Source organism: Caloenas nicobarica, chromosome 1, assembly GCF_036013445.1.
Source record: "Caloenas nicobarica isolate bCalNic1 chromosome 1, bCalNic1.hap1, whole genome shotgun sequence".
Classification (NCBI taxonomy): domain Eukaryota; kingdom Metazoa; phylum Chordata; class Aves; order Columbiformes; family Columbidae; genus Caloenas; species Caloenas nicobarica.
Window position 1 is genome coordinate 22,377,039 of NC_088245.1, and position 60,948 is coordinate 22,437,986.

A 60,948-nucleotide genomic window follows, 5' to 3' on the forward strand; every position below is an offset into this window, starting at 1 on the left:
TCTTCATAAAAGGCTATGAGGTTGGTCAAACACGACTTCCCCTTGGTGAAGCCGTGTTGACTGCCCCTGATGACCCTCTTATCCTTGATATGTCTTAAGATGGCACCAAGGATAAGGTGTTCCATCACTTTCCCAGGGATGGAGGTGAGGCTGACCGGTCTATAGTTGCCCGGGTCCTCCTTCTTGCCCTTTTTGAAGACCGGAGTGACATTTGCTTTCCTCCAGTCCTCAGGCACCTCTCCCATTTCCCAAGACTTGGCAAAGATGATGGAGGGTGGTCCAGCAATGACTTCAGCCAGGTCCCTCAGCACCCGTGGGTGCATCCCATCTGGACCCATGGATTTATGGATGTCCAGATTGCTTAACTGGTCCCTAACCCAGTCCTCATCAACTGAGGGAGACTCCTCCATTGCCCTGCCTTCCTCTGGGGCCTCAGGGCTACGGGGCTCCTCAGGACAGCCTCCGGCAGAGTAGACAGAGACAAAGAAGGCATTCAGTAATTCTGCCTTCTCTGTATCTTCTCTCACCAGGGCACCCACCCCATTCATCAGTGGGCCTACATTGCCTCTGGTGTTAGTTTTATCTGCCATGTATTTGAAGAACCTCTTCCTGTTGTCCTTGACCCCTCTTGCCAGGTTTTACTCTAAGGAGGCCTTAGCTTTCCTAGTTGCCTCCCTACATCCTCTGACAACAGCCTTATATTCTTCCCAAGTGGCCAGCCCCTCCTTCCATGATTTGTAAACCCTCCTCTTCCACTTGAGTTTGCCCAGCAGTTCCCTGTTTAACCACGCAGGTCTCCTGGCTCCCCTCCTTGACTTCCTGCGTGTTGGGATGCACTGATCTTGAGCTTGGTAGAAGCAGTCCCTGAAAATTAACCAACTATCTTGGGCCCCTTTACCTTCAAGCAGCCTTGCCCACGGGATTTCCTCCAGCAATTGTTTGAAAAGGCCAAAGTCGGCCCTGCTGAAGTCCAGGGTTGCAATTCTGCTCGGTATTCTGCTCCCACCACAGGAGATTCTGAACTCCACCATCTCATGGTCACTGCAACCAAGGCAGCCCCCCACCTTTACTGCTTCGACCAGACCCTCCTTGTTAGCGAGGACGAGATCCAGCAGCGCACCTCTCCTAGTCAGCTCCTCCACCATTTGCATCAGAAAGTTATCATCAATGCACTGGAGGAACCTCCTAGACTGAGGCTGACTGGCTGAGTAGTCCTTCCAGCAAACATCAGGGTAGTTAAAATCCCCCATAACAACCAGAGCCTGTGACTGTGAGGCCACGCTCAGCTGCCCGTAGAAGGCCTCATCAACTTCCTCACCCTGATCTGGTGGCCTGTAATAGACTCCCACAACAGTGTCACCCCTGCCAGCCTGCCCCTTAATTCTCACCCACAGACTCTCAACTTGCTCCTCAACCGCACCTGGACAGTACTCTATACATTGTAGTTGCTCTCTCACGTAAAGAGCAACTCCACCACCACGCTTGGCTGGCCTGTCTTTCCTGAAAAGGGCATAGCCATCCATGACCACATTCCAGCCATGTGAGCTGTCCCACCATGTCTCTGTAATTGCCACCAGATCGTAATCTCCTGACCGAACGCAGGTTTCTAACTCCTCCTGCTTATTCCCCATGCTGCGTGCATTGGTGTACAGGCACTTCAGGGAGCGAGCCGAGAACACCGATTTCACCCTAGGGGCCTGAGGGGCCTCCCGGTCTTTATGTATTCCAGCATGGAATACATATGGGGAGAAATCTGTTGGAACAAATGGGTGCAGATTTGAAAAAAGGAGAAATTACTCTGGAGGTAAATGATCAGCGACATGTGCAAATAATGAGCTTGCTTTTAGCAACTATTCCCACAGAAGGCAAGATTAATGAAGAACTTGTGAACCAAGTGTATCCCAGGGTATGGGCTACTGATGTACCTGGAAGGGCCAAAAATGCTCCACCTGTCGAGGTAAAAATCGAAGAAGGACAAAAACCGGTAAGGATAAAACAATACCTTTTGAAGAGGGAGGACAGCGAGGGAATTCGGCTGGTGATAGAGAAATTCCTGCAAATCGGGTTATAAACAAAGTAACAGAGGATCTCTACCCAGTGGTAGCAAACCCATACACCCTTCTGACTGTATTAACCCTGATTTGGTTTACTGTTTTAGATGCCTTTTTGCCTCCCTCTCCATGAAGCCAGCCAGACAATATTTACGTAAAACCCAGCTCACATGGACGGTGTTGCCACAAGGATTTAAGAACAGCCCAACAATATTTGGAAATCAACTTGCTAAAGATCTTGAATCTTGAGAAGTGTCGTCTGATGAAGGACAGATGCTACAATATGTGGATGATATTTTGATTGCTACCAGAACAAAGGAGACGTGCATAACCTGGACCTCACGGAACAGAAACACCTACAATGAAATAAAGAAGCTACACGAGCCTTTGAAGAACTTGGTAAGGCTTTGATGTCAGCCCCTGCTTTAGGACTCCCAGACGTGAGCAAACCATTTTTTCTATTCTCTCACGAGGAGTAGGGAATAGCCTTGGGTATAGTGGCACAGGATCTTGGCCCGTACCGACGAGAAGTGGCCTATTTCTCCAAACAATTGGACACAACTGCCAAGAGGTGGCCTGGGTGCCTGCGGGCAGTTGCAGCGGTGGTACTGAACATGCAGGAGGCCCGGAAATCTACCATGGGTCAGAAAATGACTGTGCTAGTATCCCACACGGTGTCTACAGTTTTGGAAGCAAAAGGGGGACATTGGTTTTCCCCACAAAGATTTCTTAAATATCAGGCTATAATGGTGGAACTGAATGACGTAGAAATCATCGTCACTAACATTGTCAACCCAGCTTCTTTCCTCAGTGGTAACATCGGAGAACCAGTTCATCACGATTGCCTGGAAACCATCGAAGCAACATACTCCAGCTGACCCGATCTAAAGGACAATTCTATGGAAAACACTGAGGACTGCTTTAGGGACTGAAGCAGCTATATCCTGAACAGTGAAAGGCATGCTGGTCATGCTATAACGACTAGGCACAAAGTGACGGAATCTGGGCCTCGGCCTAGAAGTACTTCCACACAAAAGGCAGAAATAATCACCCTTACTTGTGATCTGGAACTAGCTCAAGGTAAAACTGTGAACTTTTATACGGACTCTAAGTATGCTTTCAGGGTTGTGCATGCGCACGGAGCAATTTGGAAAGAAAGAGGACTCTTGAACTCTCAAGGCAAACATATCGAACACGCAAACGAGATATTGAAATTATTGGAAGCAGCAACTTCCTAAGAAGGTGGCAATCATGCATATCAAGGCACACCAGAAAGTGAGCTCAGAATTGGAAAAAGCGAATGAGTTGGCGGACAGAGAGGCAAAATTGGCGGCTAAGCAAAAGGTAAAAATAGAAAGTGCCCTAGTCCCCGATGGGCAGGTCTCTTTGGAAGGTAAGCCAGAGTATACTAAGGAAGACCGGAAACTTATTATAGATTTAGAAGGATCGTATGATAAGGAAGGGTGGGCTCACACCCCACAAGGCAAACTTATTGTTCTTTCCTATTTAGTTTGGTCTTTAGTAAGGGAAGAGCACAGAAAGGGACATTGGGGAGCAGAAGCACTATATAAACATTTGATCAGAAAATAATAGCTAGAAATTTGTATGCTACCGTAAGACAGGCGACACAGCAATGTGATCTTTGCCTCCAGACTAATCCCAAGAATACACCCAAGCCAGAAATGGGTCAAATTGGGAAAGGAAAAGGACCTGGGCAACAATGGCAAATTGATTTTTGGAACTCCCAAGAAAAGGGGGGTACCGATATTTGTTAGTACTGATTGATACCTTTTCAGGTTGGCCAGAAGCATTCCCTACCAGAAGAGCAAAAGCTCGGGAGGTAACTAGAACAATAGCACAAGAAATAATACCAAGGTTTGGAGTTCCAGCTGTCATATCCTCTATCAGAGGGCCATATTTTATTTCAAAAGTTATACAGCAAGTCAGTCAGCATTTGGGAATAGACTGGCAACTACATACCCCTTACTGTCCTCAATCCAGTGGCCAGGTAGAAAAAATGCATCATCTAATTAAACAACAAATTGTAAAACTGGGGCAGGAGGTGAACTGAGCTTGGCCTCAATCTTTGCCTTTGGCCCTCTTGCGTCTACGAACAAGGCGAAGAGCAAAGGAAGGGTTTAGTCCTTTTGAAATCCTGTATGGGAGACCCTATAGTGTACAGAAGGGGATGAAATTATGACTTCTTACGTGGTGACATTGGGTAAACAACTTAACAAAATTGGGAAACGTGTTTGGGACTCAAAGCAGGAGTTTGGATGGGCCAGTACATAACATCCAACTGGGAGACTACGTGTATGTGAAGTCTCTTGCAGAAAAGCCTTTGGACCCACAATAGGAAGGTCTATTTCAAGTCCTCCTGACATCTTTCACTGCTATCAAGTTTAAAGAACAGAATGCCTGGATCCATCATTCTGAAGTGAAGAAAGCCTGCAAAGCACCATGAAGGGTAACCTAGGTGCAACCTGGAAAATTGTGTTTCTTATGGTCATATCCTTAGCACATGGGTGGGATGAAAATTGGCATGGGCAAAATCTGAATAAAACCCTGGGGGGACACTTTAAATTGGTGCTTTGGAATCAAACCAATCAGAGTATATATGTTACACTGCCCACTTCTGCAGGAGAGAGTTTTAAGTTGGTGGTAATTAACCAAAATATTTCTGAAATTCTATCAAAGAAATTAGGTTACATCCACCTTGACATGTTTTGGTCCTTCTGGACCTTCTGGGTGACCTTTTGGTCCTTTCGGTCCTTATGGGTGACCGGCCCAGGTGGCACTTACTACATCGGCAAGAAGAAACCCAAAAGAAGAGACAAATGCTACAACTGCAGAGAGCGGGGTCACCACGCCAAAGAATGCAAGCTCCCGACGCAGCCCAAAAGATGCCGTTTCTGCTGGAGCACCAGCCATATGATCGCCAGCTGCCCCAAAAGAGCTTAGCAGCATGGCGGACAAACACCGGGAGACTGACTTTTGCATTAACATTAAAATCTGTTTGTTCTTTGAAGGATAGAGACGGGTTTTCTCAGGTAGAAGTACCCTTCTTACCTGTGCTCAGAGAAAACATAGATAAAGAATCATCATATTAGTAAAAGAATTTACTAACCTCTTAGAAAAGGGGGGGCTGATAGAGGGAATTAACTAGTTAACGCTTGACTTATCAATACTTAAAGAACTAACACTTAAGGAGCTAATGCTTAGAGAGCAAACCCTTAACCCACAACGCTTAGAACCCTTAACCCACATTACAATTGCCTAGCTTTGCTTAGCCTTGTGTAAGAGAAACAAAAGTTTATTGACGACTTTACAGGCCTTGCTGGGAGGCAAAATCTTGGGTGCCTCCTTGGTGCATCCTTGGGTGAATTAGATGACCAAAACTTGGACACAGGGCAGGAGATAGGCCAGCTCAGCAGTCTGAGTCCCAGCCAGCTCAGCACACCAGGCCAGAGGTGACCGTGTACAGAGACGACGACCCCGGTCCACAATCACTGCGCAGGCGCAACCAGGAAGGGCCAAAGGTGGAGACTATGGAAATGATTTCCCGGAACTCATTGTAATAAGAACCGCCTTCTCGGGGACAGGTTATGAATATGTATAGGCGTTCCTAGAACTTTCATGAATATGTAACACTTTACAGTATTTAACTAAGCTCACAGCTACTGGAAAGTTGCACACGTCTTTGGTGAAAATTATTTCCCCGTGTGTCCAGCGCTGAAATAAACATACCTGCTTTACAATCTTACAGGTTGTAAGGTCATTTTCCGCGTGTCAGACATAGTGATAAGGTGCCTAGAGTTTCTCACAGGCCTATGTTATCTAACACAGAGGTTCTACTCATCAAGCACACAAGGCCAGTGAAACAATTAGTGTGGTGTATGTGCTTTTTCTACAGACAGGTGCAAGTCACTTTGAGCCTATTTACATTTAACTAACCTTCTCGCCAAATCTTCCGCTACGTTCCCATACAAGGACATAATAGCCTGAGGCTGGAGCAGCTCATCTGAATCAACTGGGCTGCTCTATAAGGCTTCCAAACAGGTATTCAACAGCAGGAAGTGTTATTAATAATAGCAGAAATAAGAGCGGCACTACCTTGCAGGCATATGCAACAAGTGTCTTGTAATTCAGTAACAAAGAGACACAGTCTCTTGCAAAGCCATCTCATGGACACCGTTACATTAAGACCAGCCTATGACTGTCTCGCTGTTTGCAGAGGTTTCATTGAGCCTCTCTCGCTGCCTGTACTTCATCTTTTCTGTCGTTATAAACAGTCCCGGCTTTCCTGTTGTAATTACATATTCATAGACACAGTTTCAGAAACTCACAAAAACCTGCAAGACCACCACTCTAGCTAATGATCATACCACAATGTTTAGGTCTTATAGTAATGTATAGAACACTCCATGATAAATTTTTCTTTTCTAAAGATGTTAATTAAATTTCAAAAGAAAGCGGCACAGGAAGCATCTTCTTGGCATTCTCAGGTTTATTTTACTGTTGTGAATTTCAGGTGCACAGGAGGGACTCTATTAATGAACATGTCCAAATTCAAAATGAAGTCTGTAACAGATCAAGTGACAGAAGCAAGGTGGTTCATTCTAAAACCTCTCTGATACTTGCTACATCTTTAGTTAGAGCTAGCCTACATTTACAGCGATTGTATGAAGAGCAGTCTGAACTCGGATCTGCTGACAGTCTGTCCTATGTTTTCCAAAGCTATGGAAGCTTTCTGCAACGTATGAAACAAAAAAGGAAGTAGAAATGAGGAATAACTAGAAATTGGTAACTCACAACTGGCTCAAGTAATACATTCCTTGGTTTTAGCTGGAGTTTGGTTGAGTGAGAATAGCATCGGATTTGAATGTGCAGGGAAAGAACAACCACAACAGGTAAGTAGTGCCCCGATACAGCAGCAAGTGGTCTTCCTTTGGCACCTCCCGGGGCCACGGTCCCCTCACACCTGCAGCCAGGGCTCACATCCACGCCGGACAGCCTGCTCAGCAGGAGTGAGGCTCACACAGCTGGATCCTGCCTCAGTCGCTCAGTCGCCAGGTTTTCTTGCTTTGCATTTTGTTCTTGCACCTCCTTCACACAGGCCCTCATCTTGTGCAGCCGCAGACGTTGGTGACAGGAGGGGTATTCTCCATACATTTGTTGGGAGCTTGCGCAGTTCAGCCAAATATACCTACCTACCCAACTAACTCACTAACTCTCTTGCCCTATCGGCTCAAAAACCTTTGGGAAAATTTTTGAAAGTTGCAAACCGGTATGTGAAAAAAAAGTGCACTCAGTACACAGCTACCTACACTAGAAACTAACTAACAAACAAAATAACTAACTTGCTAACTAACTAACTAACAAACAAACTCTCTTGCCCTACTGGCTCAAAAACCTAACGTGAATTCCTAAAGTTGCAAACCAGTATGTGAAAAACAAATGCGCTCAGTACAGACCTACCTACACTCCAAACTAACTAACAAACTAACTAACTAACTAACTAACTTCCTAACTAACTTGCTAACGAACAAACTCTAGACTGTCCAGCTGAGCTAACATGAGGGTGACGACATGAGGGGGTTTCTTCAGTCAGCTCTTCACCCTGCCTTGAGAAAGAGGGGGGGAAAAGACAGGCATTAAGCACAAGGTTGAAAGAGAACAAGCAACTCGTGCTGTGACGGGATAGGCAACACCTATCCACAGTTCCCCTCTGTAGGATTCCTTAGGGCTGGGTATTAGGCTTTGGTGTTTTTCTATTAATTAGTTAGGCTGTGGAAGTTTGGGGAGGCTTCAGTGGACACAGGGGCTTTGGACTCCACTGCCATACAAATCTGTGCTTGAAGGGCCAGGCCTGGGTACAGCTGCAGTAAGAACGGAGAATAAAACTGAACCCGAGTAAAGCAAGAAGGAAGAAAGACAAAGACAAAGAGAAAAAGACAAAGAGAAAAAGACAAAGAGAAAAAGACAAAGAGAAAGAGAAAAAGACAAAGGTAAAGAGCAACCTGATCTCCTTGAAGATGTCCCTGCTCATTGCAGGGGGCTTGGATTAGATGACCTTGGAAGGTCCCTTCCAACCCAAACTAGTCTTTGATTCTAGGTATCTAAGTGCAAAACGAAAACTGCCAGCGCTGGAGTGCTCTTTACCTCCAGATGTCCACCTTCTCGCAAGGGAAGGTGAAGCCTTCCTCTCTGGGGCCATCTCTGGGCACCACAGAAATATTTCCTAGGCTCAGAGCAGCATGACAATTTGAAAGAGGGAGAGCAGGCTCTTTCACACACCTGGGCCCCTTGTTCTTCTCGCCCCACCTGGCTTGTCTCACTTGCCTGTGGCTGAGCTCTCTGGTTCCAGCCTTCGCCTCCGCTTGCTGGGCTGGCCATCGCTCTCCTCTTCGCACAGGAGTTTTCTCTTCCGGGGAGATTGTTTGTCCCCCTCCTGCGAAGAGCCTGGCCAGCTTTCCATTCCAAAGGATTGTTAGACAGGTAAAGCCATGACAAACAGGAATCAATTCTACTCTAAATCAAAGCTAGCTCGTGTTACCTGCTCTGCCCAGAGGAGCTCTTCTGGGGCTTGCTTTCTGCAGTGACTGCAGGCACCTGCAATGGAAAGGTAGGAGATGACACCTGCCCATTTTCCAGCTCAGCTCTAAAAGGCAGATCCCTTGGATGGCTTTGCTCAGCCCAGCTGTGCCACTTCTGGTGGGATCACTGCACAAAGAGTGATGGCCAACCTGCATCAGCCTCACTCTGCACTTCTGCAAAGCTGCAGGTTGCTGGATGAACTTGCTTGTCCCTACAGCGGCAATCCCACCTTCTGAGGGGGGAGGCGTGCTTTCCTGCTGTTTGTGGACCTCACTTACCTCTGCAGCTTCTGCTTCTGCTGCTGCTGCCGGCGACTCCTCAGCCTCTTCCCCGGCAAGCGCAGCCCCCTCTTCCTCCTCGGCCCCCTCCTCGTCCTTCTCCTCGTCCTTCTCCTCGTCCTCCTCCTCCCCCTTCTCCACCTCCTCGTCCTCAAAGAGTTCCTCTCGGTGTTGAATGAGAAACTCTAGCAGCTGTGTCACCTGCACACAGTAAAGCATTGGTTTCCAAGGCGCTGGCTGCAAATGGCTCCAACAGCCCTTCCCACTGCTCATCCTGCCTTCTGCACAGAAAGCTGCAGCGGTGCGGCTGCTCTTGCCAGCAGCTCCCCTGCCAGCATTGGCTGAAGAGAGGAGGCAGGCAGGAACCTCTGAAGAGCAAAGCTCGCCTGGGCCTGGAAGGCTGCAGCGGGCTGGGAAACACAGCGTACCTTCCCTGTCACCTGCACCAGGACGTCCAGAGGGAGCGTGTCCTCCTCTGGTGGGCCCAGGAGGTTGGGCCCCACGCAGATGGCCAGGTTGCTGGCTGTCATCTTGCTGATGGTGGCATTCCTGCTGATGTTCTGCAGCAGGCGCAGCAAGCTCTTGAGGAGGAGGAGGTTGGCCTCGGGTAACTTGCGGGCCACCCTGCGGCAACAGGAACCCAGCGTTCAGAGGTGAAGTAGGTGTTGTCACTCAAGACAGGTGTCCCATGCTGACGTCAGCCAAGCCCAGCCCAGGGGAGACTCCTTGGCCAAGCCGGCTCTAGAGCAGAGGGGCTGCCTTCCCTGAGATATTGCCACCTGCCTCCCTGCCCGCCCTTCTGGCCAGAGTTCCTCTGTGGAGCCAGCCCCAACGCCCGCATCTTTCTCAGGCAGGCCGTGGCTTTGCAGGCAAGCGCCGGGCTCTGCCAGTCCCTGCGGAGCAGCCCGGCTGCTGGGCACACTTACTCTTTCAGCCCCACCAGCCTCTCCTCCCTGCTGCTCTTCTGCAGGGCGGCCATCCACTCCTGGTACAGCTCTGCCTGGAGGAGCTTGGAGGGGATCTTGCGCAGGAAGTCCTGCCAGGGCAAGGGCTGCGCGTGAGGCTGTGAGCACTGCCGCCGGGAGCACAGGCAGCATCCCCAGCACGCTGGGTGCCCAGCAGCTCCTGGCTTGGGGCTCCTGCTCTGGCAGGTGCCCATCAGCAGCGCCAGAGCCGGGAGCTGCCGCACTGCAGGTCAGCAGGGCTCACCTTCAGGATGACGGCCAGGACGTGCACCGGCTGGCTGGCCAGGTGGACCTGTGTCCCGCTGTCCAGGGCCTCCCTGATGTCCCGGGAGGCACGCTCGCTGGCCGCCAGCCGGAAGATCCCCTCCGTGGATGGCCCCTGTTCGTGCAGCAGAGCCAGCAGGTCCTGCAGGGGAGAGAGGAGGACATTGCTGGGCTGGAGACAGGCCCTGGGAGAAGCCAAGCTTCCTCAGGGCCAGGAGTGAGTGTGGATGGGTCTGCTGCTCTCCCTGGGGCAGAACAGAGGGCTGGCTGGAGTTGGGTGACGTGGACAGGAGTGCGCTTTGTCCCCAAGACTCCTCTGGGATGCCTGCCATGGGGACAGCGCCTCTCCAGAGGAGCCAGCGGGATGGGGACCCCCTGGCCAGGCTTGCTTACCTGCATGGGCTGGGGCAGCATGCCGTCCTGGCTGCAGAGATCTGCCAGGGGCCGGCCGAAGAGGAGCCCTGTGTGGGCAGAGCCCGACGGCCCCGCTGCCTCTGCAGCCGCCGAGGTCCCTGGCCGCACCAAGGGCCAGGGCAGCCACCTCCTCCTGCTGCGGGTGCCACCATCTGCCAAGGAGAAGAGAGCAAGGAGAGGTGGAGCAGAAGCGCCAGGCCAGCGCTCCTGGAGCCTGCAGCGCACGGCAGAAGTGTCATTTGGCAACGAGGGATGGCGGGGGCTCAGCTCTCTCCTGCCGCAGAGTCATGGGGACAGACGTGCCCTGCGGGAAGGGCAGCAGCAGCCCCAGTGCAGCCTGAGTGGCCGTCTGCAAGAGGAGGAGGGAAGGGTCGTCCTGCCCCCGTCTTCTCCAAACTCACCAGCCAGCTGGCCACTTCCAGCGCTGCTGCCAGAGGGGACGAGGCGTGGGGGCCGCTGCTCTGCATCAGCCTGCAAGAAATGTGCTGCGCTCACCCAACAGCCCTGGAGCACAAAGTGCCCCCGGCGAGCTGCATCGTGCCCTGGCCATGGCTGAGAGGTGGGGATGGCCGAGATTTCACGGCGAGTGATCCTCACCTTGGCCTGGCTCTCAAGCAGCCTGTCCAGGCTGCCGGCGTGCAGTGTCATGGCCTGGGCAAGGGGAAAAGAGCAGAAGCTGAGAAGTGATGCAGCCGGTGCTGGGCTGGCACAGCCTCTGGGGACAGAGCGCAGACAGGAGGGACACTCACGGCATTGCGGCCCCTCAGCTGCTTCAGCAGCGCCTTGAAGGAGGGCAGCCGGGTGACCTGGGCTCCCTCCACTCCTTCTGCTGGTCTGTGCACGCAGGAAGGGCAAAGAAAGAGCTGTGTGAGACACAAGCAGCCTTTTCCCTCCCCTGCAGCCCGGGGAGCTCTTCCAAGCTGCCCTGAAGCAGCCGGCTACCGCTGGCAATGGGAGCGGAGAGCAGCGGCAGTGGTGAGGGCGGGGCTGGGCAGCTGTTGGCTGCACACAGCTGGCTGAAGGTGCTCCACCAGCTTTGCCCAGCGGCGTGGGGGCAGCCGTGGGGGCAGCTCTCCCCAGCTGGGGAGCGGTGTTTGCACATGCTGGGGCTCCGATGCCTAGAGCATCCCCCGGTGATGTGGGCACGAGTCCCCCAGGCTGCACTGCCCGGCAGGGCTTACCCAAGGAGAGCGCTGAGCCACAGCTCCTTCACTGCCCGGCAGCTGCAGAAAGAGGAGAAACAGCCTGAGTGCCGCTGCTCCCCAGCCTGCGGGCACAGGCTGGTGCCGGCACAGCCCTGCTGTCCCCGTGGGGACGGCCACAGAGGCAGGACGAAGCCCCGTGGGGCAGGACAGAGGCACTGCCCAGCCCTGCCGTTGGACGGGGCACCGAGACTCACCGGAAAGTGATGACACATGAGCCACAGGGCCAGATGAGGACGAGCGAGGTGGTGTGTTGGCCTTCCTCCTCCTCAGCACCATCGCCGGCTGCCCCCTTGGCGCTGCCCAGCACCTGCAGCTGGCCCAGGGCCAGGCAGAGCTTTGGGCGCGGGGCGCCGCCACGTCTGCAGAGAGGAGCGGCAGGGAGTGAGCTGGAGCTGGCTGAGCCCGCTGGCTCCCCTCCCAAGTCCCCCTGCCATGGTCACGGCCATGGCTGCATCCAGCACCAGGGTGCCGGCAGCCTGGAGCTGCTCCTGGGCTGTCCCTGCCCTGCTGCCCCGGTGCCCTGCTGCCCTGGTGCCCCAAGTCCAGGGCTTGGGAGGAAAGGCCGCTGGGCTCTGCAAATCTTACTGGCGCTTGGCGATGACTAAGGTGTCACTGAAGAGGAGGAGGTCCCTCTTCCTCGTTGCACGGCCCTGGGTCACCCGCACACGCTGCCGGAGCAGTGGCTCGCCTGATGGCGGGATGGGCACGCATGGCTGCTCGGGCTCAGGCTGGTCCCTGCAGAGCAGACAGCGTCGGGCAGGAGAAAATCGGCTGCTGCACGCTCCGGCTCTTCTGGGCCGTCTCCCAGCCGTGCATGGGGGGAGCCTACCTGGAGCCACGGCAGCAGTTCACCTGGCCCATCCCGACGAAGCCAAGGGAAGCCTCCCGTAGGGCACGCTTGTGGGGCGCAAGGTGGTGGCCAGACGGGTAGACAAAGTCAGCCAAAGTGCGTCCCAGTGCCGACTCGTGCTGCGGGGCAAGAGCGTGGCTCCTACCCGTGACACTCCGTGTTGGCACAGAACCGTTGCCGGGACAGCGCGGGGTCAACACAGCCCCCCATTCTAACCGCAGTGGTGGGGGAGGGGCACTGGGGGCTCTCCCCACTATGCCCATGTCTCTCTCGCACGGGGAGCCCAGCCCTGGGCACAGCACTTCAGGCCTGGCCTCAGCAGCGCTGAGCAGAGGGGAAGGCTCACCTCCCTCCAGCTGCTGGCAAGCCTTTGCCCCATGCAGCCCAGGGTACCGCTGCCTGCTGCCTTGGGCCAAGGCCACCTTGCTGCCTCCTGCTCTACTTGCTGTCCACCAGGAGCCCAGGACCCTTTGTGCCAGCAGCTCTTTGCCAGCAGCTTTGCCAATCTGCCTTGGCTCACAAGTCTGTGTGCACATGTCCCAGGATGCTTCGTGCCCAGAGCATTGCCAGAGATTTCGCCTCATTTCCTAGGCAAGAACTCACCAGTGCTATCATCCTGCTGGCCGACCGATAGTAGACACCCACGATGACATCTTCTTTGCTTGCCAGCCCCTAATCCTCACTCACAGGCTCTCAACTACATCACCCCTACCCGTAAGGGCTGCAAAGTCAAACCTCTCCCTTACACACGCTGCAACTCCCCCACCTCACCTGCCCTGGCTGTCCCTCCTCAGCAGCCTGTTCAGCCCTCCTGAGCACTCATGCTCTCTTCCCATTCTGCACAGGAAAGCTTGTGTGCATAATTTCCAGCTTCGCAAGAGAGCGCGGTCACCTGAAGTATGACGTAAATACGGTATTGGCATGGAAGCGTGAGCGATTGCTTACAGAAAATAGATGTTTTTCTTCAGTCTGCTGACACGCAAAAGTTGATAGTACGTGAGGTTTTGATGAGAATCTCCCAAGCCCTTCAAATTCTCCCTGGTTATTCCAAAGGCACCTGAGTCACATTTGGACAGGGATGGCCATAGCCCACTCCATGAGGCTCTGCAAATTGAACATTGCTCTTTCCCATGGCGCGTGCCAGCTGAATCCTGGAGATCACAGAATGACACAGAATCACAGAATGTTAGGGATTGGAAGGGACCTCAAAAGATCTTCTAGTCCAATCCCCCTGCCAGAGCAGGAACACTTAGGTGAGATTACACAGGAAGGTGTCCAGGTGGGTTTTGAATATCTCCAGAGAAGGAGACTCCACAACCTCCCTGGGCTGCCTGTTCCAGTGTTCCGTCACCCTGACTGAGAAGAAGTTTCTTCTCAAATTGAAGTGGAACCTCTGTGGAACCTCTTGTGTTCCAGCTTGAACCCATTACCCCTTGTCTTACTGTTGGTTGTCACCGAGAAGAGCCTGATTCCATCCTCGTGACACCCACCCTTTATATATTTATAAACATTAATGAGGTCACCCCTCAGTCTCCTCTTCTCCAGGCTAAAGAGACCCAGCTCCCTCAGCCTTTCCTCATAAGGGAGATGCTCCACTCCCTTCATCATCTTTGTGGCCCTGCGCTGGACTCTCTCCAGCAGTTCCCTGTGCTTACTTGAACTGAGGACCCAGAACTGGACACAATATTCCAGATGAGGTCTCACCAGGGCAGAGTAGAGGGGAAGGAGAACCTCTCTCGACCTACGAACCACCCCTTTCTAATACACCCCAGGATGCCATTGGCCTTCTTGGCCACAAGGGCACAGTGCTGGCTCATGGTCATCCTGCTGTCCACCAGGACCCCCAGGTCCCTTTCCCCTACACTGCTGTCTAATAGCTCATTCCCCAACCTACACCGGAACCTGGGGTTGTTCCTGCCCAGATGTAAGTCTCTACATTTTCCCTTATTACATTTCATTAAATTTTTCCCCGCCCAACTCTCTAGCCTGTCCAGATCTTGCTGGATGGCAGCACAGCCTTCTGGCGTGTCGGCCACTCCTCTCAGTTTGGTGTCATCAGCAAACTTGCTGATAGTACACTCTATTCCCTCATCCAAGTCGTTGATGAATATATTGAACAGTATTGGTCCCAGAACTGACCCTTGAGGCACTCCACTAGATACAGGCCTTCAACCAGACTCCACCCCATTGACCACGACTCTCTGGCTTCTTTCCTTCAGCCAGTTTGTGGTCCACCTCACTACCCGATCGTCCAGTCCACAATTCCTCAGTTTAGCTGTGAGGATGCTGTGGGAGACGGTGTCAAATGCTTTACTGAAGTCAAGGTAGACCACATCCACCGCTCTGCCATCATCAATCCACCTTGTTATGCCTTCATAAAAGGCTATGAGGTTGGTCAAGCACGACTTCCCCTTGGTGAAGCCATGTTGACTGCCCCGATGACCCTCTTATCCTTGATATGTCTTAAGATGGCACCAAGGAAAAGGTGTTCCATCACTTTCCCAGGGATGGAGGTGAGGCTGACCAGTCTATAGTTGCCCGGGTCCTCCTTCTTGCCCTTTTTGAAGACCGGAGTGACATTTGCTTTCTTCCAGTCCTCAGGCACCTCTCCCGTTTCCCAAGACTTGGCAAAGATGATGGAGGGTGGTCCAGCAATGACTTCAGCCAGCTCCCTCAGCACCCGCAGGTGCATCCCATCTGGTCCCCTCAACTGAGGCAAACTCCTCCATTGCCCTGCCTTCCTCTGGGGCCTCAGGGCTACGGGGCTCCTCAGGACAGCCTCCGGCAGAGTAGACAGAGACAAAGAAGGCATTCAGTAATTCTGCCTTCTCTGTATCTTCTCTCACCAGGGCACCCACCCCATTCATCAGTGGGCCTACGTTGCTTCTGGTGTTAGTCTTATCTGCCATGTATTTGAAGAAGCTCTTTCTGTTGTCCTTGACCCCTCTTGCCAGGTTTAACTCTAAGGAGGCCTTAGCTTTCCTAGTTGCCTCCCTACATTCTTTAACAACAGCCTTATATTCTTCCCAAGTGGCCAGCCCCTCCTTCCATGATTTGTAAACTCTCCTCTTCCACTTGAGTTTGCCCAGCAGTTCCCTGTTTAACCACGCAGGTCTCCTGGCTCCCCTCCTTGACTTCCTACGTGTCGGGATGCACTGATCTTGAGCTTGGTAGAAGCAGCCCCTGAATGTTAACCAACTATCTTGGGCCCCTTTACCTTCAAGCAGCCTTGCCCACGGGATTTCCCCCAGCAATTGGGGATCTAGGCTGGCAACTCCACTAGCCACCTTTGACATCAGAGAGAGTAGTAAATGCTTGTTTTTGAGAAGCAGCCAGAGATGCTGTGTACACATACGCAGGCACATCGCAAGAAGAGCCAGAGGCCACGAATGCATTGCAAAGAGCAAGTTTTATTTTAGTTACCTCTCTACTGGGGGATCTCCGAAGTCGCACCTGAGCTCCCAGGCAGAGGTGACACAAGTGGGGACGCAGGCGCTGGTAAGTTCAGCCCTGCTGGAAGATCACTGGGCCTGCTGAGCTCGCCTGTATTTCAAGGCTTCAGGCAGGCGCAGCCTCCCGCTCTTTCTCCCAACAAAGCAGGAATCTCAGACGTAGTGATAAGGTGCCTAGAGTTTCTCACAGGCCTATGTTATCTAACACAGAGGTTCTACTCATCAAGCACACAAGGGCAGTAAAACAATTAGTGTGATCTATGTGCTTTTTCTACAGACAGGTGCAAGTCACTTTGAGCATATTTACATTTAACTAACCTCCTCGCCAAATCTTCCGCTACGTTCACATACAATGGGAAATAATTGCTAAGATCCCATTCTACTTAGCGGAGGAAGAAGTTATTCTTACTGTCCTAAAGCAGACATCTTTAGGACACCTTTAGACTTCACGGAGTGTATTGACTAAGGCCTCAGTTGGATTTCCTACGCGCAGACAACTTAATGGCATTTCAGATGCCGTAACAAAACCAGCACCTGGAGATCAGCAGATGTGACACAGGACCTATGCATAGTCTGGCCCTTCTGAGGGGACAGCTGCAGGTCAGACAACATCCCCTGTAGAATCTCAGATCATTCCCAAACCATGCCCAGGGATCGGCTCTGTCATCAAGCCCTTGTTGTCCACTCACTCTAACGGCTTTGTGGAAACCAAGTCCCAACACAGACACACAAGTCACAGTGAGCTGAATCCCAGCCTAGCTGGAGTTCCCTCTTCCGCCAAGGAGGTTTGTGTCCTGTTTCGCCAGAGCTGAGACCTAGTGGGAGCATTCTCCGCACATTTTTGGTAGCCTGTGCAGTCAAGAGCAAATATTGGGGGTAAGGAACGCACCGTGTTGTTGTTGTTTATTTTTCTACTGTTTCTTCTTCTAACCATCTCCATTTGGCAAGCTTCAAGAAACACTTACTTAAACATTTAAAGATGGAAATCAACTCAGTGCTTGCTACCCATTTCTCCAACCTGCAGGAAATGCCTACAAATGGCCATTTTATTACCTGTGTCCTTAGAGGAAATTCTTGCAGCTCAACATGTGCCTTTTGCAGCAAGTGCAACTGCGGAGAAGTCAAAGTGCAGTGACAGGAGCCTTTTTCTGCTCTTGGTACCTAACGCACATCGGGCTTTGGGCTCAGCCAGTTGCAGTTGGCTGGCCGCTTGGGAAAAGGGCTGTTTGCAGCGTGTCAGCCAATGCGGTCGGCACAGTCCTTGCCAAAGACAGTGAGTGCGAATACAGCAGCACCACTTCTTCCAACTTGCTGGATCACGAGCCACTTGATCTGCAACTCCAAAGTGAGCTGTTGCTCCCAAGTATTTGTCATGTGAGATGAGGAAGACGTATTCCAAGATGGTCAGAATTTAAAATGACTTCTTTGGAAAGGATGTACACAGCTTTATCTTCTTGATATTGGTCACCTGCTAAAGGGCCTGGCTGGGATTTGTGGAGTGTATTAGGGGAAGAACATCATACTGCTTTTTGGCAGAGGCATTTTTTAGCTGCTACGGTGTATACTGCATGTAAGTCAGCGCCCCTTGCTGGCTCCTGGTCAACTTGGTGTGCACCAGGCCCCCCAGGACATATTCTGCCATGTTGCTTTCCAGCAGCTTGGTCAAGCTGCTTTGGGTCACAAGTCCCAAAGTGTGGCTGTGTCCCGGGACGCTTCATGCCCGTACCAGTGCCATCCACAGTCAGTCCCACACTCTCGCTGCAGGTCTCCTGGTGCCACTGCCGTGAGGATGAGGAGGGCATGTTTCCTCCAGCCAAAGCAGTGGTGTGGGCGGAAAGGCTCTCTCTTGTTATGGGGCAAGGACAAAGAGGATGCACCCTGGCGACAGAGTGCAGAGATGGAGCTTCCGTAGAACTCCATCTTTGTCTTTTTTTTCCCGACTCCAGCTTTTTCACACCAACTTTGTTCTTCACAGATTACCTGGCTAAAAGCTGCTGGTTGGTAGTGTCTTTCAGACCCCAGCCTCTAAAACATCGAGGAGAAACTCCAAGAAACAGAACAGATCCGAATAGTGCAACCCAGGGGCTTGCAGTTACGTCCTGCCCACTTCCCACTCTTCCTGGGCTGCTTTAGACACTTGCTAGAGAGAAGCAAGCTGTCCTTCTGCCTCCTCGGGCCAGTCTGGTTGTCCCTCTGCCTCCAAATCTGTGAAGCAAAGTCAGGAGAAGCCCAAAATCCAAACCCAAGCTGTTGTGTTACATGTTGTATAAAACACGGAGGGAGGGAGGCAGGCAGGGAGAGGGGGAGGGAGGGAAAGAAGTGTCACAGAGGAGCGATTGAGGGTCCTGCTTGCCACAGGGCAGTGTTTCAAGCACTTAAAGAAGAGTGCAACTTCACAGAGATTGATGGCAAGGTTCACCCTTTCAGTGCATGGAGGAAATGTGCCAAGGAGAACTGGGTGAGAGTCATTTTAGAATGGGCCTTTTATTACCTGTGTCCTCAGAGGAATTGCTTGCAGCTCAACATGTGCCTTTTGCAGCAAGTGCAACTGGGTAGAAGTCAGAGTGCAGTGACAGGAGCCTTTTTAATGAAGTTTCTGCTCTTGGCATCTAACGCACATCGGGCTTTGGGCTAAACCAGTTACTATCTGAGGTGATATCAATCTTATATATTTATCCTTAAACTAGAGAAGCAGTCCTCATCTCAGCTCATGAATGTGGAGTGGTGGCACAAATATATCTAGTGACCATCTGAATTCCACATAGAAAGAATCACAGGTATTAATCACAGGTATTAAATACCTTGGATAGTTCATTATCAAATTTGAGTTTCAAAACGAAGAGCTAAATTTTAAGTTTTCTCCAAAGGAAGACCCCTCCTGTTCTCACAAGGTCAAAAATGTTTCTCCAGTTTAAACATCTAAGCTGTAACATGACTGTGTACACATACGCAGGCACATCAGAAGAAGAGCCAGAGGCCACAAATGCATTGCAAAGAGCAAGTTTTATTTTAGTTACCTCTCTGCTGGGGGATCTCCGAAGTCGCACCTGAGCTCCCAGGCAGAGGTGACACAAGCGGGGACGCAGGCGCTGGTAAGTTCAGCCCTGCTGGAAGATCACTGGGCCTGCTGAGCTCGCCTGTATTTCAAGGCTTCAGGCAGGCGCAGCCTCCCGCTCTTTCTCCCAACAAAGCAGGAATCTCAGACATTGACAGAGGGAATTAACTTTTTAACACTTGACTAATCAATACTTAAAGAACTAACATTTAAGCTAATGCTTAAGAGAGCAAACCCTTAACCCACATTACAATTGCCTAGCTTTGCTTAGCCTTGTGTAAGAGAAACAAAAGTTTATTGACGACTTTACAGGCCTTGCTGGGAGGCAAAATCTTGGGTGCCTCCTTGGTGCATCCTTGGGTGAATTAGATGACCAAAACTTGGACACAGGGCAGGAGATAGGCCAGCTCAGCAGTCTGAGTCCCAGCCAGCTCAGCACACCAGGCCAGAGGTGACCGTGTACAGAGACGACGACCCCGGTCCACAATCACTGCGCAGGCGCAACCAGGAAGGGCCAAAGGTGGAGACTATGGAAATGATTTCCCGGAACTCATTGTAATAAGAACCGCCTTCTCGGGGACAGGTTATGAATATGTATAGGCGTTCCTAGAACTTTCATGAATATGTAACACTTTACAGTATTTAACTAAGCTCACAGCTACTGGAAAGTTGCACACGTCTTTGGTGAAAATTATTTCCCCGTGTGTCCAGCGCTGAAATAAACATACCTGCTTTACAATCTTACAGGTTGTAAGGTCATTTTCCGCGTGTCAGACATAGTGATAAGGTGCCTAGAGTTTCTCACAGGCCTATGTTATCTAACACAGAGGTTCTACTCATCAAGCACACAAGGCCAGTGAAACAATTAGTGTGGTGTATGTGCTTTTTCTACAGACAGGTGCAAGTCACTTTGAGCCTATTTACATTTAACTAACCTTCTCGCCAAATCTTCCGCTACGTTCCCATACAAGGACATAATAGCCTGAGGCTGGAGCAGCTCATCTGAATCAACTGGGCTGCTCTATAAGGCTTCCAAACAGGTATTCAACAGCAGGAAGTGTTATTAATAATAGCAGAAATAAGAGCGGCACTACCTTGCAGGCATATGCAACAAGTGTCTTGTAATTCAGTAACAAAGAGACACAGTCTCTTGCAAAGCCATCTCATGGACACCGTTACATTAAGACCAGCCTATGACTGTCTCGCTGTTTGCAGAGGTTTCATTGAGCCTCTCTCGCTGCCTGTACTTCATCTTTTCTGTCGTTATAAACAGTCCCGGCTTTCCTGTTGTAATTACATATTCATAGACACAGTTTCAGAAACTCACAAAAACCTGCAAGACCACCACTCTAGCTAATGATCATACCACAATGTTTAGGTCTTATAGTAATGTATAGAACACTCCATGATAAATTTTTCTTTTCTAAAGATGTTAATTAAATTTCAAAAGAAAGCGGCACAGGAAGCATCTTCTTGGCATTCTCAGGTTTATTTTACTGTTGTGAATTTCAGGTGCACAGGAGGGACTCTATTAATGAACATGTCCAAATTCAAAATGAAGTCTGTAACAGATCAAGTGACAGAAGCAAGGTGGTTCATTCTAAAACCTCTCTGATACTTGCTACATCTTTAGTTAGAGCTAGCCTACATTTACAGCGATTGTATGAAGAGCAGTCTGAACTCGGATCTGCTGACAGTCTGTCCTATGTTTTCCAAAGCTATGGAAGCTTTCTGCAACGTATGAAACAAAAAAGGAAGTAGAAATGAGGAATAACTAGAAATTGGTAACTCACAACTGGCTCAAGTAATACATTCCTTGGTTTTAGCTGGGGTTTGGTTGAGTGAGAATAGCATCGGATTTGAATGTGCAGGGAAAGAACAACCACAACAGGTAAGTAGTGCCCCGATACAGCAGCAAGTTGTCTTCCTTTGGCACCTCCCGGGGCCACGGTCCCCTCACACCTGCAGCCAGGGCTCACATCCACGCCGGACAGCCTGCTCAGCAGGAGTGAGGCTCACACAGCTGGATCCTGCCTCAGTCGCTCAGTCGCCAGGTTTTCTTGCTTTGCATTTTGTTCTTGCACCTCCTTCACACAGGCCCTCATCTTGTGCAGCCGCAGACGTTGGTGACAGGAGGGGTATTCTCCATACATTTGTTGGGAGCTTGCGCAGTTCAGCCAAATATACCTACCTACCCAACTAACTCACTAACTCTCTTGCCCTATCGGCTCAAAAACCTTTGGGAAAATTTTTGAAAGTTGCAAACCGGTATGTGAAAAAAAAGTGCACTCAGTACACAGCTACCTACACTAGAAACTAACTAACAAACAAAATAACTAACTTGCTAACTAACTAACTAACAAACAAACTCTCTTGCCCTACTGGCTCAAAAACCTAACGTGAATTCCTAAAGTTGCAAACCAGTATGTGAAAAACAAATGCGCTCAGTACACACCTACCTACACTCCAAACTAACTAACAAACTAACTAACTAACTAACTAACTTCCTAACTAACTTGCTAACGAACAAACTCTAGACTGTCCAGCTGAGCTAACATGAGGGTGACGACATGAGGGGGTTTCTTCAGTCAGCTCTTCACCCTGCCTTGAGAAAGAGGGGGGGAAAAGACAGGCATTAAGCACAAGGTTGAAAGAGAACAAGCAACTCGTGCTGTGACGGGATAGGCAACACCTATCCACAGTTCCCCTCTGTAGGATTCCTTAGGGCTGGGTATTAGGCTTTGGTGTTTTTCTATTAATTAGTTAGGCTGTGGAAGTTTGGGGAGGCTTCAGTGGACACAGGGGCTTTGGACTCCACTGCCATACAAATCTGTGCTTGAAGGGCCAGGCCTGGGTACAGCTGCAGTAAGAACGGAGAATAAAACTGAACCCGAGTAAAGCAAGAAGGAAGAAAGACAAAGACAAAGAGAAAAAGACAAAGAGAAAAAGACAAAGAGAAAAAGACAAAGAGAAAGAGAAAAAGACAAAGGTAAAGAGCAACCTGATCTCCTTGAAGATGTCCCTGCTCATTGCAGGGGGCTTGGATTAGATGACCTTGGAAGGTCCCTTCCAACCCAAACTAGTCTTTGATTCTAGGTATCTAAGTGCAAAACGAAAACTGCCAGCGCTGGAGTGCTCTTTACCTCCAGATGTCCACCTTCTCGCAAGGGAAGGTGAAGCCTTCCTCTCTGGGGCCATCTCTGGGCACCACAGAAATATTTCCTAGGCTCAGAGCAGCATGACAATTTGAAAGAGGGAGAGCAGGCTCTTTCACACACCTGGGCCCCTTGTTCTTCTCGCCCCACCTGGCTTGTCTCACTTGCCTGTGGCTGAGCTCTCTGGTTCCAGCCTTCGCCTCCGCTTGCTGGGCTGGCCATCGCTCTCCTCTTCGCACAGGAGTTTTCTCTTCCGGGGAGATTGTTTGTCCCCCTCCTGCGAAGAGCCTGGCCAGCTTTCCATTCCAAAGGATTGTTAGACAGGTAAAGCCATGACAAACAGGAATCAATTCTACTCTAAATCAAAGCTAGCTCGTGTTACCTGCTCTGCCCAGAGGAGCTCTTCTGGGGCTCGCTTTCTGCAGTGACTGCAGGCACCTGCAATGGAAAGGTAGGAGATGACACCTGCCCATTTTCCAGCTCAGCTCTAAAAGGCAGATCCCTTGGATGGCTTTGCTCAGCCCAGCTGTGCCACTTCTGGTGGGATCACTGCACAAAGAGTGATGGCCAACCTGCATCAGCCTCACTCTGCACTTCTGCAAAGCTGCAGGTTGCTGGATGAACTTGCTTGTCCCTACAGCAGCAATCCCACCTTCTGAGGGGGGAGGCGTGCTTTCCTGCTGTTTGTGGACCTCACTTACCTCTGCAGCTTCTGCTTCTGCTGCTGCTGCCGGCGACTCCTCAGCCTCTTCCCCGGCAAGCGCAGCCCCCTCTTCCTCCTCGGCCCCCTCCTCGTCCTTCTCCTCGTCCTTCTCCTCGTCCTCCTCCTCCCCCTTCTCCACCTCCTCGTCCTCAAAGAGTTCCTCTCGGTGTTGAATGAGAAACTCTAGCAGCTGTGTCACCTGCACACAGTAAAGCATTGGTTTCCAAGGCGCTGGCTGCAAATGGCTCCAACAGCCCTTCCCACTGCTCATCCTGCCTTCTGCACAGAAAGCTGCAGCGGTGCGGCTGCTCTTGCCAGCAGCTCCCCTGCCAGCATTGGCTGAAGAGAGGAGGCAGGCAGGAACCTCTGAAGAGCAAAGCTCGCCTGGGCCTGGAAGGCTGCAGCGGGCTGGGAAACACAGCGTACCTTCCCTGTCACCTGCACCAGGACGTCCAGAGGGAGCGTGTCCTCCTCTGGTGGGCCCAGGAGGTTGGGCCCCACGCAGATGGCCAGGTTGCTGGCTGTCATCTTGCTGATGGTGGCATTCCTGCTGATGTTCTGCAGCAGGCGCAGCAAGCTCTTGAGGAGGAGGAGGTTGGCCTCGGGTAACTTGCGGGCCACCCTGCGGCAACAGGAACCCGGCGTTCAGAGGTGAAGTAGGTGTTGTCACTCAGGACAGGTGTCCCATGCTGACGTCAGCCAAGCCCAGCCCAGGGGAGACTCCTTGGCCAAGCCGGCTCTAGAGCAGAGGGGCTGCCTTCCCTGAGATATTGCCACCTGCCTCCCTGCCCGCCCTTCTGGCCAGAGTCCCTCTGTGGAGCCAGCCCCAACGCCCGCATCTTTCTCAGGCAGGCCGTGGCTTTGCAGGCAAGCGCCGGGCTCTGCCAGTCCCTGCGGAGCAGCCCGGCTGCTGGGCACACTTACTCTTTCAGCCCCACCAGCCTCTCCTCCCTGCTGCTCTTCTGCAGGGCGGCCATCCACTCCTGGTACAGCTCTGCCTGGAGGAGCTTGGAGGGGATCTTGCGCAGGAAGTCCTGCCAGGGCAAGGGCTGCGCGTGAGGCTGTGAGCACTGCCGCCGGGAGCACAGGCAGCATCCCCAGCACGCTGGGTGCCCAGCAGCTCCTGGCTTGGGGCTCCTGCTCTGGCAGGTGCCCATCAGCAGCGCCAGAGCCGGGAGCTGCCGCACTGCAGGTCAGCAGGGCTCACCTTCAGGATGACGGCCAGGACGTGCACCGGCTGGCTGGCCAGGTGGACCTGTGTCCCGCTGTCCAGGGCCTCCCTGATGTCCCGGGAGGCACGCTCGCTGGCCGCCAGCCGGAAGATCCCCTCCGTGGATGGCCCCTGTTCGTGCAGCAGAGCCAGCAGGTCCTGCAGGGGAGAGAGGAGGACATTGCTGGGCTGGAGACAGGCCCTGGGAGAGGCCAAGCTTCCTCAGGGCCAGGAGTGAGTGTGGATGGGTCTGCTGCTCTCCCTGGGGCAGAGCAGAGGGCTGGCTGGAGTTGGGTGACGTGGAGAGGAGCGCGCTTTGTCCCCAAGACTCCTCTGGGATGCCTGCCATGGGGACAGCGCCTCTCCAGAGGAGCCAGCGGGATGGGGACCCCCTGGCCAGGCTTGCTTACCTGCATGGGCTGGGGCAGCATGCCGTCCTGGCTGCAGAGATCTGCCAGGGGCCGGCCGAAGAGGAGCCCTGTGTGGGCAGAGCCCGACGGCCCCGCTGCCTCTGCAGCCGCCGAGGTCCCTGGCCGCACCAAGGGCCAGGGCAGCCACCTCCTCCTGCTGCGGGTGCCACCATCTGCCAAGGAGAAGAGAGCAAGGAGAGGTGGAGCAGAAGCGCCAGGCCAGCGCTCCTGGAGCCTGCAGCGCACGGCAGAAGTGTCATTTGGCAACGAGGGATGGCGGGGGCCCAGCTCTCTCCTGCCGCAGAGTCATGGGGACAGACGTGCCCTGCGGGAAGGGCAGCAGCAGCCCCAGTGCAGCCTGAGTGGCCGTCTGCAAGAGGAGGAGGGAGGGGTCGTCCTGCCCCCGTCTTCTCCAAACTCACCAGCCAGCTGGCCACTTCCAGCGCTGCTGCCAGAGGGGACGAGGCGTGGGGGCCGCTGCTCTGCATCAGCCTGCAAGAAATGTGCTGCGCTCACCCAACAGCCCTGCAGCACAAAGTGCCCCCGGCGAGCTGCATCGTGCCCTGGCCATGGCTGAGAGGTGGGGATGGCCGAGATTTCACAGATTCCTCACCTTGGCCTGGCTCTCAAGCAGCCTGTCCAGGCTGCCGGCGTGCAGTGTCATGGCCTGGGCAAGGGGAAAAGAGCAGAAGCTGAGAAGTGATGCAGCCGGTGCTGGGCTGGCACAGCCTCTGGGGACAGAGCGCAGACAGGAGGGACACTCACGGCATTGCGGCCCCTCAGCTGCTTCAGCAGCGCCTTGAAGGAGGGCAGCCGGGTGACCTGGGCTCCCTCCACTCCTTCTGCTGGTCTGTGCACGCGGGAAGGGCAAAGAAAGAGCTGTGTGAGACACAAGCAGCCTTTTCCCTCCCCTGCAGCCCGGGGAGCTCTTCCAAGCTGCCCTGAAGCAGCCGGCTACCGCTGGCAATGGGAGCGGAGAGCAGCGGCAGTGGTGAGGGCGGGGCTGGGCAGCTGTTGGCTGCACACAGCTGGCTGAAGGTGCTCCACCAGCTTTGCCCAGCGGCGTGGGGGCAGCCGTGGGGGCAGCTCTCCCCAGCTGGGGAGCGGTGTTTGCACATGCTGGGGCTCCGATGCCTAGAGCATCCCCCGGTGATGTGAGCACGAGTCCCCCAGGCTGCACTGCCCGGCAGGGCTTACCCAAGGAGAGCGCTGAGCCACAGCTCCTTCACTGCCCGGCAGCTGCAGAAAGAGGAGAAACAGCCTGAGTGCCGCTGCTCCCCAGCCTGCGGGCACAGGCTGGTGCCGGTACAGCCCTGCTGTCCCCGTGGGGACGGCCACAGAGGCAGGACGAAGCCCCGTGGGGCAGGACAGAGGCACTGCCCAGCCCTGCCGTGGGACGGGGCACCGAGACTCACCGGAAAGTGATGACACATGAGCCACAGGGCCAGATGAGGACGAGCGAGGTGGTGTGGTGGTCTTCCTCCTCCTCAGCGCCATCGCCGGCTGCCCCCTTGGCGCTGCCCAGCACCTGCAGCTGGCCCAGGGCCAGGCAGAGCTTTGGGCGCGGGGCGCCGCCACGTCTGCAGAGAGGAGCGGCAGGGAGTGAGCTGGAGCTGGCTGAGCCCGCTGGCTCCCCTCCCAAGTCCCCCTGCCATGGTCACGGCCATGGCTGCATCCAGCACCAGGGTGCCGGCGGCCTGGGGCTGCTCCTGGGCTGTCCCTGCCCTGCTGCCCCAGTGCCCTGCTGCCCTGGTGCCCCAAGTCCAGGGCTTGGGAGGAAAGGCCGCCGGGCTCTGCAAATCTTACTGGCGCTTGGCGATGACTAAGGTGTCACTGAAGAGGAGGAGGTCCCTCTTCCTCGTTGCACGGCCCTGGGTCACCCGCACACGCTGCCGGAGCAGTGGCTCGCCTGATGGCGGGATGGGCACGCATGGCTGCTCGGGCTCAGGCTGGTCCCTGCAGAGCAGACAGCGTCGGGCAGGAGAAAATCGGCTGCTGCACGCTCCGGCTCTTCTGGGCCGTCTCCCAGCCGTGCATGGGGGGAGCCTACCTGGAGCCACGGCAGCAGTTCACCTGGCCCATCCCGACGAAGCCAAGGGAAGCCTCCCGTAGGGCACGCTTGTGGGGCGCAAGGTGGTGGCCAGACGGGTGGACAAAGTCAGCCAAAGTGCGTCCCAGTGCCGACTCGTGCTGCGGGGCAAGAGCGTGGCTCCTACCCGTGACACTCTGTGTTGGCACAGAACCGTTGCCGGGACAGCGCGGAGTCAACACAGCCCCCCATTCTAACCGCAGTGGTGGGGGAGGGGCACTGGGGGCTCTCCCCACTATGCCCATGTCTCTCTCGCACGGGGAGCCCAGCCCTGGGCACAGCACTTCAGGCCTGACCTCAGCAGCGCTGAGCAGAGGGGAAGGCTCACCTCCCTCCAGCTGCTGGCAAGCCTTTGCCCCGTGCAGCCCAGGGTACCGCTGCCTGCCGCCTTGGGCCAAGGCCACCTTGCTGCCTCCTGCTCTACTTGCTGTCCACCAGGAGCCCAGGACCTTTTGTGCCAGCAGTTCTTTGCCAGCAGCTTTGCCAATCTGCCTTGGCTCACAAGTCTGTGTGCACGTGTCCCAGGATGCTTCGTGCCCAGAGCATTGCCAGAGATTTCGCCTCATTTCCTAGGCAAGAACTCACCAGTGCTATCATCCTGCTGGCCGACCGATAGTAGACACCCACGATGACATCTTCTTTGCTTGCCAGCCCCTAATCCTCACTCACAGGCTCTCAACTACATCACCCCTACCCGTAAGGGCTGCAAAGTCAAACCTCTCCCTTACACATGCTGCAACTCCCCCACCTCACCTGCCCTGGCTGTCCCTCCTCAGCAGCCTGTTCAGCCCTCCCGAGCACTCATGCTCTCTTCCCATTCTGCACCAGGGACAGGAAAGCTTGTGTGCATAAGTTCCCGCTTCGCGAGAGAGCGCGGTCACCTGAAGTATGACGTAAATACGGTATTGGCATGGAAGCGTGAGCGATTGCTTACAAAAAATAGATGTTTTTCTTCAGTCTGCTGACACGCAAAAGTTGATAGTACGTGAGGTTTTGATGAGAATCTCCCCAAGCCCTTCAAATTCTCCCTGGCTATTCCAAAGGCACCTGAGTCGCATTTGAACAGGGACGGCCATAGCCCACTCCATGAGGCTCTGCAAACTGAACATTGCTCTTTCCCATGGCGCATGCCAGCTGAATCCTGGAGATCACAGAATGGCACAGAATCACAGAATGTTAGGGATTGGAAGGGACCTCAAAAGATCTTCTAGTCCAATCCGCCTGCCAGAGCAGGAACACTTAGGTGAGATTATACAGGAAGGTGTCCAGGCGGGTTTTGAATATCTCCAGAGAAGGAGAATCCACAACCTCCCTGGGCCGCCTGTTCCAGTGTTCCATCACCCTGACTGAGAAGAAGTTTCTTCTCAAATTGAAGTGGAACCTCTTGTGTTCCAGCTTGAACCCATTACCCCTTGTCTTACTGTTGGTTGTCACCGAGAAGAGCCTGGCTCCATCCTCGTGACACCCACCCTTTATATATTTATAAACATTAATGAGGTCACCCCTCAGTCTCCTCTTCTCCAGGCTAAAGAGACCCAGCTCCCTCAGCCTTTCCTCATAAGGGAGATGCTCCACTCCCTTCATCATCTTTGTGGCCCTGCGCTGGACTCTCTCCAGAAGTTCCCTGTGCTTCTTGAACTGAGGGGCCCAGAACTGGACACAATATTCCAGATGAGGTCTCACCAGGGCAGAGTAGAGGGGAAGGAGAACCTCTCTCGACCTACGAACCACCCCTTTCTAATACACCCCAGGATGCCATTGGCCTTCTTGGCCACAAGGGCACAGTGCTGGCTCATGGTCATCCTGCTGTCCACCAGGACCCCCAGGTCCCTTTCCCCTACACTGCTGTCTAATAGCTCATTCCCCAACCTACACCGGAACCTGGGGTTGTTCCTGCCCAGATGTAAGACTCTACATTTTCCCTTATTACATTTCATTAAATTTTTCCCCGCCCAACTCTCTAGCCTGTCCAGATCTTGCTGGATGGCAGCACAGCCCTCTGGTGTGTCGGCCACTCCTCTCAGTTTGGTGTCATCAGCAAACTTGCTGATAGTACACTCAATTCCCTCATCCAAGTCGTTGATGAATATATTGAATAATACTGGTCCCAGAACTGACCCTTGAGGCACTCCACTAGATACAGGCCTTCAACCAGACTCTGCTCCATTGACCACGACTCTCTGGCTTCTTTCCTTCAGCCAGTTTGTGGTCCACCTCACTACCCGATCATCCAGTCCACACTTCTTCAGTTTAGCTGTGAGGATGCTGTGGGAGACGGTGTCAAATGCTTTACTGAAGTCAAGGTAGACCACATCCACCGCTCTGCCATCATCAATCCACCTTGTTATGCCTTCATAAAAGGCTATGAGGTTGGTCAAGCACGACTTCCCCTTGGTGAAGCCATGTTGACTGCCCCGATGACCCTCTTATCCTTGATATGTCTTAAGATGGCACCAAGGATAAGGTGTTCCATCACTTTCCCAGGGATGGAGGTGAGGCTGACCAGTCTATAGTTGCCCGGGTCCTCCTTCTTGCCCTTTTTGAAGACCGGAGTGACATTTGCTTTCCTCCAGTCCTCAGGCACCTCTCCCGTTTCCCAAGACTTGGCAAAGATGATGGAGGGTGGTCCAGCAATGACTTCAGCCAGCTCCCTCAGCACCCGCAGGTGCATCCCATCTGGTCCCATGGATTTATGGATTTCCAGATTGCTGAACTGGTCCCTAACCCAGTCCTCATCAACTAAGGCAAACTCCTCCATTGCCCTGCCTTCCTTTGGGGCCTCAGGGCTACGGGGCTCCTCAGGACAGCCTCCGGCAGAGTAGACAGAGACAAAGAAGGCATTCAGTAACTCTGCCTTCTCTGTATCTTCTCTCACCAGGGCACCCACCCCATTCATCAGTGGGCCTACGTTGCTTCTGGTGTTAGTTTTATCTGCCATGTATTTGAAGAAGCTCTTTCTGTTGTCCTTGACCCCTCTTGCCAGGTTTAACTCTAAGGAGGCCTTAGCTTTCCTAGTTGCCTCCCTACATTCTTTAACAACAGCCTTATATTCTTCCCAAGTGGCCAGCCCCTCCTTCCATGATTTGTAAACTCTCCTCTTCCACTTGAGTTTGCCCAGCAGTTCCCTGTTTAACCACGCAGGTCTCCTGGCTCCCCTCCTTGACTTCCTACGTGTCGGGATGCACTGATCTTGAGCTTGGTAGAAGCAGTCCCTGAATGTTAACCAACTATCTTGGGCCCCTTTACCTTCAAGCAGCCTTGCCCACGGGATTTCCCCCAGCAATTGGGGATCTAGGCTGGCAACTCCACTAGCCACCTTTGACATCAGAGAGAGTAGTAAATGCTTGTTTTTGAGAAGCAGCCAGAGATGCTGTGTACACATACGCAGGCACATCGCAAGAAGAGCCAGAGGCCACGAATGCATTGCAAAGAGCAAGTTTTATTTTAGTTACCTCTCTGCTGGGGGATCTCCGAAGTCGCACCTGAGCTCCCAGGCAGAGGTGACACGAGCGGGGACGCAGGCGCTGGTAAGTTCAGCCCTGCTGGAAGATCACTGGGCCTGCTGAGCTCGCCTGTATTTCAAGGCTTCAGGCAGGCGCAGCCTCCCGCTCTTTCTCCCAACAAAGCAGGAATCTCAGACGTAGTGATAAGGTGCCTAGAGTTTCTCACAGGCCTATGTTATCTAACACAGAGGTTCTACTCATCAAGCACACAAGGGCAGTAAAACAATTAGTGTGATCTATGTGCTTTTTCTACAGACAGGTGCAAGTCACTTTGAGCATATTTACATTTAACTAACCTCCTCGCCAAATCTTCCGCTACGTTCACATACAATGGGAAATAATTGCTAAGATCCCATTCTACTTAGCGGAGGAAGAAGTTATTCTTACTGTCCTAAAGCAGACATCTTTAGGACACCTTTAGACTTCACGGAGTGTATTGACTAAGGCCTCAGTTGGATTTCCTACGCGCAGACAACTCAATGGCATTTCAGATGCCGTAACAAAACCAGCACCTGGAGATCAGCAGATGTGACACAGGACCTATGCATAGTCTGGCCCTTCTGAGGGGACAGCTGCAGGTCAGACAACATCCCCTGTAGAATCTCAGATCATTCCCAAACCATGCCCAGGGATCGGCTCTGTCATCAAGCCCTTGCTGTCCACTCACTCTAACGGCTTTGTGGAAACCAAGTCCCAACACAGACACACAAGTCACAGTGAGCTGAATCCCAGCCTAGCTGGAGTTCCCTCTTCCGCCAAGGAGGTTTGTGTCCTGTTTCGCCAGAGCTGAGACCTAGTGGGAGCATTCTCCACACATTTTTGGTAGCCTGTGTTGTCAAGAGCAAATATTGGGGGTAAGGAACGTGCCTTGTTTTTGTTGTTTATTTTTTTACTGTTTCTTCTTCTAACTATCTCCATTTGGCAAGCTTCAGGAAACACTTACTTAAACATCTAAAGATGGAAACCACCTCAGTGCTTGCTACCCATTTCTCCAACCTGCAGGAAATACCTACAAATGGCCATTTTATTACCTGTGTCTTTAGAGGAACGGCTTGCAGCTCAACATGTGCCTTTTGCAGCAAGTGCAACCGGGTAGAAGTCAAAGTGCAGTGACAGGAGCCTTTTTAATGAAGTTTCTGCTGTTGGCATCTAACGCACATCGGGCTTTGGGCTCAGCCAGTTGCAGTTGGCTGGCCGCTTGGGAAAAGGGCTGTTTGCAGCGTGTCAGCCAATGCGGTCGGCACAGTCCTTGCCAAAGACAGTGAGCGCGAATACAGCAGCACCACTTCTTCCAACTTGCTGGATCACGAGCCACTTGATCTGCAACTCCAAAGTGAGCTGTGGCTCCCGAGTATTTGTCGTGTCAAATGAGGAAGACGTATTCCAAGATGGTCAGAATTTAAAATGACTTCTTTGGAAAGGATGTACACAGCTTTATCTTCATGATATTGGTCACCTGCTAAAGGGCCTGGCCTGGATTTGTGGAGCGTATTAGGGGAAGAACATCATACTGCCTTTTGGCAGAGGCATTTTTTAGCTGCTACGGTGTATACTGCATGTAAGTCAGCGCACCTTGCTGCCTCCTGGTCAGCTTGGTGTGCACCAGGACCCCCAGGACATATTCTGCCATGTTGCTTTCCAGCAGCTTGGTCAAGCTGCTTTGGGTCACAAGTCCCAAAGTGTGGCTGTGTCCCGGGATGCTTCATGCCCGTACCGGTGCCATCCACAGTCAGTCCCACACTCTCGCTGCAGGTCTCCTGGTGCCACTGCCGTGAGGATGAGGAGGGCATGTTTCCTCCAGCCAAAGCAGTGGTGCGGGCGGAAAGGCTCTCTCTTGTTATGGGGCAAGGACAAAGAGGATGCACCCTGGCGACAGAGTGCAGAGATGGAGCTTCCGTAGAACTCCATCTTTGTCTTTTTTTCCCGACTCCAGCTTTTTCACACCAACTTTGTTCTTCACAGATTACCTGGCTAAAAGCTGCTGGTTGGTAGTGTCTTTCAGACCCCAGCCTCTAAAACATCGAGGAGAAACTCCAAGAAACAGAACAGATCCGAATAGTGCAACCCAGGGGCTTGCAGTTACGTCCTGCCCACTTCCCACTCTTCCTGGGCTGCTTTAGACACTTGCTAGAGAGAAGCAAGCTGTCCTTCTGCCTCCTCGGGCCAGTCTGGTTGTCCTTCTGCCTCCAAATCTGTGAAGCAAAGTCAGGAGAAGCCCAAAATCCAAACCCAAGCTGTTGTGTTACATGTTGTATAAAGCACGGAGGGAGGGAGGCAGGCAGGGAGAGGGGGAGGGAGGGAAAGAAGTGTCACAGAGGAGCGATTGAGGGTCCTGCTTGCCACAGGGCAGTGTTTCAAGCACTTAAAGAAGAGTGCAACTTCACAGAGGTTGATGGCAAGGTTCACCCTTTCAGTGCATGGAGGAAATGTGCCAAGGAGAACTGGGTGAGAGTCGTTTTAGAATGGGCCTTTTATTACCTGTGTCCTCAGAGGAAATTCTTGCAGCTCAACATGTGCCTTTTGCGGCAAGTGCAACTGGGTAGAAGTCAGAGTGCAGTGACAGGAGCCTTTTTAATGAAGTTTCTGCTGTTGGCATCTAACGCACATCGGGCTTTGGGCTAAACCAGTTACTATCTGAGGTGATATCAATCTTATATACTTATCCTTAAACTAGAGAAACAGTCCTCATCTCAGTTCATGAACGTGGAATGGTGGCACAAATATATCTAGTTACCATCTGAATTCTACATAGGAAGAACGGAGGAGAAAAGGAAACAAAGCCCCAGCTCTCAACTCAAACCGTATGTCTTTTCAGAAAGAATCACAGCTCATGGAAGGAGGGGCTGGTGACTTGGGAAGAATATAAGGCTGTTGCTAGAGGATGTAGGGAGGCAACTAGGAAAGCTAAGGCCTCCTTAGAGTTAAACCTGGCAAGAGGGGTCAAGGACAGCAGAAAGAGCTTCTTCAAATACATGACAGATAAAACTAACACCAGAGGCAATGTAGGCCCACTGATGAATGGGATGGGTGCCCTGGTGAGAGAAGATACAGAGAAGGCAGAGTTACTGAATGCCTTCTTTGTCTCTGTGTGCTCTGCCGGAGGCTGTCCTGAGAAGCCCCATAGCCCTGAGGCCCCAGGGGAAGGCAGGGCAATGGAGGAGTTTGCCTTACTTGATGACAGCTGGGTTAGGGAGCAATCAAGCAATCTGGACATCCATAAATCCATGAGTCCAGATGGGATGCACCCGCGGCTGCTGATGGAGCTGGTTGAGGTCATTGCTGGACCACTGTCCATCATCTTTGCCAAGTCTTGGGAAACGGGAGAGGTGCCCGAGGAGTGGAGGAAAGCCAATGTCACTCAGGTCTTCAAAAAGGGCAAGAAGGAGGACCCGGGTAACTATAGACTGGTCAGCCTCACCTCCATCCCTGTGAAAGTGATGGAACACCTTATCCTTGGTGCCATCTTAAGACATATCAAGGATAAGAGGGTCATCAGGGACAGTCAACATGGCTTCACCAAGGGGAAGTTGTGCTTGACCAACCTCATAGCCTTTTATGAAGACATAACAAGGTGGATCAATGATGGTAGAGCGGTGGATGTGGTCTACCTTGACTTCAGTAAAGCATTTAACACCGTCTCCCACAGCATCCTCACAGCTAAGCTGATGCAGTGTGGACTGGACGATTGGGTAGTGAGGTGGACAGTGAACTGGCTGAAGGAAAGAAGCCAGAGAGTCGTGGTCAATGGGGTGGAGTCTGGTTGGAGGCCTGTATCTAGTGGAGTGTCTCAAGGGTCAGTTCTGGGACCAGTATTATTCAATATATTCATCAACGACTTGGACGAGGGAATAGAGTGCACTGTCAGCAAGTTTGCTGATGACACCAAGCTGGGAGGAGTGGCTGACACCAGAAGGCTGTGCTGCCATCCAGCAAGATCTGGACAGGCTGGAGAGATTGGCAGGGAAAAACTTAATGAAATATAACAAGAGAAAGTGTAGAGTCTTATATCTGCGCAGGAACAACCCCAGGTTCCAGTGTAAGTTGGGGAATGACCTGTTAGAGAGCAGCGCAGGGGAAAGGGACCTGGGGGTCCTGGTGGACAGCAGGATGACCATGAGCCAGCACTGTGCCCTTGTGGCCAAGAAGGCCAATGGCATCCTGGGGTCTATTAGAAAGGGGTGGTTAGTAGGTCGAGAGAGGTTCTCCTGCCCCCCTACTCTGCCCTGGTGAGACCTCATCTGGAATATTGCGTCCAGTTCTGGGCCCCTCCATTCAAGAAGAATAGAGAACTTCTGGAGAGAGTCCAGCGCAGGGCCACGAAGATGATGAAGGGAGTGGAGCATCTCCCTTATGAGGAAAGGCTGAGGGAGCTGGGTCTCTTTAGCTTGGAGAAGAGGAGACTGAGGGGTGACCTCATTAATGTTTATAAATATGTAAAGGGTGAGTGTCACAAGGATGGAGCCAGGCTCTTCTCAGTGACAACCAACAGTAAGACAAGGGGTAACGGGTTCAAGCTGGAACACAAGAGGTTCCACTTCAATTTGAGAAGAAACTTCTTCTCAGTCAGGGTGCCAGAGCACTGGAACAGGCTGCCCAGGGAGGTTGTGGAGTCTCCTTCTCTGGAGACATTCAAACCCGCCTGGACGCCTTCCTGTGTCACCTCATCTAGGTGCTCCTGCTCCGGCCAGGGAATTGGACTAGAAGATCTTTTGAGGTCCCTTCCAATCCCTAACATTCTGTGATTCTGTGAGCCCCGGGCAAAGTGGCTATTTGCCGTGGTGCATAAAACGGCGGGGTCGCAAGCAGGCGGCGGCAGGAGGCACCGAGGCCCTGGGCCCGGGCAGCCCTGGGCTAGAGCATTCCTGCACCTCACCCGTCCTGCAGAGTGGTTTAAACGCTGGTTTAAGCAGTTCATGGGTTTTGAACCATTCCTACGACACTTAATGTTGTCGCTCAATTGGCAAGAGATAACACGCTGTTGCCAGAAAACACTGAGCCGTGTTGGGCTGTATCCCGAGCCGCACAAGGAAACTGTGCAGGCTTCTGACAATATTTGCAAACTAATGCTACCAAAAGTACACCTTTTTTTCTCATAATTCATTCTTTAATAAATTTGAGCAAGATCTTAGAAAAATACATATCAAAATACAACATTTGTTTCCTTCAGACACAGGCTGTAGAAATTCAGTTGAACAAAGGCAGGTAAAAGGGAACAAGCTGAGATATTTCTGAAAAAATGTTATTTCAGTTCAAATGCTGAATTAACAGTTTGCTGGTTTGTTTTTTTTTTTTTTTTTGGAGAGAGAAAAGAATAAACCAACAAACCTCCTGTTCTGAAAAGTTTTTGCAGTTAAAGTTTAGCCTTTGCCCAGTAGTTTCCAATCTAAATTAAATACTTTTTGAGGTTTGAAGTTACATTTAAAGAAATTCTGAACTAAAATGGAACATCTTCCTGTTCTTCAACTTTTGTTTGTGAAAATGTTTGACATGGTTTTTAGTTTCTTCTGAAACAGATTTTTATCTCAAAGTGTTCAAGGATGGGATATCATTTCCCATCCTGAAATCACTGAAAACCAGTATGCCAACCAGAATTGCCAACTGCAAAAACAGATTTGGTTATTCACATTATGTGAAGTTGATCCCAGTAGCAACACCACTATAAACATAATTTGAAATTTCTGAAATCAAAAGGTCACATTATTAAGTCACAATCACAGAGATGTTCTCTTGGAACTGAACCCTAAACTGTATCTGGAAGGCTGCAAAACAAGGCACACCACGGCTGCTGCCCAGGGATGTCCAATTTTGATTGCTCACATGATGTCAGCCTTAGGCCAATACCAAATCTCTGGAGGTCTGGGGTTTTTATTTGTTATATAGACAACTTACATTTGAAAAGAGGGCAGAGTGAAGCCCTCTATATACCGCTTGATTCAGTTATGTATTTGTAATTTTATATACACAAAATATTTTTTTTTGTCATGCCTGGTACATCACAGGCGTGATGCAGGAAAGGCCCACACTACAGCTCTTGAGCTGCTTTTCTTTCTTCTTGCAATTGACAATTACGCATTAGAAAAATTACAAGAATAGGTCATGTTAGGTGAATCCTTTAAATCAGGTTATGAAATGAAATTTCATTAATCCGAAGGACCTGTTGTTAAGGTTTAAATTCCCAAATGAAATGGTGGTGGTGGCAGCAGTGCAAGCACTTCGGTATTGCGTTGAATAACATTAAAATGTTTTGGCTATTGTGACTGCTTATTCAGGTGCCTGTCTTCTGGGCTTCTTTAACATTCACACAGTCAAGCTACAGCACACGCAAGCCTGACTTACAATGTCAGAAATGACCTGGGCCCCAACTTGCAGTAATAAAGTACAGCAGTTGTTTTCAGTTGTCAGTCTTGAATAATTAGTGCCAATACAGAATTTGCAAGCACAATTCTCTAGCTGAAAATATGGATTTTGAAGTATTTTAAAAACAGGAAGTAACTGTAAATGGCTCTTATCTCTTTTCCTGATGATTTAAAAGGCAACGTGAAGAGCAACGCATTTTCTTTTTCTTCTGCTGTGTAAAGCGATTCTGAAGTCAATTTCTTGAAATCCCATCCTTCACTGAAAAGAACAGCAATAACAAAAATTGTTATTGATCAAGCTCACATCACAAAATTCCCAGCCCCGTAAGAGCATTTTTATTGGACCCAGACCACTGCTCTTGCCATTTCTTCTGAAAGACAGCAGGGCATTTTCTTTCAGAGAGAGATGCCCACCTATATAATTGCTTTTTCTGTTGAAAAACAAAAGTTAATTCAGTAGAGAAACATTTCTGGACAAGTATGCTTGAAAACATGCACACCTGCCTAATCCGATTCCTATACAAATGCAGTACCCGATCCTCAGCTATTTGTGCAGGGACTTTAAGCGCAACTAATCACTACTGAGTTATGTGAAGTTATTTATGGACAAGTTAAATGTATAAAAACGTCACCTGATTTGGCACTATATTCAGGAAACACATTAGCAATCAGAGCCAGTGTACATCTTATTAACCATTCTTTAAGCACATAATATTTTGGTAGATAAAAATGGACAGCTTACCTGAACACTGAAGCATTTTCCATTCCTGCTGAAACTGATCTCTTAATATTTTTATTCTAGTTACTTTTTCTTGGGTAGGAGGTACATAAACTCCAAAGTCAGGTGTAGAGGCACCCACTAATACTTTGGCTACACTTTGCATTAAATTCATCTCAGTGTCCTATTTAAGAAATAAAAAAAAAGCTACTCCCGGGAACCAAACTTTCTTTGTTTCAGTAATACATGAAATATTTTAAAACAAGCTTTTATAATTCAGTTGCTAATATTAGTGGCAAGAATGAGCAACTTTCAATTTTAAAATAAAAATGTGTCAAAACGGAGAAGTTTTTTATGAAAAAGGTAAATTATTTTTTCTCTCTTGTAAAACTTTTTTTTTTTTAATAGAGAAAGAATTTCAGTTTTTCTTTTGTGATTGAAAAGAAACGGTGATGGGTTAAAGGTAAAAAATATTAGGAGGGAAGGGGAACACAGAGCTTGTTTAGTTCATGCATCATTTATTTTCTATCTGTAGAAAATAGTGATATATTTTGCTTAATCAAAAAGTAACAGTTTTTTTGACTCCTAACAGTCTAAGTCAATGTTATTTACTCACAGAAATTATATTCTGAGGTGTCCATAGTATACGAGGATTATTACCATTTATTTTTAAGACTGTAACCTCTATTTCATTTTTAAAAGATCGAATTATTTTTTCGATTATTCTAAAGAGCCAAAGCCATGCATTAGAAAATCCCCACACATTAGATAATCCTGTTATGGAGCTACCTGTGGAGTGCCAATATAAAAATCTCTGTCATTTCTTAAAGATGTACGTCTAACTTCCTTTTTATCTGTGAGTCTACCCTTCAGAATATCAATAATTCTTTGAATTTCATACTCCTAATTAGTAATATGCAAATACACTATTTCTGTATACTGCATATCAATGTACAAATTATATCAACTTAGACAATTTACATATGAGCACCGTAAATTAAAACAAGTAACATATGAGAAGACTAGAGAATAAATTATGTCATAATCCACTTAATTGGCAGCTTAATGAATAGTATGTCTTTAATTGGATACTTGCTGCAAAACAGATTAGAATACAATTGCATACGTGAACAATTATTCATTGTTTCTCATTAAATCAGGACTAGAAGGCACAAAAGCGATCAAAAGTTACTGTTTCACAGAACACACAGAGAAATTGCGTTACAGCCACAGGATGCTGCAGGGGCCAAGAGTGTAAGTTGAGTTCTTAAAGAGATTAGATAAACTCAGGGAAGATAATGCTCACTGGCACTTGTCCACGCTGGTCTGGATACAGCCTCCCACTTCCTAAATTTAGAGATTCTTACTGTGGTAATGTATGGAAAAACCAGACTAGGGAAAGATCCATATATTCTTTATTTTCTTTCCCATGCTCTCTATTGGAAACACAAAGCTGAGGTAGATGGGTCCTCTATGCATTATTGCAATTAAGTTCACTTAAAGGATCTGTACCATTTTGATTTCTTTTCTGCATGATGGAAGTCGTGTGTGATAATGTACAGCACGGGAGAAGGAGGGAGAGGAAATCTAGTGGCTTATGATAAACAGGAGAGTGGGCTGCTTTCAGTCACACTTGATGGAAAGAGGCCATGTAATTAACAGACAAGTGTCCCTTTTCAGGAGACAGCTATGAGCTGTAAATAAATCCTGGGTAGAAAGGGAAGTTATTCCCCAAACTGCAGCCAACTGTCAGAACATCTACTGCCTGCAGACATAACCATGGACTTGCATTCATGCCTCAGCTGCTCCCTCACACAGGCTGCCTACGTCTTGGTGTGTGTCTGCGTCTGGCCTTGTTCTCGGGCCAGAGAGAACCTTGTGTGGTGAGCTCAGGGGTACCCAAGACACCACAGATACAGCCAAGATTTTCTACTGGGCAGCTTGAAGCAGGTCATACCAAGCACACTGCTGCTTGATTTGAGTTCTGTCCTAGGCACGTTGAAGTACCGCCGCTTAGCACCACTGCTTACCTCCATCACTGCAAAAACACGAGACTCGGCTAATCCTTGTAGTAAAGCAAAAAGCAGAGAAATCCCACTTATTCCAAGGCTCCTGTTTGGTCCAATAGCTATTACTGTCAGGTTAGGCTGATAACTATATGCTACAGGAAGAATGAATCCAAGTAGAGCAGAAAAGAAATCATTTCCTTCGGCATCCTTTAACAACAATGAGAAACCACTTAGCACAAATGTAAAGCCCCAAATTCCCAGATATAAAACAAAACAGTAAGGTGAATTGCAGAAAGCTTTTGATTGACCTAGGAAACACAATACTGGTCTATTTTCACAGCAATTTTTATATTAAACATGTAGATTATTCACGTCCTCTTTAGTGCCTTTGCACTGTAAATCTGCCTTCTTGAGGATGAACTGCAGTGGCTACTGAAGGTTTCCTCAAAGCTGTGCATTCTAACACACTCTGAACAGCTGTGAAGGAGCAGTACCCAGGTAAGGGCAAGAAAAGGAAATATTTTCAAAGATCCAAATTGCAGTGAGGTGTGTAATTCTCAGTGTCATTTTATGAATTTGTCAATGTATTAGGTTATTTCTGCTAAAAAAGTTTTACGTTGTTTCCAGAAAGTGAATCTTACCTCTTTCCAGTTTAGAGAAATATAGTGTTTGGAGCTGGTCTTTCCAGACTGTTCTTTCTCACAAATATGTATCATGAGTAGTTTTCTGTAAATAAAAAAACCGCATCTGAGTATTTAACCAACGACTTCCAATGAAATAAAAAGATATTTTCTTTCATCATTCTTTAAATACTAATTCATAACACAAGAACAAATAACTATTTGCGTTACTACATGCCATAATGTAAACACCGATTAAAACTGAAATCCTTTTTAAAGTATTTTTAAGAAGAGTATTCAAGACTATGGGCAAGTTACTTTCAAGAAAAAGGGGAAGTGGCAAAAAAAGTTAGAAGTAAGTAAAGATGACTTTCACTACAGAACTCGACATCAGCAGTATGTGCCCCCTGCAGTTGAAGGGGAGTACACCCTATAAAATTAATATTTGCTGCCTTTATTACTTTATATGTTATATTATATGTATATCATATATATGTTATATTATATATAATTTATATTATATATATATGTTATATTATATGTTCAATATTCTATTTTCAATAACAATCTAAATTTAAATTCATATAGAAGGGTCATACTTTAAACCTACCACTAAACTCATAAAGTGGGATTTAGAGATAGCAGTTTGTCTTTAAAGATATATTTGGGGATGGTTCATATTTTGTCTCAAGCTAAACTTTAATGAACATCAGCTCATGACTGATTCCTTAGTGTATATTTCATCATACATACAGACACTAAATGAACATTTATAAAGCCTTTGGGATTTGACTCCCTGAAGTAAAGAGAAAGCTCACCCATCTTCTGTGTTCGGTATGATTTGCATGTCTCCAACAAATATACAAAGCACCCTGCAGAAAACAAAGAAAAATATACATTTCCATCTACAAGTAATTTTTTTCACTTAGTGCAATTTGTTTAGAGGCTTTGCATGTAGACTAGATGCATAAAAAAGAATGTATATTGTTTCTGAATTGGGTCCATTAAAAGCATATAGAAAACACATTTGTGACAGCTCAAGGGAACTCCTTCTCTTCCCCCTGTCCCCCCAAATACTGAGAAGAAAAAACAAAACCAAGAAAATGTCCTCAGGCCAAAGACAATGGAAATCTGACAAAGAAAATGTAGGCTAGCACAGCAGTCCTCCTTACAAATGTTTTGCCTTTGGTAAGGCAAAAAAGGCTTTTGCTGGCACATACAATATTGACTGTACTATATATTGAAAATGCTATGTGTATGGAGATGCTATGTGTTTTAAAATTAAGGTTTCAAAGGCAATTTGCCATATTTTACACACTTTTATCATATTTTTACATTTTGTCAAAGAGCCCCAAATGCAAGACACAAACTCACCTTTGAAATCCAAACTGAACAGAATGCCTTAGTGCAACAGCAACAGAAACAGCAGCTGTGGGTGATTGTGCAATTCCATTGCATACCTACAAAATATATTTTTCATTCAGAAATAATTAATGCTGCACGAGATAACGTAATTTCTTTTTTGTAACAACTGTATTTTTACTTGTTTATCTGTATCATTCAAACAAAGCTATAGCTGTATGAGAGGGATCTTAATGGTCTATTGCAGTGGGGTTAAGAAAATGTTATTAATTCATTTTATACAGAAAGGCCACATTTGATCATTATGCCAAGAGCTGTTCTATTACTTCAAAAGCATGGTGCTATGCTGAAAGGCAACTGTAAAAATAGCTTTTGCTGGGGAAGGTCATCTTTACTGGTTCTCTTGATAGTCTGCAGACTGGATACATTCAGTGTGCCAGCAGGCAAACTGCACCAGGAAAATACACTCTATGAAGAGGAGGTTGCCCCTGAAGTCTAATTTTGACTCCTCCTTTAACCTAGGCAAGCTATTCCTTTCTGGAAAATACAATGACAGTCTTACTCAGCCAACCGTTAAGTGTTTGTGTTGTGTAGTGCTTTGAACACTACATGAAAGCTAAGCTAAAACATAATGCATACTCCCCCTCCCCACTTCTCCTCTTTGGCAACACAAAAAGCTCAGCTTAGCATCTCTGACTCATGAAAAGTTCTACTTCTTTTTCCCAGTTCCTTTTTTTAAAATCTATTTATAAGTTCTCCTAGAGGAACTCTTCCTTGCAGTCCTGGTACTTTAAGGAGAGCTTTTCATTCAAAGGGAGAGACTCATTTATTATGATGTAATATTCTTGTTTGCATTTTTTTCTCTTTGCTTCTCCAAGGTTTTATACATACAGACATGCACTCTCTACGCCTGCCTTTCATTCCTGACCCTGCGAGAATCAAAATGCTGAATTGGAATTACTCTATTCAGAACCACAGCACAAAGCAGAGTTTTCAACAGCTCCACTACAGCAGGGTGGGGGTGGCATGCGTAAATCAAAATTTACTCAGATTAAATTGTTGTACAAATAATGGCGAGTGCAGCTGTACATAGCATGGCATCTTGTGATGAAGGGTAAAGCAGAAGTAAACTTTGCTAGAGACAGAAGGCAAAACTCCGTACACTGAAACAGGAAAATTTTTTACATTTCTTGCTCAGATTTCTTGCTGTTGCTCACTGGTGCTTGACAGACCAACTTCTGCTCCCTTCAACTGGAAGAGGGAATACCTGGTTCACTTGTATGTTTTAGAGGGACTAGAAGGGTCTTACTGACTCAGAGGCTGCGACTGCAGAAAAGCAGGACAATATCTTGCCCAAAGATCATTTGAAAGATGTCCTGGGGTCAACGACTATCCCTAAATAGGAGTTCTCTCATCTTGCATCCTCACTCTTGTAGCAAAGCACATTCTAGCTGAGATTAGTGGGGCTGTGAACTATGGCATAACTAATATCTGGATGACAATAGAGTAAAATCAGAAGTCAGCATAATCCAACTCCCACTCTACCCCACAAGATCGAAGCAGTTTATTATTACCTCCTTCTTAAGTATTTTATCTAGGACGGCCAGCATACTGCCAAGAGAGTGCAAAATTTTCTCCTCTTTCACAAGGTCTGCATAAAAGCCACTGTAAAATAAATTAAATGAAGAAAAACTAGGTTAGAAGCATTAATGCTTTCTAAGAGGACACTGACACAGTACTTTGCAGTTAGCATTGATGGGGTACATTTTGTGTATGTGTGACACATCCATTCTCAAAACCCCAGTTCTAGCAGGAAGATGACAATGCCGTTGCCTGACAGTCTTGAGCTCTCTAAACCTGTCTCCATTCTGCACTGGAAGGAAAACAAAAATGTCTGACGGTATTCAGGAAAGAGTTCTGTCAAAATTAGACTAAGACAAAAAGCTGAGCTGCTCAAATCAGACCAGTTTGGTATTTTTTTCAGCTAAAAGTGAAGACAGAGCATAAAGGCACCTTCCTAGCAAAATCTCTTCCTAAATGAATACATTTGCGCTGACTGCTCTACCTCCATTAAAGCAGTTTTCTCTGCTTAGCTCTCTAAAGGAACTTTAAAGTTTACCAGGCTTATCTTTATCAGGCTTGCGAGTGATAACCAACACTGATGTCTTAATCTTTCAAAGAAATAAACTGACTATAATTGAGTAGACCAAGGCCAAAAAGATGACCATGACAGAGACAGAGCTAGATGGCAGTCTGTACAAAGACCTCTCATCCTCATAATTACGCTGAAAATTAAATAGATAGGACCAACCTGACAAGCGCTTTTATTTCAGTTTTATCCATTTCCTTCACCAAGTGAACAGGTACAGGGAGCAAATGTGTTGAACCTTTAGAGTCAGCTGTTGCTGTTTTGATCGGAGGTACTGGAAATACAATCTTTTTCATGTGTAGTTCCAAAAACCTTTCTACTTTGACACTTTCATCGTTGTTAGTCATCTTAGATTCAGGGTCTGTGAAGGGATTCGGATTAGCCCTCTTTACTGGGTGTGATTTAGTGCTCAAATTTTGTAAAAATGATGTATCTAGAAAGAAAATAAAAAGAGGGGTTTCACATGTTTTAATTTCTGACCTGTTAATGTTTGGTTACATTCATTTACAAAAAGAGTAGGTCTGTATTCATAGTATACCTATTTATTTCCATGCACTAGCTACAATGTGTCCTGCCACAGATATTATTTTTCAGTGCTGCTACATTTACTTTAATCTAGCAATTAAGTCCATACTTTTGACACAGAAAACAGCATCCTCAAACAAAGATATCAAAGCACTACTTTTTAGTGTGATGTTTGCCAGCTTCAGAAGTTCTTTTCAGACCAGCTGAAGACATGGACCTGAATGACACCTCTTAGTGCTTCATCGGTCATTGGATGAGTAACTGGTAGTTCAATTATTTCCATCCACTGGTATTAATCTTGATAATTTTGAATCCATTTACCAATCACATTTGCTTGAAGAAAGAGAAGAGTAATTACCTTCATACATCAACCATTTCCAGTAGGGTTTATGTGCTGCTCTCACATTTTGAATAGATTCAATTGCACTACAAAAGAAACAGGATGAACAGTATCAGCAATAATGAAAATACAGGAAACATAATTTACCTCCATGAAAAAACAAAACCAAAAAAACCCCACAACTGAAAATGAACAAGCTCTCATCTATTCCAAGAATGCTGAACAGAAAAATAAAGAGAATGAGAGTCAATGGGCAGATTACTCAGAGAGATTAAATGCAAGAGTCAAAAAAGGAGAGTAAAGAACATATGCAGTATGTGCCTTTTAAGTACACGTTTAAAGACAGTGAGTGAAATCCTGACCCTGCTGTGGGAGGAAACACACCTGTCCTCGGCTTCAAGAAGGGTAGGATTTCACCTGTTGGTCTTTGCTCTGTCAGAGATTTTATCTACAGAATGTAAAGATGTAATAAGATTCACTTGAAAGCAAGACTACCTGTTCAAGAAGATTTGGAGTAGTCCAGAAACCAATTAAATCCCATTCGCTGCTATTCTGTGCATCGAAATATCTTTTTTATCATCCCTGCTACTTGCAGCACTATAGGCAAATGGTCCTATTATGCTAACTATCATACAAACATAATCCAGGTCATGTTAAATCCAGGACAAATTCTATGTACTTGGAGATTATTTGTAAGGTCTTCAGGAGCTGGACTGACTGAATGGATGAATATGTAATCACCTCTCTGTTACCTAGGATGATAGCAACCTGAGATACTACAGCTGGCAGAGAAGAAAAAGAGGTGATGCAGCGACTATGGGATGTGCTGGTAGCAAAATAACCAGCTTTGCTCCATCAGAGTTTACGAAACCCAACTCTGCCCACAGCCTGTATGTATCTGCACTGCTTCCCTGACTGACCCAAGCTCCAAGTTGTAACTACCACAGCCAGCTGGTGGGTGCTGCCACTAAAATGCATGAAGAGTATCACTGCTGCAAAAAGGCATGGAACAACTATTTAGGTAGGAGAGAGACTGAAGATGGAACACAGAGATGTGGAGGAGATGGTACAGACAGGTAGAGAGAGACGCTGTTTAGACGTGGGACTGATTAAGGCATAAGATTCAGAATGCTTCTAGGTCAGATTCACCACTGTGCAAATACAATCTTACTATCTCCAAAAATAAGTTAGGGTCTAAGTTTAATTATCTAGGTTCAGCTCTACACAGTCGCATGCTTTCACACCCCAGGCCTCAATACTCCAAATTCCAGAAACACAAGGAGTCAAGACCGGTTCTGTACAGCACCAGCTCTCAGTGAGGAAAGGTTGGCTTCAGCTCTTGCTGTACTGCAGCCACTGAAGCAGTTCTGGTGTCTGGAGAACTAATCCTTGTGATCACACACTTGCCCAATTACTGGCTGTTATTCACTGGTATTGCCTTGATTACAGCACGATCGTCTCAGCCTTCAGTGAGATGGATCCTTACAGGATAACAAAGCTCAAGGATAAACAGCATAAAATTACAAGCCATTAAGAACTTCTTGCAACCTGAAATCATTTCAGAAACAAAAGTATACAAAACTGTATCTTGGATGACTTTTTCAAAAAACAAGTTATCCAAAGTGGAAAATATATTATAGAGTGTCATATTAAAACCTTCGTCCAACATAATGTTCAAAGCATGCATACCTTCAGTCTCTTTGATAGACACATGGTTTGTCCTAAAATTCTTCATATGCTTACCTTAGGCAAGGTGCCATTTCTCCAGTTATTTGAGGTACAGGATCTCCAAGCAAAGTTTTTACAGTCATACAAACTGATTCAGACAATGACTTTAAGTGGTATCCACCCTAGGAAAAAAAAAAAATTGTATGTCACTCAAGGAACGAGTACTTGTAACACCTATTTGAATACCATCAAGGAAAATAAATGAAACTTTTGAAATATATCTGAATTTACAGAAATGGAAGATGATATGCAAGAACATCTAAGTTAATGATTTTCAATACGAAAACGGTTAAGTTAGAGGCTATTTGTTGAACTTCACTGGCATCCCATGATTCAACTCACTTTATCATGGTTCAGTTCATTTTCGAAATTGGTCATGACTTTGCCATGAAAACCCTGGAAACATATTCCTTCTCCATCCCTATCCGTGATATGCCATCTTCAGCAATTCTTGTGGAAGATTCCTTAGAAGGCAAACACTATCACTCTAAAATGTCCACACAAAGGAAATCCCCCCGACACTGACACTTTCAAGACATGGTTGTCCTAATGGTTTGGCAGAACAACTGAAGACAGATTCCAGACTGCTAGACTGTAGCTGACAGCCTGCTCCCTGCGGGCCACCTGCGGAGCAGTCACAGTCCCTGTACTAGGAGGGGACACTTATTTGCACTTCAGCTAGTAGACAGATATATATAGAATCTGCTGGAGAGACAGATGGTGGAACAAAGGCCATGCAAAACAGAGTTCAAGTGAATCAATTAATAAACCATTCGCTCTTGGAGACCTTGTCAGCAGTAATATTTCCACACACTTATTTAGCCGAAAAACCACCATTTTTTCTAACATGCAGCAGAAATAGCAAGTTGAAGTCTAGATTTCAAAATGAGGAAACATTTTTAATTTTTTTAAAAAGCTCTTAAAAAAGAGCTTGCACAGATGATTTTAATCAAAAAAGAGCAAATATAGTAAGTGCTTCATTATTAAATAAGAGTATACTTAGGTTAAAGGTTTTTTAAACTCTTTGGAGTAAGACAGACCTGCAAAAACATTGTTAGTGCAGCTAATTCACTAAATATGTTTTAATGAGTTTGGGACTATCCAGAGCAGTTGACTAGTCACTGTTCACAAGAATGGAACATATCTATGGAGGATATGGTGGTTTTGAACAATGAGCATTTGCTCCTCTGCTTCAAAATTTTAAGTCAAAAACATCAGTTTAGGACATGCATTTTTTTTCAGTGTATAAGAGCATTGTCAAATCTTAGCCACTTTTGCATTCCTAATTCTCAAAAGAAAGTAAAAAAGAATAAATTATTTTGCCAATAAATTTAGTTTCTAGCTTGCCCTATAAAGCTCTAAAACATAGACCCTTCTCCTGGGAGTACGTTTCAAAAGTCTTTACCTCTAGGACGACACACAGCTTTCCATTAGCTAACCGCATCAGGAAATGGGTAAGGTGGGCAAAAACCTCAGGAGTGGCATTCATCTGACCCTAAATCAAAGAAAAAAAATTAAGAGATGAAACTCTGATTTAAAAACATTGGTGTAAAAAAACAAACCATACAATCTGAAATACATGAGTCTGAACTGGAATACTGGAACACTTGCCTCTCATTGCATCTAACAAAACGCTGAACCAACTGCTTTCAAGGAAGGTACAAAAAACAACACAGTAATTATGCCTATGAGATAATCTGCCTTTATATGTCTCATTGTAGTATTTAATGAGCTTAAAGACTCAAACATGTATTTTTAGCTTGGTCAAAGTGAATTTCACTTAGCAATCACAGGGCATCTAAGAGGTGGGAATATTTTCAAAACAGATTCATCACTGACAACACAAATGCCACAACTAGTTACTTACTTCAGGGTCTCCAATTCCAGAATCATAACCAGAGGAGACAAGAACCAGTTCAGGATCAAACTGTTATAAAACAGAGAGAGTTGTATCACATTCTTATGTCCTATTTTCAATTTTGTACTGGATTTCAACTGTACCAGATTCAGCTGTTTTTTTCAGCTAGAATATGAACACAAAGAGTCTCCTTGAATAAAAATTGAGACTACCCTTTTATACTGTTTTCATTCCTGCTAGAGAAGCTGCATATATTATACTGATTATTTAAAAGCTAGCATTCCGCAGATACTATTCAGTTGATCAGGGCATTATTCATACCAGCAGAAATAATGTGTTAACTGTGCTACTGGCAATTACTGCATTTCTACAAAATATTCAATGATATCTGCTTAAGAAGTACTTAAGAAGTAGTCTTTGGTTTTGCTGTTCCTGCTCTGCTCTGCACTGGTGTGGCCTCACCTGGAGCACTGTGTGCAGTTCTGGGTGCCACAGGATAAAAAGGAGATAAAGCTACTGGAGAGTGTCCAGAAGAGGCTACAAAGTTCGCAAAGGGTTTGGAGTGGAAGCTGTATGAGGAGCAGCTAAAGTTACTTGGTTTGTTCAGCCTGAAGGAGACTGAGGAAAGTCCACATCGTGGTCTACAGTTTCCTCACAAGGGGAGGAGGAGGGGCAGGTGCCGAACTCTTCTCCTCAGTGACCAATGACAGAACCAGGAAGATGTGCCAGGGGAGGTTTAGGTTGGACATTAAGAAAAGGTTCTTCACCCAGAGGGTGGTGGAGCACTGGAACAGGCTCCTCAGGGAGGTGTCACGGCCTCAAGCCTGACAGTGTTCAAGAAGAGACTGGACAACACCCTCAGACACATGATGTGAACTGTGGGGTTGTCATATGCAGGGACAGGAGTTGGACTCTATCATCCTTGTGGGTTGCTTCCAACTCACACCATTCTAATATTTTCTATGATTCTAAGTAGCAGAGCAGTAAAAAATTACCTCAAAAGCCATTGGAAGCAACACATGGAAAAATGCAGCAAGATAATCTGAATTTCCCATCCCAACCTGCAAAATGTGAGAAATATAGGTAACATTTTCCTGTCAGAATAACAAATTTTCCAAGGTTCTTCAAGACTTTAGGGAAAGATAGTATCAAAAGTTAAAGATAAGGGAACCTTACGAGGTCAAGTAAAACAAGCTCCATTTAAGTAAAGTGCATAAATATCCACAATCTTTCTATGCTGAATGAGAATGGATGTAATCTCCTGAAACACTGTCTTTTGATGGCTAGGCAAGATATTCAAGAAAAAAAGAATATGTGCATGTTTCTCTCTTTTTTTTTTTTTCTTTTAAACATCATCATATTCTGAGCCATATTTCTCAGCAGACATTCCACTGACAGGAAGGAGGTACATTGTGCTAAGACATCTGCCAAGCAAGTGAAGCAGTGCACTTCTCAGAAGGTTTTACGTAAAGCATGAGATAGAAAGCTACTGCATTTGCTTTGTTGTGCTGTAAAAATTTACCTTATTCCAAGGCAAATTTATGTTAAAACCTTTTCCTTTGCCTAGACCCACAGCATCATAATCAGATTCTTTGAGTGATGGCCAGAATTCCTGATGTTCATAGCGATGCCAGGAAAAATACAAAACACTGAAAGATACAAAAATCAAAAGCAACTTGACAAAAAGATTCCAAAACTGACTTTACATCCTGAACGTGGTGGCTGTACTGACTGAAAGCATGAAATATAATCATCATTTCCCCTTAGTTCTCTTAATGGACTTGAACTGTGAAACGTGGTACAGTAGGGCCTATGCCAAAATTAACCTAGGACAGGTGCTAAAAATTCATGCAATCCCTTCACATCAAAGACAAGACATTTTCAGAAAAGCAGACTTCTTTCTAGAATCTAATTCTGTCACAGACAGGTCTTACTACTGGCAAACCAACGTAGTCATATTGCTTATGTTGATTGATACTCTTTACATTAAAATTGATTTACACATTTCTTTTTCTTAGAATTTTCCCTCTATTTCATAACAAGTAAAACCAATAGTGAATAAAATAGCAAGGTATTTGTAAGATTCCAGTTTTAGAAAGTTAAGAAATCTTATTACAGAGGAAAGCAATATTTAACCAGCTAACATAACAAAAATAAAATATCCTTCAAACCTTGGATCCTCTTCGAATATATATTGAGTTCCTTGCCCATGGTGCACATCCCAGTCAACAATTAGGATTCTGCATAGATCAGTAAAAGAAAACATTCAGCAGAAGAACCACAGCATCTTGATCTAAGGGAGGTACAGATGAACAATGCTTTTCTGTCCCAAAAGCTACATGACACCCAGAAATCTCTAGACGTTAATCTAAACCAGTACAATGTCAAACAGTTATCTGAACGCCATACTTGCATACGATAAGCTCCTCTAGGGTCAACCATGCACTTACCTCTGTAGACCATATTTCAGTTTTGCATATTCTGCTGCAATAGCAACATTGTTGAACAAACAGAACCCATTAGCTGCATTTCTCTGGCTGTGGTGACCTGGAGGTCTAAACCAAAGTTTTATATGGTTACTCATAATAAAGGAAATTTGGGGGAGCAGTGAAGACTTTTTCTTATGTTTTCTTACCTTACTAATGCCATTCCATTGCACACTTTTCCTGTCATCACAGCATCCACCAGCTGCAAAGTTGCTCCTACTGCTAGCCTGGCACAGTGATAAGTGTTCTGAAGAAAAGAACCTCATAGTTGTCATCAATCACTCACCAGCTTGTTTCAAACTAATCACACAAGATGTGCTTTTGCACCCCAATGGCAAATCATCTTGACATAAGCCTACCCTACTGAGGTGGTATGCAGATAGTTGAAAGTAGAACTTTACAACACAAATTCCAATGTTCCTTCTACTAGGTTTACCTTTGATCAACACATCCTTTATAAGGATGTTCTCTCTGGAGCAGTTAAGAAACATGAGATGGACATACTGCACTGACTAGTGGAATAACATGGCATCTTTGAAAATAAGGAGTAAAACCTTACAGAAACAAAATATGAAAGACTTCACCTCCTTTACCGGGCACAACACTTAAGAGCAACTGTAACCCAAATGTGATTTGTAGGTCACTAATGGTCTACAGTGACATTAAGTGACAAAAATATACTGGCATGACACAATTAAGAATAGATGACAGGACACTTAATCAATTTAAATTACAGCATTACACTAAATTTGAAACAGATAACAGCATCATAAATATACCTAAGTTTACTTAAATGGCAAAAAATGTATTGCTGATTTTCCCCTCCTTAGAAAAGTGCCACTCAGATGCAAAAACACAAACATCTGTAGCTCCCAACACAGGAAGCAGTTTAATTTACACACCGGATGAAAGAAAAAAGCATCATAATTTCCAGAGACTCTTTTCAGTTCCTCTTCATTCATTGTTTGGGTACTTTTTGCCACTTCCAAGTGTTCGGAACTGCAGAGGAGACAGAGGTGAACACAACACTTCAATAAGCAAACAGACCTATAAAGGGTTTTATTCAATGCAAAATGTAACTAAAAGTAGCATATGTTAAAAGGGGCTTTCTGTGAGACTTCACAAGTCTAATAGGCAGTCTGGAACGCTAGTTGCAGGATATAGTGAAAAACTAAGCACTATGAAAGCGAGAGTTCTTGGATGTCTTAATCTGACATTCTTCTCCCTTTTCCAGTGGCAAGAGCAATTAGTGTTGCTTTCAAAAAATGTTTCTTTGTTCATCATGCCACAATCTATTTTGCAATCCACACTACATATGGATATCAACAAGAACCAAATAAGGATTCTAACAGTCAGAGTGTGAATTGTAAGTCCAAGAATGTGTGTCTAGTGCTCCCTTGTTCTACGGAAAACAAGTATTTGAGTGAATCCCTCATCAGGTGTGCACCAACTCCCTCTTTTCACTGGTATAAGAGTGCAATAAGTAACAAGGCATTAGAATCAATGTTTCCCCAATTCTGTCACTGCTCTCCTGCCCTTGTGTAGTGAGCTGGAAATGGAAGCTCTGGCACCTACTCACTGTCCCATCTGTGCCCTAATCCAGGGCAAAATGACCACATGTGCATGCCTCTAAGTGGACAATGCCAAAGCAAGCAGAATTTCACAACAAAATGAGACACACTAGTGCTGCCTAATTGAAATAAAGCTAAACAGTGGCTTCAAAATGAAGGTGTTAACAGGAATAAAACCATATGAACCTGAATGACTGTATAACTCCTAGTTTAAGTTCAACAGCAGCCCCGTAACTGTGAACACACACAAAACATTTTTCTAGGCATCATACATTTGCTTCAGTCTAAGTGTTTCAGAAAGAAAATACTTCTATTATCTCTAGTGTACCTACAGAAACCAAGACAAGACTTAGTGAAGTCATTTGTCCCCAAGTCATCTAGCAGGAGCAATTCAACTGGGAAAAGTGATCAAGTCTCTTCAGTACCCAATAAGCAATGTATTTACTGTGAAAATAAATTATATTTGTACACAGCACTAATTGCATTCTAACAAACAAGTATGTTCTGAGGAAAAATACTGTTCTGGAATCTGAAAATTTAAGTATGACTTGGGATCAAGCTGTGGTTGTTGTCCCAGGTGTCAGGGCCCTGAGTTCATCCCTTCCCTCCTGGGGTTTGGCTGCTGGGTTCAGAACCAGCTTAGAGACAGTGCTGCTGGTCGCCTTGAAAGAAAGAGCTAGAAGGAGCATCAGCAGAGGGTCCCTGCTGTCAGCTTTGCGAAGAAGTCTCAGCAGAGGCTCCCCCTCCTTCCCTGGGCACCTGCTCCTAAGATATGGCTCTCACCCTTGGCCAAACTGCAGCTGTGTTGTGCAGCCATATCTGTGTCTCACCATGAACCTCACGGATCTGGATCTGGACCATGACTTGTGGGCTGACCCAAGCTGGACCTCAGACCTGCCATGTCACTACTGAAATAACTGGAAGTCAAAGCCATCGAGTTTTGGAGCAGACCTTCTCAAATGGAGCAAAATATCACCTGGAGGTATGAGATCTGTTATTTCATCGAATTAATCTGAACAGTGATGAAAGTAAGTTTCAGACCTGTGAACCAACAGGATCTCCTCCTCACTTCCTTCTCTGACAGGCACACGGACACATCTTTCCACAAGATGGTAACATTCAAGCTGCTCATAGGAGGATGACAGTCTTTCTGGCACTTCAATATCGCAAACAGGACTAAAAATAAGCAATAATCACATTACTATAATACCATACCAGCACAGCTAACAAACACACTTCAACATGCCTAGCTTTTAACTTCCCATTGCAAGAAAATTCATTACCCTCATAGAGGGACATATGAGAGTAAAAGGAAAAAAAAAAAATCTGAATACTTTTTGTTTTGGAATTGAACCAAAATTGCTTCTAAAATATGTAAACAGAAAAATATATATGATTCTTAAATAAAAAAGAAACACAATAGCATAATTTTTGTTTCCTTTCTCACCACTGAAATTAGCAATGCTTAACTCCAGACAGAGGAATGCCGAAATGAAAATAGATTGCAATGAAGGTGAACACAGGAAGAGTGGTCTTAGGAGAGAAGACAACAGTGGGCTGTTACTCTGAGCGCAGCAAAGGTAAATTTAAGCAAATGGCATATACCAATTTCTAACTTAATTTAATTGACAGGTTTCAGCTGAGTATGTGTACATATTTTTTTCCAACATCAAGAATACTTTAGCTTTATAAATAATTAGCTTAAAATACTTTATTTAGGGGGCTACTCAGATGATTAAAGCTAACACTTCTTATTAAGGCCTACCAGACTGGAGGCCCACAGCTCGTCAAATCCAGTTTCAGATTATCATTACAGTATCTGGATACTGTATCTGGACCCATTACGGTAACAGTACTGTAACATTTTCCATTAAAGTACATGGATACAAATCAGGAATAAACACTTTTCTCCAAAAGGAAAGACTTTCTATTTACTAGGAAAATGATAGCGTACCTAGCACTAGGTACTCCCTATTACATTTACAGAAACTGAATTTACTTGGTACTTCTCTCAGTAATCCTAATAAGAATCTATTAATAAAAAAGGCAGCAGTGACTTACTCACTCCAAAGCAGTTTATGAGTGGTCATCTCCTCGTCATAAACCAGCGCTGTTCCTGAGGCCATTGCTACAGACAGGACAAAACAAATATCCCAAGACTCATACTTGAGGCAAGACGTAAACATACGTTAAAATAATATTAATTATTAGCTAGTGACAATATATGTACACACTGTACCTGCTTCTATGATGATTTTGCACTTTAGACTTTGTAATTAAGAGAATGAAATCAAAGAAAACCATTTGGGAGGAGTCTTTGGAAGGCCGGGGAGCGAGGCAGCAGTGCCAAGTTCATGGCACAGACCTTGAAACTGAACGCAGGCGGGCAGGATCCACGCTCAGGCAAATTTCCAAAACCTGGGCGCAGGTACTTGTGGCGGGTGAGGGGGTCACACACCGCCCGCGGGTCTGGCCCTACGGAGCCCGAGCAGGGCCCGTCCTGCCGCTATTGCCCACGGAGACCTGTGAAACTGCTACTTGTGAAGAGCTATAGAGCCACGAAGTATGAAATACAGGGCTACATACACCGCGGGCGGAATAATCACAGGGATGTGTTGTGTTCAAAACTTTATCGCTCTTCCAAAAACACAACAGAGGCGCTTAAGAGAAACAAAGAAACCGAAGAAGAAAGAGAGACCAAGCCGCACGGCCGGCCCAGAGGCCGCCTCACCGAAGCCCCGGAGACGCCGAAGGGCGCGTTAACGCGGGCCCGCCGCGCCCCGCCCCGCCCCGCTCCGCTCCGCTCCTCACCTCCCGCCCGCCGGGGCAGCCTGGCGGCCCCAGGCGCCCTGACACGGAGCCGCCCGGGGCTCGGAGCGGGCCGCCGGCAGAACCCGGCAGAACCCGAGAGAACCCGGCAGCCCGGAGCGGGCCGCCGGCACAGCCCAGCTCCCGCAGGCAGCGAGGGCGTAAGGCCCCAGCCCCACAGCCCGACCTTCGGCCCGGCCACCGAGAACGCCGCGGCCCCAGCGGCGGCTCCGCCCGCCACCTCCGGGAGTGCCGAGCGGCGTCCCCGCCCCGCGGGCAGCCCAGGGCGCGGCGGGGGGCGGGGTGGACGTGCTGGAGTGTGGTTTTCGGCGGCTGCGGAGGCGCTGTGCGGCTCGGCGGTGTGCAACGGGGGGCCTTGAAGTGCGTGCAAAGAGAAACTTTCACTCTGCCAGAGCTCTCTGAAGTAGGCCTGACAGTTTGAACAGTGTTTTCAGGCCAAAGGTTGTCCAGCCACAGGTATTGCGAAGTTTTTAGTATGTAACAAGTCCAAGAGCAAGAAACCCCATGACCCTGGCCTGTCTGCTATCCTCTAATGTAAAGAGAAGTGCAATAAAAACTTGAACTGAGATGATCACTCCTTTGTTTTCGCAGAGTAATGGGAGTCTCTTTCACAGACGGTGACACCAGGCCCCGTGTCTGTCACACCAGGCCCCGTGTCTGTCACACCAGGCTCTGTGTCTGTCACACCGGCCCTGTCCCTGTCACACCAGGCCCTGTGTCTGTCACACCAGGCCCTGTGTCTGTCACACCGGCCCTGTATCTGTCACACCGGCCCTGTGTCTGTCACACCAGGCTCTGTGTCTGTCACACCGGCCCTGTGTCTGTCACACCAGGCCCTGTGTCTGTCACACCGGCCCTGTCTCTGTCACACCAGGCCCTGTGTCTGTCACACCGGCCCCGTGTCTGTCACACCAGGCTCTGTGTCTGTCACACCGGCCCTGTGTCTGTCACACCGGCCCCGTGTCTGTCACACCAGGCTCTGTGTCTGTCACACCGGCCCCGTGTCTGTCACACCAGGCCCTGTGTCTGTCACACCGGCCCCGTGTCTGTCACACCGGCCCTGTCTCTGTCACACCGGCCCCGTATCTGTCACACCGGCCCTGTCTCTGTCACACCGGCCCTATGTCTGTCACACCAGGCCCTGTGTCTGTCACACCGGCCCCGTATCTGTCACACCAGGCCCCGTGCCTGTCACACCGGCCCCGTGCCTGTCACACCAGGTCCCATGTCCGTCCCACGGGCCCCGGGTGCTGCTGATTCTCCTGCACCCCAAGGTGGGTCCCTCACTGCACCTTGCCCTGGGAGCCTCCCAGGCCCTCCTGGAGCAGCTGGTGTGTGTCAGGCCATGCCAGGCTGCTTTAAATATTTACCGGTTTTGCTGCAGAGACCAGCACAGACTCAGCAGGATGACATGAACTGAGCTTTTGAACAACCTACCTTTTTTCTGAGCAGTGACTTCGTTGTGCAATACAGCCTGAATATAGGTTGTTTCAACTTTTTTTTTCCCTCCGTTTTTGCTAGCTTTCCAGTTCGTGGTAGAAAAGTATGACCACGGTAGACACTGTATTGCTGAAATAGCTTCTAGTTTATGTATTATCAATTACCTGTTCTTGGGTCTACTATACATATTTATAAAACTAAAGTCAAGTTCTGTCCATCTTCATGTGGTGTTTAATGTCAGTGTATATTGCACTGACAAGGATGCTAATCATGTGGCCGCTGGAATATTTCGCATTTCTTGGCTATTATCACTCTGTTAGCTCCCTGCAGTCTGCTTAGCCAACTGGCAAAGATTCTGCAATGGCTTTATTTAATGTGTCTGGAAATGAAAAGGGACCTTTCAGAAGGAGGGGCCTGATTTACATTCCAGTTGAACTGTGTTACATTCAAGATGGTCACACAAGAATAAAAAGTTTCAAAAACTGCCTTTAGCCTATGCTCTCAGGTGTTACCACAGAGATGCTGTCAGCTCTGTTATCGTAAAATGACACCCAGTAACCAAATTTTCTTGTAGCTGGGGCCAACCATACCACGGTTGCAGTTTCTTGTTCTTATTTATTGCACTTTGATTCCAGCAAAAGTGACCAGCAGAGGGCTGCCTTCTTTTAAAATACTCTAATGGGAGAAAATGAGGTGGATTAATGAAACGTTAAGCAAGGGAAAGTTTAGGTAACTCGAGAAAATGGCAGAGTGGGCAGTATAGAAAAACACATTAAAGGTAGTGAGCTGGATTAAAACTGTTTTATGCCTGATTTTGCAGATATTACAAAATATTTTTTGCAATAACTCAAAGAAACATTTATACATGCTTGTCCAAGTTCAGGCTTGATGTGAGTAGCTGGAAACTTACAGAAAGGAGGCCTAAAAACACTGGGGTTTAAGTTCAACTTATAATACAATTTAAAAGGAAATTAAGACTTTACATTCCACTTATAGTACATTCCTATTTACAAGATAAGTTTGGCATGAGAAGTATAGTCGTGTTTTTTACAAATAATATGATAACTATTTACAGGCATTTATGGTATTTCCACTTCTGAGTGGCCGAAGTCAGCTGGGAGTCCCTCCTCTGCCAACGATAAACCTGGTTTACTAAAATGATGCCCTCCTCAATATTCCCTACAAGGAGATACACCATGGGACGATGGGTTGGAGTCAGCCTCTGCGTACAGTTTTCATTGATAAGCAGCCACTGTTGTATCATACTCTGGGTTTCATAAGGCAAGAGTGAGCCCTGGGTAATGAATTCCACTTGGCATTCAATGTTATACTCTTGGTCACCAAATATTGTTCTCTTTTTGGACAGCTTTACTTTCACTGCTAAGGAAAAAAAAATGAAACATGTAAGTCACAATGTTTACTCAAATGCAGAAAGAAACACTACCAATGAAAGCAGGATGAGTCCTTAAAAATCTTGTCATAATTTATGCTGACAGAGAACAGCGAGGCCTTCTCCAGCAGCAGTATACATTTTAAATTATTTTTTTAAAATAAAGGTTATGTAGTAGAGAATTTTTTCATGGAATAGTAGCTAATTTTTTCATAAAAGTTAATATTGTATTTTTACCATCGCCATGTATGTTAGACTTTGTGGATAATTAGATATCGTAAGCTGTTGGCATTATTCTAGTATCACAAGACTGCCCAGCTTGCCCAAGCAATTCTCCTGAAACTCACTTTGTCCATGTTATGATCCCTCAGCAAAACCAGCTAGTAATGCTTGCTGATACCATCCTTTTAGATATTCCCTTTTCACTATACACATCTACCTACGCCACCTGACTACACCAACACTTTTTAGCATGAAATTTCTCTATACGGCCTGACCTAGAGCCAGACAAAGTCACTGGGAGTCTGCACTGACTTCAAAGGGGTTTGCAGGAAGTTTCTGGTGCAATCTCAAAAGTGTTGCCTGTCACTTCAACTAGACAACACAAGACAAGAATCTCTTTTACCAATATGATTTTCTGAGTCTCCTTTTCAGTAAACTATGTATCACGAACAACTCATGCACACAAGTAACAGGGATACACAATTCACTAGTGAAACAAACAAAGCTTTACTTTGGGTTTAATCACTAATAGAAGGCGAATCTGCTTATTCGGCTGCTTTTGTCAGAAATATTTTACTATAAAACACGTTATACTACAATGTAGCCAACCAGACAAGAACAGAAGAGCTATTTGGTTGCAAAATAGATCATTAGTAAATCTTTCATGCAAAATAAATCCTCCTTATATTTTGGTTAGAAAGAACATTTTCTGATAAACAACCTAAAGTTAAGTCAGCAGCCAAGGATTAAGATTTGAAATCTCAGCAGAAACTGACAGTTATTTTAATCCTAATTTTAAGGCATTTTAGAAGGAGAGCTGTTGGTATCTTTAATAGTAGCCATATTAGCAAGGACTTACCGAAGTTACTGTCACAGAAAACTTCAAGAACTCTTTTGTGCGTAAAGAACTCCTCCACTGCTGGACAGGCCTGGCAGGCAGGCTTTGGTAGGACTGGTAAGAAATGACACAGTTTCATCATTATCTTTTAGAATCTTTTGTATTATTTTTCTTCTGTCAAAGCTGATAGCCCACTGTTCAACCACAAGGATGACAGAGAAAATACACAGTTGGTCAGCGATAACATAAAAGTCTACACATTTTTCTGAAAACATAGCTAGGGCTGAAAAGGAGTTTCATTTTCCATGTCTATTCAGTCCTTGTTCAGACTGACAAGCTTAATTATCGTAATCAAATAGAGTATTATATTTACTGTGGCTAAGGTGGGTGGGAGAGGTTAGGTGGCCAGTTCTATGAGTGATACTGCATTCAGCTGCACTAGGATTGTGAATATATGAATTAGGATGTGACATTTATCCATTAATCAGTCTATAAAGAGACCTCAAAAGAAACTGAATATAGTGTTCTGTCGTGGGTGTGATACTGCCCATAGCTGTGTGCAGGGTGATAACCACCTTCCTCCTCTAAGTGTAGACTGTCTTCACTTTATTTTTTTGAAGGAATGCTGATCTACACCAGCTGAGGTCTGCTGTAGCTTCCACTGAAGTACTAGCACTTTCCCCTGGACAAACTTTCCCCTGCCATCTGGACAAATAGCGTGAAGCAATACAGATAGTCACAACCCCGCTTACAAAATCACAGACTGTCTGGAAAAGGTGTCCCTTGTATCTCCTTGGTTCCCAGGAACACGGAGTCCGGCCACCCACCCCTCTGCCATCTTCCAGCTACCTTTGTGCAAGTGTTTAGATTCCTTTGTAAGAGATGCCAGGCACATGTCCTCGCCTGCAGGGAATCGCTCGCAGTCCAGACTGTCGGGCCAGGGATGTCCGTGGCAGGCGAGCACGGGGGCACAGCTGTCACGGACAGCAACACACATACTCCTGCAAGGATGGATAAACCTGTTGCCAGAGGAAATACGAGGCTGAATCAGTTAAACTCAGCAATAACAGAAACTAGTGCAACAGTGATTTCTGTACAAACTGCATCCTCTTCTCTGGTATTCAACATCCTTCAACAATATAGTTCCAGAAGTGGCAGCTGAGCAAACTATGCAAGTAGTCTGTGTATTGACTGGGCTGTGCTTACAGGATTAAGTCACAGTTTTAAAAATGCTTTTTTTACAACCTAAGAAAAGGTTCAGGAAGAGCCTGATTCTATTCATAACAGCTTCAACCCCAAGTTAACAAGAATAAAATTTCAACTGCAACAAAATAAACCATGATATTCTTTGACAACAGCATTCATTTCCCCAAAGCAAACTGAAGTCAGATTGGAACATGTTTTTAGTACTTTTCTTTCTGATGAATACAGAAAAGTGAACAGAATTATTTCAGATAAAGTGCAGATCCCTTTTAAGTTATAATAAACATGCACTTCACTTGATCCCTGTTCTGGCAAATAAAGGCTGGAATTTTGTACTGTGCCGCGGTACTTACGTATCTAAGCAGATGGGTGCAAACAGAGAACACAGGAATGTCCTCACATGAGGGTGACAGTCCGTGTGTGCAAGGTGCTGCCAGGTGGTGGATTTTAGGATAACCTCTGCCATGCTTGTGTGTCCCATCAGGTTGGGAAGCCTCATTTCGGAGTACCCGATGTTGTGGCACATGTCCATCTCCCTGGGTATCACTACACATTTCGTGGATAATCCAATGTCGAAGCCGGTTGCCACTCTTAGGAAGCTGCTCAGGGCAAACCCAAGTAGTTCTGCAGTCAAGAACATCTTCCAGTGACTCCTGGGCAGCTGAGCAGGGACCTGTCAAACTCCTCAAGCACAGGGGCACGCTGAAAACCTTTTGGCTTATATACCCCAAGAGCTTAATAAACCATTGGTTATCCACGGCTTATCAAATCACTTGAGACAAGACTGGGTCTTATTGCCTATTCAAGGGATTGTTGTGATAACCAGGGAGGTGGAGACAGAGCATAGAAGTATGTTCCCTAAAGACCCAGATTTGGTACAGCCTTTCACGTGCCCCACAGTGTCAGCTGCTGCAGCGTGCTATGTGGCATATTAAATTTTGACACCTAGAAAGTTTGCTATGTGCTTTCTAAAACAAATTAAGACATCCCTCAGAAAAAGGGTTGAGCAGACAAGCTGTCTCCTGGGGCTGCTGTGTCTCCTTTGTTTTCAGACACTGCTGACAGGGCAGAAAAAACAGCCCAGATTGACTTATCAAGTGAAA

At 47.4% G+C, this 60,948-nt stretch overlaps 2 protein-coding genes across 3 annotated transcripts; both read right to left on the bottom strand.

Moving 5' to 3' along the window:
- Positions 1-35,324: 35,324 nt before the first annotated feature.
- Positions 35,325-54,977, bottom strand: HDAC10 (histone deacetylase 10). 2 transcript variants are annotated; one of them, XM_065641912.1, is made up of 21 exons: positions 54,735-54,977; positions 53,985-54,051; positions 52,965-53,099; positions 51,255-51,351; positions 50,502-50,599; positions 50,317-50,421; positions 50,038-50,106; positions 49,389-49,515; positions 48,862-48,927; positions 47,876-47,935; positions 47,414-47,503; positions 46,024-46,130; positions 44,299-44,366; positions 43,578-43,848; positions 42,841-42,931; positions 41,279-41,364; positions 40,723-40,776; positions 39,926-40,010; positions 39,306-39,491; positions 37,300-37,459; positions 35,325-36,816 (listed from the first exon to the last, which is right to left on the bottom strand). In XM_065641912.1, the coding sequence occupies exons 2-21, from the start codon at positions 54,047-54,049 to the stop codon at positions 36,791-36,793; spliced, it is 2,046 nt and encodes a 681-aa protein (XP_065497984.1). In that variant the 5' UTR covers positions 54,050-54,051; positions 54,735-54,977; the 3' UTR covers positions 35,325-36,790. The 2 variants fall into 2 exon arrangements, with proteins under 2 accessions (XP_065497984.1, XP_065497975.1); XM_065641903.1 differs by lacking the exon at positions 54,735-54,977 and having other exon boundaries at positions 53,989-54,051.
- A 2,284-nt stretch (positions 54,978-57,261) lies between these two features.
- LOC136003221 (secreted frizzled-related protein 2-like) lies at positions 57,262-60,485 on the bottom strand. The gene is made up of 4 exons (XM_065658618.1): positions 60,199-60,485; positions 59,492-59,661; positions 58,664-58,756; positions 57,262-57,572 (listed from the first exon to the last, which is right to left on the bottom strand). The coding sequence occupies exons 1-4, from the start codon at positions 60,483-60,485 to the stop codon at positions 57,262-57,264; spliced, it is 861 nt and encodes a 286-aa protein (XP_065514690.1).
- Positions 60,486-60,948: the final 463 nt, after the last annotated feature.

Bases quoted from the DNA above. Each gene is read 5' to 3' on its own strand.
- HDAC10 (XM_065641912.1), bottom strand. From the start codon at position 54,049: ATGGCCTCAGGAACAGCGCTGGTTTATGACGAGGAGATGACCACTCAT. The intron at 47,504-47,875 runs GTAAGTAACTAG...TCTTTGATTTAG, and splicing joins CTGGAATTGGAGACCCTGAA to GGTCAGATGAATGCCACTCC. The intron at 37,460-39,305 runs GTAAGCAGTGGT...TTTCTTAAATAG, and splicing joins GTGTTTTTGCAGTGATGGAG to GACACTGAGATGAATTTAAT.
- LOC136003221 (XM_065658618.1), bottom strand. From the start codon at position 60,485: ATGTTCTTGACTGCAGAACTACTTGGGTTTGCCCTGAGCAGCTTCCTA. The intron at 59,662-60,198 runs GTAAGTACCGCG...CTCTGGCAACAG, and splicing joins GCACCCATCTGCTTAGATAC to GTTTATCCATCCTTGCAGGA. The intron at 58,757-59,491 runs GTAGCTGGAAGA...ATTTCTTACCAG, and splicing joins ATCTAAACACTTGCACAAAG to TCCTACCAAAGCCTGCCTGC.